At 38.9% G+C, this 72,089-nt stretch overlaps 1 protein-coding gene across 2 annotated transcripts; it reads right to left on the minus strand.

Moving 5' to 3' along the window:
* Positions 1 to 5,711: 5,711 nt before the first annotated feature.
* Positions 5,712 to 40,502, minus strand: LOC138176494 (BRCA1-A complex subunit Abraxas 1-like). 2 transcript variants are annotated; one of them, XM_069107276.1, is made up of 9 exons: positions 40,297 to 40,502; positions 35,065 to 35,155; positions 19,313 to 19,349; positions 16,820 to 16,886; positions 10,907 to 11,100; positions 10,212 to 10,331; positions 8,071 to 8,155; positions 7,467 to 7,581; positions 5,712 to 6,973 (listed from the first exon to the last, which is right to left on the minus strand). In XM_069107276.1, exons 1-9 carry the CDS (start codon positions 40,417 to 40,419, stop codon positions 6,516 to 6,518), a joined length of 1,290 nt encoding a protein of 429 aa, XP_068963377.1. In that variant the 5' UTR covers positions 40,420 to 40,502; the 3' UTR covers positions 5,712 to 6,515. The 2 variants fall into 2 exon arrangements, with proteins under 2 accessions (XP_068963377.1, XP_068963376.1); XM_069107275.1 differs by having other exon boundaries at positions 5,712 to 6,976; positions 40,297 to 40,499.
* Positions 40,503 to 72,089: the final 31,587 nt, after the last annotated feature.

The raw sequence follows: 72,089 nt of genomic DNA on the forward strand, positions 1-72,089 counted from the left end.
AAACTATAATTTTTGGCTGACACAGGCATCCTGAGTCAGATAGGGAAAGGACAGGGTATTTCCTTGCTCTATGAATATATAGTGCCCTTCAACTGGTCTTTCATTGAACCCAGGAATCTGGCTCCCATACATGCATGTTTTGCTATCACACATATGACCTAGTTTCATTTGTCTCTTTTAGACCAAACTCTGAAGATTGACCTATTTCTATTTATCTCTTGTAGTCCAAACTCTGGAAGTTGATAAGAGTTTTCTAAGAAAGGAAGGGAAGATAAGTCTTATCTTTTTACCATGGAGGGAATTTTAATTTTGCTTCTTCTTCAAAGTTTCCACCAGGTTATTGTTAAAGGGTTTCTGATTTGCCCACAGACAATACCATATACAATACCACAATGCCATTGACAAAACCCTTGGTTTTTCCTAAGAAGATTTCCTTCAGTAGACTTGTATTTTATTTTCTGTGACCCCTAACGTGATGAGGTACAGGCTCTTGGAACCCCCTTGAGCTTGTCTTGAATTTTTTTTTAAGCAATTGGGGTTAAGTAATTTGCCCAAGGTTAAACGGCCATGTGTGTGTGTGTGTGTGTGTGTGTGTGTGTGTGTGTGTGTGTGTGTGTGTTAAGTATCTGAGGCCCAGAACGATCCCAGGTTCTCTCGACTCTGGGGTGGCGCTCTTACTCACTGTGCCACTAGCCACCCCTTTACCTTGAATTTTTGAGATATAGCCTCTGGGAACCCCCCTTGAACTCTGATTAAATCATTCCATTTGATGAAGTATTTGCATGAGGTCATAAGCCTTACATTGTGGCTGGGCCCAGACCTCTGTTATTAGCCTAGTCCTCCACTGTCCATCTACTTCCCATCCTTGAGCCTATCAAAATATCAATCCACCCTTGAACTGGCCTAGCCCACCATTGTCTGTAGTCTCCAGGTAGCCTCCAGCAACTTCCCACCCTTAATCACTCATTGACCTCATTAACTCCTCCTGAAGACCCTCCCCAAACTCCTCCTTTAGACCACCCCTAGATTCCTCCCACAACCTTCTGTATATAAGATCCCATCTTCCATCCATGTGGTGTGAGAGTGCCATAGAATGACCTAGCACAGACTTACTCTGTGTCAGATGATTCTGGCCCTCTTGCCCAATGCAAGCACAGATACCTAGGCTCCTTAAAAGTCTACCCAATATGGCTAACTTTCAATAAACTTTGCTTTTCTTTGGCTGAGAGAAAGCTTGAGTCGAATGCATTTGGCAGGACCCAGCATGTTGGTATTTTGGGTCTCAAGCAACCCTAACCCTCTTTATGGGTAACCTCTACAACCAGACATGGGCTGTGTGGGGAGGAGTCTTACAGAATCTTTGATTTCTCCATTTGAGAATAGTCTGAAGAGGCTATTGCTTGTAGTTCTTGGCAGATTTATTGGTCCACAGCTCATGAAATCTCTGTGGAGGTTTAGTTCTATATCTTAATGCATATTTGCACTGAATCTCTTGATCTAATCTATCTTTATCTGTTAGTTGTCTCTCTATTTTGAGAATACAACCCTTTTCTGAGAAATTTAATGCCAATATTTTTCCCATTAGACTGCTTCCCTTTTTCACAGAGGCATCAATTTTTGTTTGTGCTGAAGCTTTTAAGTTTCCTGTAACCAAAGTTACTTCTTATGTTTTGCAATTGCCTCTAAGTCCTGTGTAAGAACACTTCTAGGGTGTTTAAAAAGAGACCATGCTGATCATCTTTGCTTTTCTTTGTAGGAATTCTTCAAATATCTCTGTTCAAATCTTTTCTCAGGATGATTAGACTAGTTAAGTTTCTTTGAATTGCATCTTCAACTCTTGTGCAGAAACAAAAAAAGGTGCAGCTCAATCAGAAGATCAAAGGATAACTAGGTGAAATTCTTTAGAGCCAGCCTGGGACTCCATTCTCAGAAGTTTTCTGCCACTCCCATGGCACACAGATCACCATTTCTATTGGTTTATAGCTCTCAGTGCAGGCTCCTGTAAGGGTTATGGGATTTAAAAGATCTTCCATGCCCCGTTGGACTTGCTGACATAGCAGGAAGGGGCGGAGCAAGAGGAAGTGGAAGCCAAACCAGCGTTCCTGCAGTGGCTGGCGGCGGTGGCGATGGCGGTGGTGGCAGCAGCAGCAGAGGCAGCGGCAGCGCGAAGCCCTTTTTGAGTTAGCCAGAATTTCTGCTAAGGACTCCTGCTGAGGACTGCCAGGGGCCGGAGCTGCTGGGAGTGCGCTTCCTGGATGCTGGGTGGTTGCTGTGAGTGGGGAGAGGAGGACCTTTGCCTGAGGTAGCCTATTCTGTTTTAAAGGCTTGAAAATGTGGGTGCTTTCTACTTTATCTACCTGTGCCAATGTCATAACTACTCTGATGGCTTTTACTTTCTGGTTTTGGGACTCAGTCTTTTGGTATCTTAATAAATTTTCTAGTTTATTCCCCCATATGGCAAGCATGACGTATTTTGTGATGGATAATTATATCAGCATATCTGTAATCTCCATAGGCATTGTGAATATGGCATTGCTGATACAGCTCCTTAGGGCAGGACCATGTTTTAGACAGTTTTGTATGCTAACACAGTGTTTTATAGAAAGCAGACTTTTAATAAAAACTTATTCCTAGGTTGGATAAATGAACTGTTGCCTTTCCAAGTACAAAGTACATTCTATTAGGTGAATGAGGAGTAGGAGCACTGCCACCACCATCCCCCTCCCCCTCACCCAGTTCTTACTTGGATACAGAAGAGGTACTAACAAATTCGATGACTAGCTATATTCCAACTCTTAAAGAAAGAAAAAATAAAAGTTAAGAAAAGCAGAAGATAACCCTAAGTAAACTCTGGTCTCCAAGGAAAAGTGCCAGGAGCTTAGGGATACTAATTTTTTTCAGTTCACTTCCTACTAATGCTGATCACTGCTTCTCAGATCCATAGGCTTGGAATTCTGTGATTGAAGATTACCGGGACTAGTATGATGGGAATCCCTAGTATGATGGGCTGGGCTGGACCCAGACAGAGAAGAAGCTGGGGTTTGGTTAAACAGTGAAAGCTGCCAACATGTACTGCCACCAGCCTTTCACTTATTACTATGACCCTGCCATGTTTGTCCTTCATTTTCCAAGAAGACCATGACATCAGGGAGGTGATATCATGACATGCAAGTGAGGAAGGGCTGTGCAAAGTTACCAGCCTCACTTTCTCCTCCACAGCCATCTGGGTCCAGTGGCAAGATATAGATCAGGATGACTGGAGATGACCCTGGATGCAGGGAGAGACCTTGGCCTTTTTAAGTTAAGGTCGTTCCCAGGTCTCAGTCTGATTGAAACAACACCCATTCAGTGTTTAAGGCTAGGTGAAAAAGGAGGCAAAGAATGGCCAAGATCTTTAAGGGCACAGAGCCCCAGTCTTAGGCAGATGTCCTCCAGGAAGGGAAGAGAAGTTTCCAAAGAGTGAGAGGAGGGCCAGGAGGGAGCCACTCTCCATGAGAGGGGTGTGACTCCTTCCTGAGCCCCAGGGCTTTTGTCCTAGGTTCTAGTGGTAGTGTTTTCTTGGAATAGGGCAGGACAGTTGGTTCCTTCACTGGAGGGTGGGGAAGGAGGAAGGAAATTGCTGCTGTTGGTGAAACTCCTCTGCTCTCAGGATTACTTGTACACATAAAGGCATCTGCCATAATGAGAAGGTCCATCTCTCATGTGACAGGGATAAAAGAGGAAAACCTGGAGGAAGAGGTTGCATTAAAGTAGGATGAGGATGACAAACAGGTGAATGGTCTCCATTTTTTTTCAGTATAATAAGAGGCTCGTTGTGAAGATCAGAGGAAATAAAATCTGTAAACAGCTTAGCAGAAGTAGGTGCTTACTCCCGCCCTTGATATCTATGAGGTCTACTTGAACATAAGGGGGACTGAGGTGTGGACACAGAAAACTTATTACAAAATGTGCAACAGAAGGGAACAAGCATGTGTTAAGTTCCTACTATGTTCCAGACACTTTACAAATTTCTCATCTAATCCAACAACCTGGAAGATGGGTCCTACCATTATTATCATCTCCATTTTGCAGAAGAGGAAACCCAGGCAAACTGGTGACTTGTCCAGGATCACACAGCTGTTAAGTTTCTGGAACCTAAAAACGTTGTTCCTGAGATTTTTGACCCAGGGAATAGTCATTACACATACCGTGTTTCCCCGATAATAAGACCTATCTTGAAAATAAGCCCTCCCCTTACTGTGTAAGATTCCTCTAAAATAAGCCCTCCCCCGAAAATAAGCCCTATTGAGATTGCTACTGTAGTGAAGGTGATCCCCTGCGCTACACACTACATTACGGTACCCTCTGTATGCACCATCCCTCCCCGCCCCCCCCGGTGAAACGCACACCACGCTCCGAGCTGCATCCAATCAGAGCTGCAGCAGTGAGCGCATCATCCTGTTCTTCCCCAGTGATTTGCTTATTGAATAAAGGTACATTTTTTTGTTCACATTTACCTGTTTATTAAAATTGCTGTCGATGTTCATTAAAATAAGCCCTCCCCTGAAAATAAGCCCTCTGGTGTTTTTCTGTCCAAAAAAATTAATAAGACAGTGTCTTATTATTGGGGAAACACGGTAGTACCGGTTTAATGCATGGTGAATGACATTTCACATAATCTTTTATGGCTTTCATGATTCTCCTTGGCATATAGTACTGGGAGTGGGGTTTTTGCATCAAAGGAAATGAAGAATTAACTAACTTTTCTTAAGCCCCAAAATTCATTAAAATAGTTGGGACTGTTCTACCAGGAGTGAAATATGCATATGTGTCATCTAACAGGCTCTCCTCCAACACTAAACTTCACCTCTTCTTGCTGGGTTTTGTATGGAGTGATACTTCAACATTTCAATATGTATTTTGGTAATTTTGAACCTTTCTTTAGTTTTCATTTCTTCCTTTGTCAATGCTCATATCCTCTGATCATTAGTCTTATTGGGTAATGGTTCTTGATCTCAGTTTGCTTTAGATTTTATGTCAGATGTTAGACTTTTATTAAACATTTCATTTTCCTAATTTTAGCTTTAGTGATTTTTATTTATGCAAATTGTCTTTTTATAGGATTTATGCCAGTTACTTTCAAGGATCCTGCATACCTGCAAGATTCCAACGTTTGTAACATCCAATACTGAGAATAAAGCTATTGCCAATAAAACTTATTTGACAGTTAATATGTCTGATATTAACTATGACTCAGTTCTAAAAACACTGGACTGCACATCAGAAGACCTGGTCTGCTTCTACAAATGTGGCTCTAGAGAAGTCCTTAAGGTTCTCTGGGCTTTAATTTCCTCATATGCAAAATGAGGTTGGAAAAGATGGTCTCCAAGGAGCCTTACAGTTCTAATGATCTGACTTCATAAAGGTATTTTCACAAGCTTGTAATAGAAAATTTAAAAATCAGTTAAATTCCACCTCAGGTTGTCATTCAACTCCTACTCTGACGACTCACTGTGTTGTGGAGATGACCCTAGGTTCTTGGTTCTGCCAGCAGATCTCTTGATTTTAGCCTATAGCAGGGAAGGTGAGGGAGGTGATATCATTATATATACATATACACACATACACACACATAATCAAATATGGTTATTTTTTAAAATAAAGACCTTTAGAATTTTAGCAAAGAATTATCATTTGTTCAAACAACAGGGAAGACTTAGAGGCAAGGAGAGTTCATTTTGTCAGAAGTCATTTATTAAGTATCTACTATGAGACAAGCACAGTTGAGCTAAAAAGATACCCCCCAAAAAGTGCCTCCCATTGAGGAACTGGGTTTCTAGCGGGAAAAAAACAGTATGTATGTAGTGACAAGAACTTCTTGATCAGGGATTAGTTCAGGAATACTGATCTTATAGATGATTAGGCAGCAGAAAATGAATGCCATGAGAACTTGGGTAGTTGAATTCTGAAATCTAACTTTTTAATGTGGCCTGTATTTCTTAGACCAAAGTAAAAAAGAAAGCTTCAGGTTTTAGGATTTTTTTGGTTCTTTATTTTGCTTTGTTTTGTTGGGATTTTTCTTGCTTTTTGGAGGGGGAAAGGCAGGGCAATTGGGGTTAAGTGACTTGCCCAAGGTCACATGGTTAGTAAGTGTTAAATGTCTGAGACAGGATTTGAACTCAGGTCCTCCTGACTCCAGGGCAGGTGCTCTATTCAATGCACCACCTAATCGCCCCTAGGATTTTCTTTTACAGAAATATTTCCTCTACAAAGTGGATTAATAGTTTCAGTGAAAACTTTTATTTACAAAAACAAACAAAAATTCAACACTGAAGATAACTAGTAATTTTTGCCATGCACTGTAATAAAAACAAAAATATTGCCACATTCCTAATGTAGCAATAGTCTTCCAAAATATTTTCTATGAAGCAATACTTTAAGAAAACTATTAGAACTTATCCAGTCAGTAACACAGTAAACATTTTTCCCCGTTCCTTTTGGTCAGTCAGGACAATAAGAAAAATTATACAAAAGGTTCAGAGAGTTGGTGACTCTGGATGTTCAATGATATCCTCCACTTTCTCAGCATCTTCATCTGTTTCTGTACTGCTTTCCAGTACTTTTTCACTATCGCTGTTTTCATCATCTCTTTTAGGGGACTGATTCTGTGGTTGTAACATTCTTGCTTTCTTGAATGGTCTTTGGTTCTTGAACTCAAGAGTTTTATGCTTAACTTCACATCTTGTTCCATCATCATCATCATCATCATCATCATCATCATCATCATCATCTTCTGGAGAATCAGGCCTTTCTAGCATCAGATTTAATTCACTCACTACATTGAGCTTATGGTCAGTGTTACAGCACTTACTAGCAATCCGCCTGTCTTTCAAATGAACAATACATGAATGAAGAAGTTCTTGACGTGGGAAAAATGTATGTAAAGCCTGACAGAGTAAAACATTCTCTTCTGCTTCAGAGTCACCACTTCCTCCTGCTAAATCAAGTAACACATTTATTATTATTCAGCATTATGTAAAAGTTCAAATTGACATGGAAGGTGAGGGTATAGGGCCTTTCATGGTTTATTTGATCCAAGAGTCTAATTGCAAAATTTTATCCACAATAATACTTTTTCTTAGAATATTCAGCAAGCTTGGCTTACATTTGCCAAAGCTGACTTCTTGAACCTGAATTGAAAAAAAGAGTCATTTCACTTACCAAAACATCTTTTGTGTGCTATTGACCAGAGACTACTATCTACATCCAATCTTGTTAAACCGAGGTTATTTAAAAGTTTAACATGGCTTGCTGCATATAGGCTTAAGAACTGGTTATTATAGACACCCAAGCCATCCCTTTCTGAGTCTCCATTTTCTTTGCAAAATAGGGAGTGCAGGGTCTGCTTATGAAGTAACAGTTTTGTCAATCTGAAAGTGCTAGGTAAAGCTGTATAGGAAAAAAATATGGTTAACTTTTCTTTTTACCTGATACTACAGTCCTTGGTCGCTTTCTTGTTGCAAGTTCCTCTTTTAATCTCTTTACATCCTTTATTCGTTTTTCTAGTAATTGTTCACTGTCTAATACTTCAGTGTATACTTTCTACAAAAAAAAATTAGTTTAACTAATACAGACAACATTCCAATTCATAATACTTTAGTAACCCATACTAAGTAAAAGGAATTCTATTGGACAGACTAGGGTGACAATCACAAATTTTAACCACTTCATAACCACTTCACATACTATCTACTGCATTTCTACCAGGGCAATTTTCTTTTTTATCTAGCAACAACGTGGCTAATTAGGGTGGGAGTGGGGAATCTTAATGTAACCAAAAAATCAAGTTCATAGGTTCATATGTTTATAGGATGAGGAATTTATTAAGATAAACTTTCTGCATTAAAAAAACTTCAATCTATGTGTAGAATAATAAATTATTAAATGGTTTTGTGGGGGGGTACAGTGTATTTTTTGATAGATGATCTATCTAGGCAAAATCTATATATTTATCTGGAAGACATACTAAACATGCAGAGCTAGCATGATTTCTAAATCTAGAAGCAATCTTTAAAGGTTTGCTATAATTACCTTTAATTCTTCTTGCACAGTGACATAAAATTCACTTATTTTCTGTACCTCTTTTAAAGTTCCATCTTCGTTAAAAAATTCTGACCTATTGGTGAAACAGAAAATGTTTCCTTGTGCATATATATTTCAAAACTGATGTTTATGGTTCATCTATAAAATGAAGATTTGACTAGATGATGTATAGCCCCTGAACACAGATTCTATGAGCAGGTAATGTCAAAATATTTTGGAGATACCCTGTTTCCCAGAGCTAAAGCCCTGCAAGCAGGCTGAGCTTGGCACAACAAGAATCCTTGGCACTTTGTACACCATCACCCTCTGGCAAACTCAGACCAGCACCAGGTGTTCACTGAGGGATTTAGCTCCCTGTTTCCCAGGCTCATCTATCACATGTTCACAGTGCTTGTTCCTTACTGCTGTCCCCATCACAGAATTTTGGTTCTATACCCCACAGATTAATCACAAACCTCATGGGATTCAAGAATGCCTGTACTGTCCCAAGAAAGGTCAACTATGAAAACTGTCTCAAGTTCTAAAAATGATTGTGTTGTGAGTCAACATCTTCCATGTACATAAGTGGTACAGCATCAGCAGCTTTAAGCCCATCTTCTTAGGAGGGAGGGCTTCCACTTGCAGATGTCACCTTCCTCATTCTGAAATTAATCAACCTTCTGTTTGTGCCCTGACTCTCCTGTCCCTAGCCTATTATGTTTTGGTTCTTGCCATCAGTAGGTTAGAGGCTGATTCTGGTCTGGTTGACCATGGTGAGGAAATAAGAGTACTATTGTTTATTTTTTTTTAAGAGAAAAGTAGGAAAGACAAAGAGAAGTAGGGGAGGAGGGTCTACTGTAGGATGAAAAGTAAATTTTTTTTAGGATGAGGTAAATCTGCATGTTTATAAGCAGAAGCTGAGACAACAGAGTCTGAATTTTTAAAAGTAGGGGTGAGCAGTGATGGGACAAGGTCTTAGAGGAATGGAGGTAGGAAGAGTGAGACAGAAGTAAGGAGGATGGGGTTAAAAGGAAGTCTTAAAGAGAAAGACCACCTCATTCTTTCAGAAGGAAGGGAGAGAAATGATGAAGACCAGGAAGCTCATATTGAATGGCCTTTATCTTATCAATATCTTAGGTAGTGAAGTCTTTTACAGGGAAGAGGCTGTCACCTTCCTGATCAAGAAGCCCCAGTGGCTGGCTCCTATTGCTTCTAGGATAAATATGGACTATTTGGCATTAAAATTAGGTGAAGTTAGGTTATAAAACAGGTCCAAGGAGCAGAAGCCTGGTGCACCCACTAAAGGCCAGCTGTGAGAGGGGACAGAGGGAACAGTGTGTTGAAGGGGATAAGTGTGATTCTGTGTGCAAAAAGGCTACATGGAGCAGGAGGGGAAAGGGATTTAATGTGCCCCATCTCACTCTTTGGGGTCAAGCCATGTCCCCAGAAGGGCAGGTCCCAGACCCAACTTTGGGGATATCATGAAACCCTTGACTCTTTTCAAGTACCTTGTATACATAATTTGTATTTTCCTCATCTATAAATATGTTGCTTCCCCACAAAAAGAATGTAAGCTCCTTGAGAATAGAAATTATTTCACTGTATCCTTAACACAGGGCCTGACATAAAGGAGGCACTTAATTATGCTTAATGATCTACTGATATGACAGAAAAATAAAAGGAATCCCTGAGGACTTAATTAAAGTGAGAGAGCATAAATTTGTAAACAGACTATATCCATAGTGGCTTTAGCTTTCTATTAGTTCAAGTTTAGATCCTTTTTTAGATTTAATGATACAAAAAAATCCTTTTTGAGAAAATCAGTAAATTTAAAATTTAGGGCTCCTGGGTGGTACCATAGTGGACAGAGTGCTGGGCCTGAAGTCAGGTAGACTCATCTTCCTGAGTTCCAAACGGGCCTTAGACACTTACTAGCTGTGGGCAAGCCACCTACCCCTGTTTGCCTCCGTTTTGTCATCTGTAAAATCAGCTGGAGAAGGAAATGGCAAATCACTCCAGTATCTTGGCCCAAAAAAACCCCAAATGGGGTCACAAAGAGCCGGATACAACTGAAAAAAACTACCCAACAACAACAACAACATATTTTAAATAGGTAATGTTAGGAGTTAGTTGTTAAGGAACCATCTTACCTATGTGTGTGAATTGTTCGATCAAAGGCAGGAGATCTACAAGAATCTGATCCGGTCTTATATCCACGCTGCTCTAACATACCCAAGTTGGTCACCACTAAAGGAACTTTATGGAAAAGTCTAAAAAACATTTATTGATATGAATTGAAAGCAAGATTAAAAATCAGTAGTGGCATTCCATTATCTTCATTTTACATTCGTTGTAGACAAGCATCTTATTACTTGTCCAAAATAATTGTTCAGCTAAAACTGATCCAATTTATAAGCAATTACTTTTATCTACAACACTGTCAATTCCCTTAAATATTAAAAAAAACCCTTTTGTTGATTTTCCAATACAAAGTTAGGCATAACTAATATTTTGGCTTAAGCTATTATCCAGTAGTTTAAAAAAACTATCAAGTCAATGCATTTTTGACAACAGTCTTGATGATGTGTGGAAAAGGTATCTATATAATATGAAGTAGTACTACCCTTATTAGTATCTCTAAGGGAAAGAAAAACTCATAATTTTCCTCCTATTGGTACCAAGAATCACTATGACCCCTGTGTTCAAGAAAATCCAGATATGAAAGGGAAAGGCCCATCTCACATACACCCATGCATAAACAGTGTTATATCAACTTAAAATATTCATATAAAATATTTAAGAACTACTGAAAAACCACATCCTGAAGTTTGTGCCAATAACTTACCCTTCCTTAAGTCTATGTAATACATGATCCAGTCTATGAGTAGAGCAGCTTTCTGTGGTTATGCTTGATGTTAGTAACAGAAAAACAAGTCCCTGATTTGAAAGATGACGTTGTAAATTTGTGTGAAGAATCCGCTCTCGAAATGTCACCATCTGGTCTGAATTTCGTCTGAATTTGTACCATCCAATCACATTCTTGGGGGGGGGGGGGAAGGGAGGGGAAATCAAACTTAAATGTCTCTATTATCTGAAACTGTACTACCACAACGAGACAAACATAAATAACAAAATATTCAAAAATAATAATCGACATTTAGAAAAACAGTTGTAAGGATTTACCTATATGCATTTTGCATATTTCAAATGTGTAAATATTAGTTTGTACTTACAATATTCTTATGCATTCCTCAGACTTTACCAAAAAAAATTCAAGAGAGAAAAAGAAGTCTTACTCAAGAGAATTTTCTAATTTTTGTCCTGAAACCAGAACCTGAGAGAAGTGATTATTTTTCTATTATATTAATAACCAAACTAGGTTTGTTGTCTATTTCCCCATTCTGGGGTCTGTAGGTCAGTAAGTCTCTGAAGTGCAGGGCTGATAAAGCCATTTGCCATTTCTCCAGGATTCCACCCAACTAGCAGAGCTTGCTCCTGAATAAAATGTAAATAGAATCTAATTTAGATAAATTCTAGCCCTAAAGCATTAGGCTCCTGCCCAGGAAACAGGAGTGGTGATGGATTCCTTTGTCCAGATTTCTGGAAGCAAGTTCTCAGCAGGAAGAGCTGAAGCCCACCTCCTTGTTAAAATGTCCTTCAATCCCCCATTAATTGCTCACCAGTCAGGGTTGATTTTCACCTGTCAGGGGTATCTCCTTTTCCAAAGGTATTTAAGAACAGTAATCTCCATGGTTTTATCTTTCCTTACCAAGACAGACCATTGACCATCAGTTTGTTGATGATTTGCTAGCCTAATTAAAAAATCACTTATTAAATACCCAGAAACTCTGTCTCAGCCTTTTCATCTGTAAAAAAAACTTTTAATTTATAATAAGATCATTTTAAAAAGATGGAATTAATGCAACTGAAAGGCATAAAATTCTCTATGACTTAACAAAAAAAAACCTACAGCTAACCAAAAGTGTTTATTCAAATGGAATTATTGAAGTAGAAAGGTGAGAGGCTTTACCCTGATCAGACCAAAAATTCTGTTCAGTTCTAGGACCACATTTTAGGAAAGGTCATTGATAAGCTGAAGGGTGTCTAGAGTAGGGCAACCAGGATAGTAAAGGGTCTTAAGTTCATGCCTTATAAGAATTAGCTTAAAGAACTTGGGATCTTTATTCAGGAGAAGGTAAGATTTAGCATGGACACAGTCACCTGTGGAGAAAGGATCAGATTTGTTATGCTTGGCCTCAAAGGATAGAACCAGGAATAATAGGTTTAAGTTGACTGAGCTAAGAAACAGCTTCCTAACAATTAGAGCTACCTCAAAAGTAGAATGGGTTTCCTTGAGAGGTTGTGATGTGGATACAAACAGTGCCCTAAGGGTCAAAAATAATTTTTAGGGTTACTTTTCCAATACTTTGTGAAGTCCCTAGTTTATTTCATAACCTGAAGGCACCCTTAAAGTCCTTTCCCCCTTATCCTGAACCTGTACCAAAAGAATCGCTTTTGTCTCCCTTATCCTGTGTTCCCTGGGTCCTTTAATTTTTAAACTGTGTCCTCCTGGACTTTCCTTAAATCCTTAGACCATAAAGAATTCCCTTTGTCTCCCTCATCCTATGTCATCCTGTCCTGTCTTTAACCTTTAACCTCCATAGAAAACTCTAAAACTCTAAAAACATCATTATTCTGAAACCTCTATATAAGCATAATTCCTCCAAATTTCAGGGTCTCATTTAGCTTTCTTGCTAATTGAAGCCTGTGAGGTTTTTTCACGAAAAATAAAAAGCTCCCACTGGCTAAAAGGGAAAGTCTAAGGGAGTTCTTTCACACATGAACCAGCTCTCCCTACTCTAGACCTCATCAGTTGGGGTTAATTAAGGGTTAGTGAGGTATCCCTCACTTGAGGTATTTAAGTTGAGGACTGTTTGAGCCCTCCCAAAGAGGGCCAAAATCTGGGCTAAGCAATAAGAAGTAGCACCCTGGTTGGCATAATAGACATGCCTTGGGTGCTCTCTGAGTGAAGCCCAAGCTCTCCTTCTTGATTTAGCTGAGTGGGAACATTCTTCAGCCAAGGACCAGGTGTCACTGGACATATCCCTTTTCTTATTATTTTATGACTCTCCCTTGTTTAGACATTTTCTTGAATAATGGCACCCCTCTTTCCTTATTGTTTATGAGCATTGTATGACACTTATGTTTTGACATCTTTGTTTATGGTAGAAGAAGCCCAGACATCCTGGGTATCCTCTTGGAACTATAATTTCAATTATTACTATGGCACCTCTCTTACCTAATTGCTTTATGGACCCTATCCTATTATGGCATTCCAATTTTATATCATTTCCATGTTTATGGTTGACACATATGGAGACTATAAATTTGGCTGACAGAGGCATCTTAAAGTCAGAAGGGGCTTGCTGTGAGGGTTTAAAAATCTTCAGATACAATAAAACTGGTAAACAGAAGTGTTAGAGCATAGCTAAGAAATGGTCAACCAGCTTGATACAGTCCATGAAGCTTTTTTCATGGGGCAACTTATAAAACCTGCATTTGGGGGGCAGCTAGGTGGTGCAGTGAATACAGCACTGGCCCTGGAGTCAGGAGGACCTGAGTTCAAATCTGACCAAAGACACTTAACACTTACTAGCCGTGTGACCTTGGACAAGTCACTTAACCCCAATTGTCCTGCCTTGCTCCCTCCAAAAAGAAAAAAAAGAAAGAAAACCCTGCATTTTTTCTGTTTATGAAATAAAGTTTTCTATATAGATAAAGCTTCCAGGATTGTGAAGTTGTTTTGAAAAGGTATCAAACTGCTAAATGTCTTCAGCCCAAAGTTCACTGGATACCTATTAACTATTCAAAAGGTAAGACCTTATTGTGTTGTAAGGTAACCCAAATCACATGCCACCTGATTTGGAGCCCACCATTAAGCCCCTTATATTCGACTTTGTCTTTATCCTAAACCCTGTAACTGCTTGTAACAGCTTAAAGGCATAGTCCTGGGTAAGAGTGAATCACCCAAGGCATAAAGTCCCCTGCTCCCTTATCTTTCCCCTAAGTTAGTACTTCCCTAAATCAGTAAGCCTTGAAGCAGCATTTTGTATAAGGATTATGGTGCAAGTATAGAGATCATGGGGCAAGTCTATCCCATGCAAGAGACCACCCTGTTCTTGGATGCTGACCCAGCAGGGTCCCCCACACCCTTCACCCAGAACATGACCCTGGCCTGTCCCATGATCCCAGCCTGTTCTGGGAACTCCACTCCCCCTGTGCCCTCCACCCTGTACCCTCTACCCTGCTCTAGGAGGGCCCCCGTCACACATTGAGCCATGATTCCCAAATTATCCCTGAGCTATGGATCCAACCAATGGCTATTCTTAGCTTCTGTATGTCATTGCTTACACTAGCTCCCCTCCCCAATTGTGGTTTTTGTCTTTATAAGCATTGCCTGTACCCCAATTTAGGGCTGCCTGATTTGAGTGTATGCTCCAGGCAGTTGTGTGCTTGATCAATAAATCCACATCTAAATTTATCTAAAACCCAGATCTCATGTTACTCTTATTCTCTTCACAACAATTGCATTTATATTCTCACATACACATCTATATTATTTTGTGCCTATTTATGTCTTAATGACCTATTTAAAGAAAAAAATCAATTATTTTGTTAAAATTAAGCAAACAATCAAACTAAAAAAGTCAAACACTAGATGAGCTGCGAGAAATTCTCTGACCTCCCTGATCCCCTTCCTAGGCAGAGTTATAACCATGTTGTTTGTGTTCTGGATAAACCAGTTGTGACTAAATGGTTTGGTAAAGGAAAGTTAGAACACATAAAAACAAGTCCCCTTCAAATATCCCTTTTTTGAGTTCAGAATCAATCTGATTCTCATACCTATGTTTCTCTAGCTTAAAAAGAAAAAACAGCATATATATAACCTAATTCTGTTTGTTTCTATCAAACCTCTGACCAAGCTGACAAAGCAAAATCTTTTATTTTCTTTCTGTTTGGTGTGTAAGCCTCTATATTTTTTGTTCCCTCCCCCCTTTATTTTTTCATTCATTCATTCATTTATAGTTTTCAGCATTCACTTTTATAAGAGTTCAAATTTAAAATTTTTTCCCTTCCCTCCTCTTCCCCATCCCCAAGATAACATGCAATCTGATACAGGCTATACATGTACACTCATATGAAACATATTCCCACATTAGTCATGTTGTGAAAGAAGAATCAGAACAGAAGGGAAAAGCCAAGAGAAAGAAAAAAGAGAGAGAAAATAGTATGTTTCAATCTTCATTCAGACTCCATAGTTCTTCTCTGGATGTGGATAGCATTTTCCATCATGAGATTTCCATCATGACAACTCTTTTGGAATTGTCTTTGATCACTGTATTACCAAGAAGAGCTAAGTTTATCAAAGTCGGTCATCACACAATGTTGCTATTACTGTGTACAATGTTTTCCTGGTTCTGTTCACTTAACTCAGCATCAAGTCTTTCTGTTTTTTTTTCTGAAATCTGCCAGCTCATTATTTCTTATAGCACAATAGTATTCAATTACATTCATATACTACAATTTGTTCAGCCATTCCCCAATTGATGGGCACCGCTCAATTTCCAATTCTTTGCCACCACAGAAAGAGCTGCTATAGATATTTTTGTACATGTAGGCCCTTTCCCTTTTTTATGATCTCTAAGGGATACAGAACTAGCACTGGTATTGCTGAATCAAAGGGTATGCAAATTTGATAGCCTTTGGGCATAGTTCCAAATTGCTCTCCAGAATGGTTCACAACTCCATTAACAATGCACTAGTATTCCAATTTTCCCACATCTTCTCCAACAGGTATCATTTTCCTGCTTTGTCATATTAGTCAATCTGATAGGTGTGATGTGGTACCTCAGAATTGTTTTAATTTACATTTCTCTAATCAATAGTGATTTAGAGCATTTTTATATGAATATAGATAGTTTTAATTTCTTCATCTGAAAACTGCCTGTTCATATCCTTTGCCCAATTTGATCAATTGGGGAATGACTTGCATTCTTCTAAATGTGACTCTCTGTATTTTAGAAATGAAGCCTTTATCAGAGACACTGGTTATAAAAAGTGTTTCTCAGATTTTTCCTTCCCTTCTAATCTTGGTTGCATTGACTGACAAAGCAAAATCTTGCTAAGTACTCTCTTTCAGAGGCCATCTAGTCCAATCCCCTCCTTTTGCAGATGAGGAACCTGAGGCCCAGGGAGGCAAAGTGATTTGCCCAAGAAGAGGAAGGATTTGAGTAAGGGTTAAGACTTAAGAGGAAGAGTTTGAGCCAGGTCCTCTGGCTCTGGAACCAGTGTTCTTCCCACTAAGGAGGAATCCTTCAAGTCTTGAATACTCTTTGAGGTCTAACGTAACTCTTACACTCTGTGGTAAAGGCCCTGTCATTCAGATTTATATAGCACCTTGGAGGTCTTTTCTCATAAAGACCCTTTGAGGCACAACATTTTACCTCCATTTGGCAGAAAGATGAGGGAACAGGCTTAGAAAAGGACAAGGACTTGCCTATGGCCCTCCAGAACCTATACTGACTATGCTACCTCTCAGCTGTTCTTTCTACTTTGGAGGATAATAGGAAGATATTATCGTATATAATATGAAGCCATGAGTGCAAAGTTAATTTGACTATTAGTGTTATCAGAAACCAAAAAGACAGAGAATTAAAGGAGTGAGGTGGAGCAACAGAGGTGGAGCAAATCCCAATACCTTTTCACAGCATAGGATGATCTTCTTCAGCGCCTGCTCATTTACTTCCCCTGATGCGTTATAAAAGCTTAAAAAGAGGCAGGTAGAAACATATTTCAATAAGATCCCTTAATAAATAACTCCTTCAATGCCAGTATCATATTGGGACTAGTCTTAATCAAAGTACCTCAATGTAATGCAACAAGTATCTACATGTCAGCCACGTGGACAAAAGTCAACAGGCTGCCTTGACATTCTCCTGGACCCTACCACACTTCATGAGTCTGTGTGATGAATAAGCCCTAGAATATATACAAAGACATCTTCCAAAAGTTTTTAAATGAAGTTACTTAATTCCCAGTCTACTAATTGTTATTCTTTTCTTTAAAAGCACATGTCAACAAATTGCTTTATTTTAAAAATTATTGAGGATAACATGTACCTCTAATAGGCAAGTTCTGTTTATATTGCAAATACTGCATTGTGTATGCTGGGTATGTAAAATTTATAATAAAATTGCTTATAATTTTTTTTATCTCCAATAATATGTCATCCAAAAGGATAGCAGTCAATAATTTGAACAGATTTTAGTTCTGTTTGTATAAAAAAGTAGCAAAGAGAAACTCCTTAATGAGATTATTTCCCCTTATCTCTCCTCCCTGTGCTTTTACATTAAAAAAAAATAAGATCTGAAATTGAGAATGGCTGCTCTCCCTCTGCCCAAAATTAATGTAAAAGGATCAATTACAGTCCCTAATTTCTATCTTCAATCCCACAAATCTATGTTTTGACATGGCAACTCTGTAAATACAAGGTGTTATTTATTATTTTTCTAATACCTTTTCATTCCTGGTTAGATATAGAGATAGATATAGAGTTTTTGAAAATACTAGGCACCAATGCTATATACCAAGTTCAGTACTTGGTAAAAACCAGCACAGCAGCAGGCACAGCAGATAAGAGTATCGGACTTGAAGTCAGTAAGATCTGGGTTCATATTCTTCCTTGAACACTGATTAGCTATGCTGCTGTGGCCAGGGACTTATGATGTACTTCCACAACAATGAAATCCTAAATCCTCTAAGAGACAAAAGGACTACATTATCAGTCAGTAAACACACAGTCTTCAAGCACTGATTAAGAGTTTACTTTGTGCCAGTCACAGAGCTAAACCTGAGGATACAAAGAAAGGAAAAAAAGTCTCTGCCTCAAGGAGGTCACATTCCAAAGAGGGAATAAACATATAAGTGGATGGAAGAAATACAGAATTTCACTGAAGCAACTGGTGCATACCACACTAGAAAGCTTGCTGAAAAGTAAAAAGACTTTCATTCTATTCTTGTTTTTCTCAACTTTGATTTTCTTTGGAAGGTCACTGTTGGCCTCAATTTCTTTCTGTGTAAAATGAGGGGGTTGAACTACATGATCTTTCAGACTCTTTGCAGCTCTAAGACTGTATCATTTTGAGAGAATGATTCAAAAACTCTCTGGAAACCACCAAAACATCCCAAAAAGTGACATCAAAACAGTCACTTTTTTTCCACTTTTCTCAGTTCCCTCCCCAAATAGCCCTATGAGCTCCTCTGGGCTTCTAAGAATATCTTAAAATTTCCTTTCCTGCATGTCACCCTAAGACTGCTCTTCATCCTTTCTATTGTAATAGTCTACCAGGGTTACCTCCACCAGGGACCTGGTATCACTATAGAAGAGATCAAATTCTCTATTCTTCCTCTCCCAGATCCCTAGATCCTCAGAGCTGTACAGCTGTTAATTTTGTTTGGGGTTGTTTTTTTTTGTAACTGATCAATAAATATTAAATCAAACTATATTAGCAGATTTACACTTAGTGACTCCAATCCACAGAGATTTTAATTTTCTCAACAATGTGTTCTAATTGTTATGAAAGCTATTCTCATGTAAGGGGAGCAAATGATTCACTATGGGGAGATGCAGCATACAAAGTTTCTAACTATAAAACAATGAAGCTGGTTCTCCATGTGGTTAATGGAAATCCACCTCAGTCACATTAGACACTGTGGGTGGTGATAGAAAGATCAAAACAATAGCAGTTTAGAAAATATAAAAAGTAAAAGCTGAGCAACCATTAGAGAAAGTATAGTGGGTGAGGATTCGAACTAGTTACTACAGAGAGAGAAGAAAAGCAGTTGGATTAGTAAAACAAACTAGGCAAATGAGCAGATGCTTAGAGTGACTCAAAATGTGAATGTGAAGGTCTGGAAAAATGTAGCAACTACTTGTCATAGGGAATGAGTGTATTCAAGTTGAATGAGTAAATGAATAACATTCCAGATAATTAGAAAAACAATCTTTTCATTATAAGAAGGCTGGTAAGCTTCTGGAGAGCAGGGGCTGTCATTTAAAAAATTTTTATATCCCCAGTGCTTAGTACAATACTTAGCACATAGTAGGTGCTTAACAAATGATTACTTGCTTGCTCAACATAACACAATCACAAACTACTGGTTGGAATCCCTCACAGATGATAATACTCACCTGAAAAGTTGATAGCATGGAATATACCTTTGTATCTCTGAAAGGAGAAGATGAATATTTTTACATTAATTGAATTAAAATTCTTAACATTGCATTAATGATCACAAATACCTTCCCAAAGGCACAATCTTAGCCTGCTATATTTTCACTGAATTTCAAGACGTTTTTACTCTAATTTTGTATTTTGGCAAAGTTGCTGTTATTATTAGGGAAGGCTTTTAGATATTCTCTATGCCTTTATTCTGTGGTTACTTAACAGATATTAAATTCCATGAATATTTTGATGCTTAGGAACTACTTTTATAATTATAAAGAACTAACAAATTCTAAAGAATATATTACATAAATTTAGATGTATTGATGCCTGGCATAGTACAAAGGACTGCTCTCCAGGTCTGAAAAACTGAGAGTCAGGTCCCACCTCAAGACACATTCTGCCTACATGACTCTTGACAACTCACTGAACCTCTCAGTGCTCCAGACATGCTCTAAAACTCTAAGTTGCAGAATCATTGCTGACTCAAATTGGTAGAGGGGATTTTCTCATGGGAAAAACACCCCTAAACTTACTCAATCACTGGACTGGACCCCACAAAAGATGCATTAACTCTTTTCACTAAAACAGAGGATAATTATTTGGGCATAAAAAAACCCAAGAGATGTCTAAAAGCTAAGTGAACTTATTTCCATGCCAAAAGCCAAATCAGGTCTAAGGAAAGGGGGTGGGGGTAGAGAAGAGACAATTATATTGTGGCCACCTCCTTAGGCATATGTTTATGGGAAGTTACACAATAAGAGGAGTGCTGTACTTAGAATTAGAAACTCTTTGAGTGTAATCCCAAAGCTGTCACTTAATCTGATCATGCCTTGGTTTCCTCTTTTAAAAAAATGGGGGGGGGGGCGAAGCCAAGATGGCAGAGTAGAAGCACGACCTTCCCGTGGCTCTGGCTTCCACCTTCCCCAATCCATGTAAAAAGGGGACTCTAAACAAACTTTGGAGCATAAATATGAAAATAAGCCACAACAGTTTATACCCTCACATTCTCCCTGTGAGCCTGAGGCAAGTCTAATTGCAAACACATGGTACACTGGCAGTAATATAATGGCTGTTACCACTAGTCCAGCTGAAGGACTGTCCTTGCTACAATGCTATGCACATGAAGGAAGCAGCTGTCACCACAATTTACAACCTCCAACTAAGGAGTAGGGAAAATGGGCCCTTCTTGGATACTAGGAAAACTATGTTTTGTCATAATAAAATAATTTTAAAACCATTAGATTAAATCCCCAGCCATTGTACTGAATATAACATAAGGGGGTAGGGGGAAGGGAGGAATGAACTTTTAATGAAATAGATTATTATCAAGCTTTCAGGAAGAAAAGATGAGTTGAGTAGAAATTTTGAAATACAAACAGAAGAATCAAGAGAAACAGAAAAAGATAAATACAAGAGAGCAATAATAAGGCATTAAAAAAGGATGAAGTGTTTACATTCAAATAGATGGAGATGATACAAGTTTCCCCTTTGAACTCTAACATCATTAGGGGTCTAAAAAATGCCAAATAAAAAAAGAGGGTATGGTAGAAGTTTTGATACGATCTAAAAGAAAAAAAAAATAAAAGGAAGGGAAAAAGAATACACTGGTAATGGGAGTGGGGGGTAGAATGGAAGAGAAAGAGGGGAAGTATAAAAAGCAATTAGGATACACAGTTAGAAGACTACACAGACAAGGAGTAATGGGTGGAGGAAACAGGTGACATGTGAACCTCACTTTCATCTGAACTGCTCAAAAGAGGTTACAAATACAGAAACTCAGTTTCCCGCAACAGGGAAACAGGAGGGAAAAGGGAAATGGGGGGACATCAAAGGGAAAATAGACTTGGGGAGATTTCTTCTAAAAAATCTACCCATAGAGGGTGGTTCATAAATCGGGGCTTAAAAGGAAAGGAAGTAATCTGTGATTGGACTCTTGGAGGGGGAAAGAGAAGAAGGCTGTAGCACCTATAGCACTAGGTTTGAGCACACTCTTTACATTGCCCTCTTATAGAAGAACCAGAGAGAACCAGAAACAAAAAAAGGGAAAAATACAAGAGAAATACATAATTAAGTATGATAAGTATGAATGTAAATGGGATGAACTCACCCATAAGATGGAGGATAACAAAACAGAAGAGAAAGCAGAATTCAACAATATGTTATTTACAAGAAACACTTGAAAAAAAGCTAAAGCAGCTGGAACAAAACCTATCATGTCTCACTTGAAGTTAAACAAAAAAAAAAGACATGATCCCAGAAAAGGACAAAGCAATAGCAAAAATAGACTTGATTAAAAGAGATAAACAGAAAAATAACATTTTGCTAAAAAGTACCACAGATAATGAATTAACCTAAAAATCAAACATACAAACCAAATGGCATAATATTTAAATACAGAAAAGTAAATGAGTTAAAGGGAGAGATAAACAATAAAACTATAATAATGTGGGACGTCAATGTGCCCTTTTCAGACCCAGACAGATATAGCCAAATAATAAACAAGAAAGAAGCTAAGGACCTGAATACATTTTAGAAAAGTTGGATATAACAGAAGTTTGATGGTTACTAAATGTGGATGAAAAGAATAGATATATTTCATTGTATGTCATATTTCACAAAAATTAACCATGTCTTAGATAATAAAAAAGCAGAAAATTAAACACATCTTTTAAGTTATATTGAATAAAAGGCAGCTGAAGAAATTATAAAAAATTAATTTGAGACCAAATAACTTGACCCTAAAAAATAGGTGAGTAAAAGAACTGTACAGGGGTAGCCAGAGTGGGAATGTGACTTATGACTCCACAGAAGAACGTAAACTACCTTGAGTAAAAGTAAACAGCAAAAGAAGCTCTAACTATCCCATGGGAATACTTGTATGTAACCCTGAGCTATTCCTGGCACTATGCCTTCTTTGTTCTGTTTCTATATAATATGTGAGAGGGCTCTGGAGGAAAGAGTGAGGCTGGTGGCTTTGCACAGACCTTGCCTCACTTCAACCCAAATCACCTACAAGTCAAAACATCACCTTCCTGATGTCATTGGTCCTCTTCAAGAATGAAGTACAAACAACAATCTGTGAGTAAGTAGTAACTGACCCAACTGGCCAGTTCTAGTTGGGCAATGCTGCTTCCTCCTTCCCTCTCTCCTTCCCTCCCTTCTCTCCCTTTAATCACATAGAGAATCATACCCTTACCTGTGGGTTCTCTGCCCAAAGGAATATAAATTTTGATCGCTAAAACCTCACAAGATATCTTGGGGTTTACAGGCTAGATTTTTTTCCCTCTTCCCTACTTATTTATTCCATCATTTAAAAAAGTGGGACAATTAACTCTTTTGCCCCATGTATTTTCATTTACGATTTCTTGAAATACAACATTGGAAAACCAGGCTTTGATAAAACCCATTGGGATTCAAATTCAGACAAACTAAGACCTGGGAAAGATCTTAGCTTAAAAAGGTTAAGGTCTCCCACTGTATCTGGAGCCATCTCCAGTCATCTTTATCTATATCTTTCCACTGGACCCAGATAGCTCTGGAGGAAGAGAGAGTGAGACTGGTGACTTTGCATAGCCCTGTCTCACTTAAATATAATTCATTTGCAAGTCAAGACATCACCTTTCTGATGTCACTGGTTCTGTTCCAGAACAAAGGACAAACAACAAATAACAATAGAATAGGTGACCTAGTGTAGGGTTGGTGCAGGGATCCACAATGGTTCTTTGTCATGATGCCACCCAGGATGACTGGCCTCTTGCAAGTAAACTCTCCCTAATAACCTATTAATAACCAAGATGGTAAGGACTCTTCTTTCTTCAGTATCTCAGTATTCTCTCAGAAGGCATCTCACACTACAATTGGGATAATTAGGGCAGAACAGATTCTTCCCCCTTAAAATTACATAAACAACTGATAATTCTATTAAAAATAATGACAAGAATGAGTCAATATACCAACATTTGGGGAATGCATATTTCCTTAGGGGAAAATTTATATTTCAACACTTTTATCACTATAAGAGAGAAGGAAGAGATCAATGGCATGACGCATGCAACTTGAAAAAGAAAACCATCTACCAAAAAATTATTTTATAGAGCTAGAAAAAGAAACCAAAATTCATTTGGAAGAAAAAAAAGATCAAGAGCATCAAGATATCAAGGGAATTAATGAAGAAAAATACAAAGGTAGATGGTCTGGCAATAGCAGATCTCAAACTATATTAAAAGGCAGTAATCATCAAAACTATCTGGTACTGGCTAAGAAATAAAGTGGTGGATGAGTGGAATAGGTTAGGTACACAAGACACATTAGCTAATGACTAGAGTAATTTACTGTTTGATAAACACCAAGACTCCAGTTTTTAGGATAAGAATTCACTATCTCAAAAAAAAAAACACCAGGAAAACAATATGACCCAAACCAGGTATATATGGACCAACATCTCACACCATATATCAATAAAAAGTCAAAATGGGTACATAGTTTAGACAAAAAAAAGGTGATACCATAAGCAAATTAGTCAGATCTATAGAGAAAGGAAGAATTCATGACCAAATAAGGAACAGAGAGCATTACAAAACGTAAAATAGATAATTTTGATTATATTATATTAAATTAAAAGGCTTTTGCACAAAGAAAACCAATGCAACCAAGATTAGAAGAAAAGCAAAAAAGTTGGGAAATGTGGCTCAGAGAGTAAGAGCACCGGCTCCAGTGTCGGGATGACCTGGATCAAATCCGGGCTCAGATACTCAGCACCACACCCAGAAATAACTGGCCATGTAACCTTGAGCAAGTTACTTAACCCCAATTGCTAAAAAAAAAAAAAAGTTGGGAAATAATCTTTACACCCAGTTTCTCTGATAAAGTTCTCATTTCTCAAATATATAGAGAACTGAGTCAAATTTGTAAGAAGATAAGTCATTCCTCAAGTGATAAATGATCAAAGGATATGAACAAGCAGTTTTCAGATGAAGAAATGAAAACTATTTATAGTCATATGAAAAAATTCTCTAAATCACTATTGATTAGAGAAATGCAAATTAAAACTCTGAGGAATCACTTCATACCTATCAGATTGGTTAATATGACAGAAAAGGGAAATGATAAATGTGGGAAAATTGGAACACTAATGCACTGTTGGTGGAGTTGTGAACCATTCTAGAGAAAAATTTGGAACTATGCCCAAAAGGCTGTATAACTGTATATACCTTTTGAGTCAGCAATACCACTACTAGGTCTATATCCCAAAGAGATCATAAAAAAGGAAAAGGGTCCACATGTACAAAAATATTTATAGCAGCCCTTTTCATGGTCACAAAATATTGGAAACTGAGGGGATGCCCATCAATTGGGGAATGGCTCAACAAGCTGTGGTATATGAATGTAATGGAATACTATTGCGCAATAAGAAATCATCAACAGGCAGATTTCAGAAAAACCTGGAAAGATTTGTACAAACTGAGGCAAATGAGCAGAACAAGGAAAATATCGTACACAGTATCAGCAACACTGAGTGATGATCAACTACAAAAGATTCAGCTCCTCTCAGCAACACAATGCTCTAAGCCAAGTACAAAGGATTCAGGAAGGAAAATGCTATCCATATCCACAAAAAAGAACTGAACTCTGAATGCAGATCGAAGCATACTTTTTTCATTTACTTTATTCTTTTTCATGATTTTTTTTCCTTTTAATTAGTTTCTTCTTTCACAACTGTGTGATAGTACATATATAAGCTATACCAAATGGAGGGAGGGAGAAAAATTTGGAACTCAAAATCTTGTAAAAATGAATACTAAAAATTGTCTTGACACGTAATTGGGAAAAAATACTATTAAAAAAAGAAAACAATCAAATTTAAAATGGCAAATTAAATATCAAAATGGAAATCCTGAAAATAAAACATTAACAAAACTGAGAAGAAGAAAAAAACTGGATTAAAAAACAAACTTAGGTACTAGTTTTATTTTGTTTTGTTTGGGGTAGGGGAGAAGGGAATAAGCCATTTGCTAATTTGAATAAAAACAAATTACTGATGTCAAAACCTCAAAAGAATTTTAAATAAACCAATAAAAGAAATGTTATTAGAAAATCATTTCACTCGACCACCTGCCAACATAATCATAATACTGAATAAAAATCATAACACAATCATAATCATAATACTGAAATGAAATGGATGAATATCTATAACAATATAAAGGCTCAGATTAATATTACAAGTAAAAGAGCACTTAAAGTACCCATTTTTAGAAGAAATTTAACAAGTCATAAATGAAAACAACCTGAAGGACCAGATGGATTTAAAAGCAAGTTTCATCAAACATTTAAAGAAAAATTAATTTCAATATTACATAAACTGTAGAGAAAATTAGGAAAAGAAGGTGTGCTACAAGATTCCTTCTATGATGCAAATATGGTCTTTGTATCTTAACAAGGGAGAGCAAATTATACCATAAGAACATACAAGTAAAATATGACCACAGCAACATATCACAAAGGTTACAAGGTCTACGGGGCTGCTTCAATATTATAAATATAACTGATAAGAACAACAACTACAAATCATATGATTATATCACTATACAGAGAAAAAGCATTCATTCTTGTCAAAAACACAAGAAACACAGAAATAAGTGGATCATACCCTACTAGCATTCCATGTAATGGGGATAAACAAAGAGGTCCACTATTTGATACAAAGCTAAAAGTGCTAGCTAAGGCAATAAGATATGGAAATGAAAGTGGGAGAATAAGCAAAGTCAAAAAGTAAACACAATTATTTCTTTTTGCATATCATGTGATGGTTTACTTAAAGAACAGTAGGGAATCAACTAAGAAATTAATTTAAACTTCAGCAAAGTTATAGAACATAAAATAAATCCACATAAATCATTACTATTACTATATATTACCAATAAAGTCCAGCAGGAAGAGACAAAGAAATTCCATTTAAATTGACTACAGAATGTATAAAATACTGAGAAAAATGATTTTTTTATTATATTAATAATCAATTTAATATATGGGGCCCAAAGATCCCCTTTTTGCTTGCTCTGGGCTTTGAATGCCCAGTTTCTCAAGGGCATTTCTGACCTAATCTCCAAATTCACCCCACCCAGACCATTCTAGGTGGAATTCTTACTGTATTCCTACCACTGCTGAAATTCAAGTGGGACTGGGTGGAGAACAGATTCTTTTGTATAGACTGCTAGAGGCAGAATGACTGAGGAGTGCCCACAAGATCTAAGACACTTCCCCCAGCTCCTCACTAGAAAAAAGTCCACTTCCCATTGCAGTATTCATTCTCTTATTGTTAACCACTCACAATTGATTTTCACGCTCAGGGACACCCCGTTTTCCAAAGGTATTTAAAACATTCAGGGACTTCCATTCTGGGTCTTTGGTTAGGAGAGAAACCACTGACCTCACTTTATTATCTGCTAGCATAATTAATAAACTGATTTTTTTTATTAATTCTTTAATTTATTAATTTGTTTGTTTCCTTTTAATTTACAGGATTCAATTCCACAATTCCTTGAATTTCACATTTTGTCCCCCCTCCCTCCCCTCCCCCCCATGGCGTCTTATAATCAAGTATAGGATCTGTAGATACTTTCACATTATACAATGGTCAGGTTATAAGGATGGATTGTACCAGCTGGGATGAAAAATGGTATAGAGGACATAAAATCAAATAAGAGAACAAAAAAGATCAGGTATTTTGCTTCCACCTGGATATAAATTTAGTTCTTTTTAGTTCTTTCTCTGGATGCACGTTTTTCTCTCCATCATGCGTCTTTTGGGATTGACTTATATCCCTGCATTGTTGAGAAGAGTCCAGTCTATCAAAGTTGGTCATCACACATATGTTGTGTCCGCAATTGTGTACAAATTCCTCCTGGTTCTACTCTTCTCACTCAGCATCAGTTAGTAACAAAATTCATCTGGAAGAATAAACGGTCCAGAATATCAAGGGAATTAATGAAAAAAAATGCTAGGGAAGGTGGACTAGCTTTGCCATTTTTCAATCTGTACTATAAAGCAGCAGTCATCAAAACTACTTGGTACTGGCTTAGGAATAGAGGAGTGGATCAATGGAATAGATTAGGCACACGAGATTCAGAAGTCAACGACTACAGTAATGTGTTGTTTGATAAACCCCCAGACCCTGGTTTTTGGGATAAGAACTCACTATTTGACAAAAACTGCTGGGAAAACTGGAATATAGTATGGCAGAAACTGGACATAGACCATTATCTAACACCATATACCAAAATCAAGTCTAAATGGGTTCATGATCTAGGTATAAAGGTTGATACTGTAAGCAGTCTGCTAAAACAAGGAATAGTTTACCTATCAGACTTGTGGAGAGGGAATGACTTTATGACGAAACAGGAATTAGAGAACATTATAAAATGTAAAATGGATAATTTTGACTACATGAAATTAAACTGATTTTTTAAAAGCAATCAGGGTTAAGTAACTTGCTCAAGGTTACACAGCCAGTTATTTCTGGGTGTGGTGCTAAGTGTCTGAGCCCAGATTCGATCCCCAGGTCATCCCAACATTGGAGCCGGTGCTCTTACTTGCTGAACGACCTGGCCACCCCTAAGCAATTGGGGTTAAGTAACTTGCTCAAGGTTATAGGGCCAGGTGTTTCTGGGTGGGTGCTAAGTGTCTGAGCCCGGATTCGATCCCCAGGTGAGCCTGGATTCGACCCCCAGGTCATCCCAACACTGGAGCCAGTGCTCTTACTCGCTGTGCTACCTGGCCGCCCCAATAAACTGATTATTAATTACCCAGAAACTCAGTCTCTCAGATTTTTGATTCATAATTCTTTCTGTTTGCTTGTGTGTTAATGATACTTGCAGCTGCTATGGAGGTATAAGACCAATAACACCAGAAAACGGAAGGGGTGCTAGCACAGGTTCTTTGATCTGCTTTTCTACAGGAAAGACAGCTTCAAAGGGGTCAACAATCTTACTTTAATTAAACAATACACACAGATAAGTAGGAAGACGTGAGTATCTGTAAGTAAGGTGAATTTTAGTGTGTGTAAAGTGGATTTTTGTTATTATTTCTTAGAGTTCAGGTTCCCAGGATCCACAGCCATAACAATCTCTTGTTCCAAGGTATTAGATATGAGTTCCCATAACTATGGTTCAAAACATCTCTGATGGGGTGCTTGGGATCTATATCTGCAACAGCAATTTATAAAACCAATTGGCAACATCAGTCTGTAACATCAATTTGTAAAACCAGTTTGTACAATTGTAACTGCAATTAGTATTGTAAAATTGTAATAGCAATTTGCAAAAAAATCATGTTTTCCCTTTCCCAGCCTCAAACTCTGCCCCTTCCCCCTATCCGCACTCTGCCTAAGCAAGAACTTGTGACTCCTTTGTCCCTGCTTCCTATCTGGCCCAAATCTCATCTCCAAGTTAAACTATCTATGCACTGCAGTCACAAGTTAGCCTTGGTTCCCTTACATCCATCCAGTCAGCCCTGACAATGGCAGCCCTACCCTTTAAAAGTAAAAGCCTGTGCCCCCTTTCACTTGCAGGTCCCCTAAGGATCCTTGCCTGCTGTAAAGCGTATAATAAACTTTTTCAACTCTGACTCCAGGTAAGGCTGAGCTGAATTCTTTCCAGACTGAATCACAGGTTCTGGTCTTAGATAAGATCAGAGTTCCTGCCAAACCTAATGGGAGCCATCCCTCATCATTTTGGCGTGCCAGGTAGGAGGAAAGTCTGTGGTCTCAAGCTTTCTTGGAGTTCTGGTAAACTCCCTTTACCTCTTCCCTCTCGTCCTGTACGGCGGGTTTTCCATTCAAGTACCTAGGAAGGCTTGATTGGACAGTTTTGGTCTGGGCAGACCAGAATCCAGTCTATTTTTTAATAGACCCGTGACACATCCCACAGGGACAGGGATGCCCTGTCTAGGAACAAATGTCTACACGTCTAAGAAATATACACATATATTTTTTTAGGCAAGGCTTTTCTCGTGAGACCTCAGAGAAAAGCGGACTGCAAAGACTCTGGTTCAGGGGCACAAGAAAGGATGGGTCAGTCTCACTCCATACCCCATGACTCACCTCTGGAATATCTTTTGTACAACTGAAAAAAAAAACCTTGGTCTTCAAGACCTCAAGTAGAAAGGATGGGCCAGCTTCCCCCTACACTTGGGGATCTGTGCCTAGGTTATCTCAAAGCAATTTTACCTGCCCCCCCCCCCATTGGCATCTATCTGGGGGCCAAGCCAACGTAGTTTGTGCCAAGGGTTTCAGAAATCCTCTGTGAGCTTTTTGAATCTTCCTGTCAGTTTTTCTCTCTCTGTCTTTGTTTCTGTGTGAATGAGTGTGTGTCAGTAATCTGACACCTCTAAGCTTTAAACTGCAGTTGGACTGCAGGACATTCCTTTGAAATGCTGATATCTCTTTCCTTCCTCCTCCTTTCCCCTGATGCTGAATGCAGGCTGGAGAGAGAGAGAAAGAGAGCAAAATATTGTCTTGTTTGTGAACAGAAGTTTTAAGATCTTTAAAAGTTTAAGAATCTCCTCCTCTTCATTCCACTCTGGCCAAGTGGAGTGAGGAGAAGGTGATAAGAAAGGGAGGGAATATTCTACCTCAGATCAAAGAGGCAGGCAGACCAACATTTAACTATTTCCTGCCTCACCTAAAAGAAGAAAGTTTTGTGTAACAGAATAAAACTAAAAGGCAACTGAATGCATTCTGGTCATTTTTTAAAAGTGTCACTCCTAATTTGATGCTAAAGATAAGTCAGAATTCATTTTACTATTTGGCATTTAGGCAAATTGGAATATTTTCTAAGATCTGGTCAGAAAAGTGAGGTTTTTGGGCTCTCTAGAACTGGGGTAAGGAAGTAGGCGCCACTCCACCTCCCCTTGCTAGAGAAGTCAAAGCTATCACTTTAAAAGAAGTTTCTAAGGAGTGGACAAATAAAATTTATTGGAGTAAAAGTTAAAACAGCTAAAAACATTTGAGCAGATTTTGTTAAAGCCTGTCTCACCAGATCAGATAAGGAAAGAGAGTGCTGAAGAGGAGTAGGGAATTTGAGTTACCCTCCCCCACTTGAAAAAGAAAAAGAGAGGGGGAGACATAGCAGCTATATCAAGGGCTCCCCTGGCAACAGCCCTGGGCCCCTGGGTACCCTGAAATCCACAACTCTAAGCATGCAGATGACCCTCTCTCCTTTCAAACCCCTGGGTCCACAACCAAGCTCTGCAACTGTGGGGAGAGGAGAAAAGCCTCTGCACTTGGTAAGCCTAATTTTCTATCAATAATTTTTGCATGTGATGAATTGGAAATGCAATTAATGTCAGAATGTCATTGTGTTATTATGGTATCTCTAAATTGTAAAATCCTCTTATACTGTATTAATTGAGTGACAGAAAGCAGTTTTCAATCTGAATTTTGTTGAAACTAAAAGATGGAGAAAAATTTGTGTAAAACTAGCTATGTTGCTTTTATTAGTTCTGCTAACCTTATGTTTTAATGTTTATTTCATGTGAATTGGATTTTTTATATTACAATATCTGATGGTTTAAAGCTCTTGTATTTGGGATACAAACAAGTAATAATAATACTGCTGATATTTACTGTGATAGCTGATTGTCCATTTAACTTTTTGGCTATTCTGGAAATATACAGTGATTTAAAGTTATAGTTCCCACATTTCTAATGATGAAATGAATGATTCCCTGCACAGTGAATTGGAAAGGTATTTTTGTAGAATTCTTATTGAGCAAATAAGAACTCCTGAAAAAAGGGAAAGAAAAATATAGGGATGTAGTTTTCAAGCTTGCTTCATATAAGAATGTAATTATGGTAATTTGAAGGTTTATGGATCACCACATTCACCATCTATGTGAGATTCCTGAATGTAATTGATTTCTGGTGATAAGTTGATTGGTTGTATGGCTTAAAAAAAAAGATTTTTGTTTTGTGTAACTTCATGTCGAGTTTTAAGGTCATCAGATTGGTAATTCATTTGTTTTTATTTCAAAGTTCAAATTTAAGAACATGATAATTGTTTATGATATTGTTACTGGTAAACAGCTGTACTATCTATGCTGTATGAGAAGCAGTTTCTCTTAAAGTTTTGGAATATTGCAATTTGGGAAATCAGAAGCTTCCAAGTCTGTCTTTGTTTAAAAGGAAGTTTCAGTCAAGATTGTTTAAAATTGTAAGACTCTTAACTAAGTTGTTGGGCTACTGTTTTAATGCTAAAACCTATAACTGTGACAACTTTATCCTGACTAGTTCTGCCCAGTCAGAACAGTCCTCCTGCTTGTATGAGAATTGGCTAAACAGGGGCATCATTATTAGCCCTTCCCCCATTCACTCCTGCATTTACAATGTTGTAAAACTACCAAATCCCCTGGAAACTATCTCTGTTAAGCAAGGTCATTGGGAAAAGAACTTTTTTCAGTCATGTAGTTTTTAAATGAACCTAACTTGCTAAAAATTGCCAGGATTAAAAAGGATTTTTATCAATTGGCTTTTAGATTTCAGAAGGAAAGATGGTAAATGGAATTCCTTACAGTTGTGGAACCTGATAAATCTTTATTGCTTATTGCAGCTACAAGAGAATAGAAATAATTATAACTGGCTCTAAGCTGTGATTGGTGAGGCTTGTGGTTTAAGGTAAAAGGCATTTGGGACCATAACTAAATTTTATTATGAGTTTGAATTTGGGTATAGTTATCTGCATTAAATCAGTATCTGAGAGAAAAATGCCACAAGCTACTCAGAGGAAATGTGATCTTGTACTGTGGACAGGTGGAAGTCTGCATTTGGTAAAGGCTGGAGGGACAATCTTAGCCTCCATCTGGGATGGGATCCCTCCTGGCTCAGTTTACCCATGGGGTTCCTTTGAAAAGGAATGTTCCCTACCTATTCCTGAGTCTAGCTTTGAGGTGGAATGGATACTGCCTGGTTGGATATCTGTAACTAACCTGAATTTAAACAGAATCAAGGATGTCTTATCCTGTCATATTTGGAATGTCACAGGTCCTTCTATAGCAGGTTTCTATGATCAGAGCAAGGATTCAGTAAAAGATTGAGCTCTTTCGTGTTAGATTACTGGAAACTTTCAGGCTTAGCACCCTTCACTTGCAGGTGACATCTCAGGCTGAGTCCTTGCATCATTTGGCAACCGAGACTGCATTTAGCCTTCGGGAGATCCAGCAGTCTCTGGATTCCCTGGCCAATGTGGTCCTGGACAATCGTATAGCCTTAGATTATCTGCTAGCCTCTAATGGAGGCGTCTGTGCCCTAGCTAACACCTTCTGCTGCATGTATATCAATAATTCTTGACAGGTAGAACTCCGCATCAAAAATACACTGGAAAAGGCCAATTGGATGGAAGAAATTCATGAAACCCTTAGTGCACCAGGTTCCTCCTCTTCCTCATGGTGGTTCTGGCTTTTCCCTATATTGGCCCCTTTCCCGGTCCCACTCCTATTTCATTTTTGGTCCTTGTCTGCTTAACCTCTTTGCTAAGTTTGCCTCTTCTAGGCTCAGTGCTTTCCACTGGCAGATGATCGCACAGGCTGAGTACCAACCGTTGCCTGAAGTCACTACCCATCACCCCTTGGACCTGGTGTTGGCCAAATTCCGGACATTGGCCAAGGACCCCAACCCTTGAAGGATGATACCCTGAGAGGCAGGGACAGCTCTACGCCCCTCCCCAGCGAGAAGTAGCTCGGGAAGCTGAGACCATCGTCCTGTGCCCTCAAATGAATTCAGGTGTCATCTGTTTAAGGTGGGAATGATGGGGTGCTTGGGGTGCTTGGTATCTATATGTGTAACAGCAATTTGTAAAACCAATTGGCAACATCAGTCGGTAACATCAATTTGTAAAACCGGTTTGTACAATTGTAACTGCAATTTGTATTGTAAAATTGTAATAGCAATTTGCAAAAAAATCACGTTTTCCCTTTCCCAGCCTCAAACTCTGCCCCTTCCCCCTATCCACATTCTGCCTAGGCAACAACTTGTGTCTCCTTTGTCCTTGCTTCCTGTCTGGCCCAAATCTTATCTCCAAGTTAAACTATCTATGCACTGAAGTCACAAGTTCCTCTCAGTCCGCCCTAACTTTTTATCTATGCACTGAAGTCACAAGTTAGCCTTGGTTCCCTTACATCCATCCAGTCAGCCCTGAAAATGGCAGCCCTACCCTTTAAAAGTAAAAGCCTGTTCCCCCTTTCACTTGCAGGTCCCCTAAGGATCCTTGCCTGCTGTAAAGCGTATAATAAACTTCTTCAACTCTGACTCCAAGTAAGGCTGAACTGAATTCTTTCCAGACTGAATAGCAGGTTCTGGTCTTAGATAAGATCAGAGTTCCTGCCAAACCTACTGGGAGCCATCCCTCATCATCTCCACCATGCCTGTGCAGCATTATATAATGATAAATAATATAAACATCCACTGCGACTGTGCAGTGAGATACAGGGATGGGGTGATGTAAACTTGTGAGACTATTGTTGGCAATATGCCTTCTTTGTCTGTTGCCCCTATAAAACAGGTGGTCAGTGAATGGGGAACCTTAGGGTTGAATGCATGAATGCTGCGTGTGACTCAATTGGCCCCCATTGAGGCTTAGGGGGAACCTTAGAGTTGAATGTGCAAATGCTGTGTGTGCCTTGATCAGCCCCCATCAAGGCTTGGGGGGAATCTGTGTTTGCCTCAACTGATACCCACTGAGGCTCATGGGGACTTAGGGGATGCACAAGTAGTGCCTATCTTGACTGATCCCATCAAGATGTAGGGGTAATTTCCCCCCTTCTCACTGGCCCCTGCGAGAAGGGTGATTAGGGAATGCTGTAGGAGTTTGTCCTCCCATGATCAGCAATCCTCTTCTGAGAAACTAGACTAGAATAAGATTATTTATTAACCCCTTCTTAGTGTCTTTCCTGTGTGACCAAAGCAAGAGTGAACCTGTCCTAGCAGCCCTCCTGTGTGCTGCATTTATTTGTCTTACAGTATCCAAGAAAGAATCCAATAGACAGGGCTTCAACTGTCTAAACAAAGTAATAGATACCTAATCACCAGACCAAGGAGTGCTAATATCTGGGTTCACAAAGTCAGGGGGACCCTTAACAATGGCTACCCAGAGTCTCTGGCCAAATTACAAAGAAACATTCTTCTCATGAGTGAGCCCCAAAGCAAAATACCAACCTCCCAGAATATACTCAGTGCCTAATTGGCTTAGTATCAAAAGGTGTGAAAGCCTTCTAGCAAGCAAGCCTCCTCTTAAGCAGGCTCTCCCCTAAAAAAGTTCCTCCTCCAAGGCAATATATGGGATCTATGTGACTCAGGATGTGTCACAGCTGTGAACTGGGTCGGAGCTCAAAGCAGCAGAACATCTGTGATTGAAATAACTGTATACCTTTAGACCTGGGAATACAGCCCGTGTCCCCAAGAAAAAAGGGAACACATGTGGTCAGTAGGCCTATTAATGGACAGAGAAGATCTTACATTCCTTATATTCCATTAACCCTACAGCTTGTCCTCAGTTTTTTCCTACTTTAGCCAAGTTCTGCCTAATACTTTTAGATGATGAATGGAGTACATTCATTTTATCTGCAATCTCCATTAAAAAGTTTTGTTTTTAATTATTTTCAAAATATTTTCAAAGAACATTTATACTGATTGGACACACAGATAACACATAGTATATAGACTCACCAACTGTAAAAACAACTTCAACATCGCTCAACTGAGAGTCTATAATGCTGTTCTTTGATTGACCTCTCATTTCCCCAAGTAGAAAACCTTCCTAGAGGGGTACAAAAAAGAAACAATATATGAAACAAAAACACTTACTGTGTCTTTATTCATTAATTAATTTCAAACCTGAGCACCTACAATATGCAGGATACTAAAGATTTAGAACACAAAAAAGCACCTCACTTGGCCTACTTGGAGAGAAGGTATGAATTAGTTTGTAACAGAAGACAATATGTCAAAATGAACAGTATAGCAAAGTATTATAAAAACTGTCATAAGGGGAAGATTAACATGGATTGTATTACTGGGGATTATCATTTATCTCTTTCCCCCTAATCATGAGGATGCCCCAAAGTACTGTCCTTAGCCTTCTACTTTCTGTTATCTTATCAGCCCCCTTGGGTTCAAAACATCATCTTTATACAGATGATTTGTGAATAGATGCATACTCAGTCCAAATCTTTCTCCTGAATTCCAGTCTTATTTTACTAACTGCCTTCCTGGACATCTTAGGTAACCTAAACTCAATATAACCAAAACAAACCCAATTTTCTCCCCCTTTAACCTCCCCTTTCTCCAAACTTCCCTATTTCTCTTGAAGGTGTCACCAAATTTCTTGTCAGTCAAGCTTGAAAACTGGGGTTCAATGACTCTCTCCGCCACCCCTTAAGTCTCTAATCCATTGCTCAGTCTTTTCAGTTCTATATCAACATCTTTCATATTCTTATTCTTTTTCCCCCTTAAGTTGTCCCAGTCCAATTTTGTATCTGAATTATTGCCTAGTTGCATGGACAGTTGCATAACTTAATCAACCTCCTCCCTGTATTCCTTTGTTCCTTCTCTTTTCCAACCCATTCCCACAGCTGCCCAAATAATCTTCCCAAATCACAAATCTAATCATGCTAGGCCATGCTCAGACATTTCCAATGATTTTCCATTGCCTAAAAGATAAAATACCAACTCAAGGTGGCATTTAAAACCCTTCAGTTTGGCTCCAGCCGAACTTTCCAGATCTATGTCATACACATTTATATACTAGCCTAAATGGCCTACTCTATATTCCCTGAACTTAATAGGCCATCTCTCAACTGCATGTCCATGAGCAATCTATTTTTTATGCCTTTTAGAATGCTTAGCTTACTTCTCTACTTATCTAAGGGGCCACTTCCTTTGTGAACCCTTTCCTGATCCCCCTAGTTGATAGCATTCCCTCCCTCCCTCCATAAATTACCTTGAAATTATTTCTGTTTACATGCTGTATACCCCACTAGAATATAAGTTCTTTGAAGACAGGGTATTCTTTTTGTTGTCTTTATAAATACCTAGCACCTAGCTATTAAAATTAATTATCTGAAATAAAAAATAATCCTGAGGTACAAAGTTTCTGAGTGAAAATTATTTAATAGCAAGGCTAGCAAGTTACCATTAAATCAGGTCAACTAATTCTTCAGTAATTAGTGACAACAGAATGATTTTAAAAGATTATTTTTATAACACAGAAGAGGAATTACAAAAAAAAGGAAATTTGTTTTTGAACAAAAATTCGACTGCACAAGTCAGGTCATCTGACCAGTTTGTTTTTGCCAGGCTTTCTTAATCCAAATTCTAAAAGTGAGATTATCCCAGAAGTCCTTGCTCTACAGGCAATGCCTTTTTGTAACCAGAAAGCTTACTGCGATAAAGAAGTATGTGGTGTGTAGTTAGCAGTCACACACCACCCAACACTACCCCCACCCCCTTCTCCCCTCTTCCAGTTGCCAACCTTAAAGATTTCATTACTCAACTTAGACTTAACATCTAACTAAAGGAAAACAAAAAACTTATCCACTAAGATTGGAAAATGTAACTTAATTTTTAGTCAACCCCCTTTTCTCCAGCTGCCAGAATGGGGAAGTTAGTCCTTAGAGTCAGTCCTTTGATTATTTTATTCCTACAAAGATATATGTCTAACTCTAAATTGTTGGCTACTAAATGCTAAAGTCTTATCAATCTACTTATTTACTAAAGCTATAGGTAACCTAGACTTAAGAGAATATCTATGTTAGGCTGGCTTAGCTGTTAGGGCTAGCTTTTCCTAAAGAAAGGAACTTAATCCTACAATCAAACTAAAATCAAAGTAATCACTACTAACTGATTTTCCTTTTCATATAGCACAGTGCTTGCGTATAGTAAACTCTTCATGTTTACTGAATGAATGAACCATAGGCATAAGCTGAACTCTGAAGGTAGGATTTAGTCAATCAACTGGCATTTATCACTGTATCAAATGAATCAGATCACATGCCTACCAAGTGCCAAGAATACAAAGAAAGGTTAAAAACAACAGTCTCTGCTCTCAAGAAGTTCACAGTCTAATGAGGAAAAGGACATTCCTGGTAGGAGAAACTGTATGTGTTAAGGTTTGGAATTGGGAATGAGTATGTTAGGTTCAGAAGATAGTAAGATAACTAGTCTGGCCAGAGGGGAAAGTTTCTGGCATATAGGTAGGATAAGCTTCAAGAGACCTGAATGGAGAAGGAGTTGGGACTTTATTCTCCAGGTAATGAGGATTCAATGGAGGTTGTTGAGGCATATCAATCAACAAGTGGCTACTTTGTGCTAAGTTAGGGAATTATACAAAAAAAAATCCAGTCCACAACTTTAAAGGGCAAATAAATGGGAAATAAAATTGGGGCAGTAGAAGAGGGAGAACTAGTAGCTGGAGGGGTGGAGGTGGGTAGAGAAAGGCCTCATGTAGGAGCTGAGCTGTGAAGCTCACTAGGGATTCTGAGAGGCAGGTAAGGAAGGAGTGAATTCTAAGCAACAGGGGACAGCTGATAAAAAGGCATGAAGACAGCAAATAGAACGTTTAGAAGAACTGCAAATAGGACAGTTTGACTAGAAGAAGTTTGCACGGAGGGGAGAAATGTGTAATAAATCTGAAAAGGAAGGCAGAAGCAAGAGTTTTATTGTGTATGAATATGTCAAACTGAGGAATTTGTTTTTGATTCTAGATCACTGAAACTTTTTGAGTATCAGAGTGTAATGGTCACACCTATGCTGGATGAAGTGGAGAGGAGAAAGCCCTGAGCCATGAAGAACAAATCAGAAAGCTACTGTTCTATAAGCAGTCTTGCAAAGAAGTCCTGAACTAGCTGGGGGGAGGGAGGTGGACAAAAAAAAATTGTGATTATCCTTTGTTCTAAAATCAGTCATTTCCAGTCACACCCCTTTCTGTCCACCTCCCCAGTGAGCTTTTCCTGGAAACAAAGAAAAAGTTACAGAAAAGTAACTGATTCGGTAACAGCACACACAACATTCTGAACCCATAGTCCCCCACCTCTCCAACGGAAAGAATCTCTTCTCCTGGGCCAATTATAATTTGCCATTAAAATTAGACATATGAGTATTGCTTCTATAACCACATCATCTCTCACAAGACTTGGCAAAATTCAGATTTTCTGGGTGAGGAAGGATAAATAGTCAAGGATGGTTCTTAAGTTTCAAACCTGGGTTGAATGGAAGGATGGTAGTACCCTTGACCTAAAAATCAAAGTTAGAAGAGAAGTGGGTATGACGAGATTAAGTCAGTGTTTTAGGAAATTAATCTATCTGGACTGAAGAAGGGAAGAGATAGTGATATAGGGAGAAATGTGCTGTCTAAAGGGAAGGGTTACTTTAAATGGGTTACAAATTTTTTTCACAATCGTACTTTTTAAAAAAAAAATCAGGGAGGTATACATGCTCTGGAGATTTAAAATAAATGTACAGGTCTACAATTTCTGTCATCCTTATAAAATGTCTAGTGTTTTACAATACTGCCAAGTTGCTTAGTTTTATTTTTTAGCATTTATTTTCTTCATTTCACAATAGACCAAAAAACAGGTAGCACTCAGGATGTCTAACTTCCAGTCTCAAGTGTTCTGGACTGCTTCCAAGAATAATCCCTCTAAGGGAGAGACAATGCAAGTGATGCTCTTCAGTTACTTTCTTTTGAAAGACTAAGGAAAAGGTGAGGTAAGAGCGATTCACCAACTGATAAAAGGTCAGTAGATGCAAGGAAGCAGTTTTCAGAGGCAGAAATCCAAGGCATCAATGGCCATAAGGAAAAAAAAAACCCAACACTCCAAATCTACAAGTGGAGCAACAGAAATTAAAGCACCTGACAGTCCACCTCGTTGGCACAGACTAGCAAAGATGATAAAATTGGATAATGACAAATGTTGGAGGGGCTACAGAAAAATGGGCAAACATATATTATTGGGTAGGGCTGTGGGTTGGTCCAGCTATTATGAAAAGGAATTTAAAAACATGCCCCCAAAGTCACTAAACTGTGAATACCCAATAATCTGAAGAAGAAGAAGTAGTGGCTTGTGGCAAGGAAGCAGAAACTAAGGGGGTGCTGGGCAATTTGATAAGGGCTGAATAAATTATGGCATATGTATAAATGAAAGTGGAGACTTTGAGAAACCAGTCAAGAGCGATGTGATGAGGAGGAGAATCACTTATGCAATGACATCATTATAAAGAAAAATAACTTTGAAGGGCAACTTTTATTCCTGATAAGGCAATGTCCACAATTCCAGAGGACCAATGATGATGTATGCTACCCATCCTCGAGACTGAGATGCAAAATGAGACATACATTTTTGGATATGGGCAAAGCAGGCTATTTCACTTGACAGAGAATTTTTTTCTTCATTCCTTTCTTTTTTGGGGTCTGGGGAAGGGCGGAGCGAGAAAGTGTTAGTAAAATGAATAATAAAACGACAAGTCCAATAAATCACTAAGGGTGTAGGGGGCTGTGAGCCGCAGTGCCGCCGCCAACACTCCCCAACTGCAGCCCGAACCAGATTAAAATATAACTGGGAAATGTTTTTAAAATATAAATAAAAATACAATAAAACAGAGAGGATGTGTGGTGTTCTAAGTCAATAAGAGGCCCCCGGGGACGCCCCTGTTCAGTTCAGAGCCCTTGGTTTCTGTTTTGAGTTTAATGCCACAGAGGAGGATCCTTCTCGCACGTCCCCCATAGCACTGGGCTGGCACCAAAAAGAATTAAATAAATGCGTGAGAAGATGAGAAAGGTAGCTGTCTGGAGGGAGCAGCTGGACCCCGCCCTTCCCCTCCCCGCTCCCCGCTCCCCACTTCCACCTCCCGCTCGGCGCTCCCTCCCCCGTCCGTGCTTCATTTATTTCTTCTTGGCCTCACCGAGTCAGCGTTGGAGTTAAGGTGCTGGAAAGCGAGGGCGCTAAACATGAACCCCGAGAGCATCGCCGACGTCTTCTCGCCCTCCATACTGCAGTCCTGCTCCTGGCCTAGGACGTCCTGCATCCCCGCCCGCGCGCTGCTCCAGTCCGGGTATCTTCCGGGCGCAGGCGCAAATGCAAGCACTCGAATTCAGATGCTGGCCAAGAGCAGAGAGCCACGCGAGAGCGCGGGGGCGGTGCGGGGTCCAGAGTGGCCCCTGCTAGAAGCGGCGCAGCTCGGTGACTTGGGCTAGGTGGGCTGTGCCGGAGCCTCTGGTCTGTCGCGCTTGTCTGCTGGGCCATTGCTAGCGTCACACCCTGGCAAAGACTTTACCAGACCTCATTTTTTAATCCAGACCTCTTTCCTTTGGTCACCCGATTTGATTTACAGAACCACCTGGTGGGATACAAAGGGCTGCCAAGTGTAATCCCTATATTGCAGATGAGGAAAATGGTTGAAATGACAGACAGGTTCAGGGACCTGCCCCAGGTAGAGCTACCAAAAGGAAAACGTCAACCTGAACCACTTGTTGCTATTTAATCGTGTTCCACTCTTAGTGACCCAGGGGACCATAAAATGTCAATACTGCCCAAGGGGTTTCCTTGGAAAAGATTACTGCTGTGTATTGTGTATCTGATGGGGTGTTGGGGTGCCTGTGCTTGGACCCCAGTTCCAAAATCACATCCAGTTCCAAAATCACATTACTCCCCAGCCTCAGAGCATAATCTCTGCCCATTTCTCCCCTCCCCCTGGCCTATGCCTAGCAATAATTTATGACTAGGCCCCAGCCAAATGCTTATCTCCTCCTGATACAGCAACAAGTGAAAACTCCACTAGATTGTCTAGAAGCATGGGCAGCCAGGTGGCTCAGTGAGTAAGAGCACTGGCTCCAGTGTTGGGTTGAGCTAGGGATCAGTCCTGACTCAGATACTTAGTACCACACCCAGAAATAACTGGTCTTGTAACCTTGAGCAAGTTACTTAAGCATTTTCTTTTTTTTAAGCAATTGGGGTCATATACATCCTGAATCCCTCCTTATGTATGCCTTAGGCTTGGGACATATGTAAACTCCCAAGATCCATCTTGTCGAATATAACATTGATGGGTGACAGCTTTGTCAGACCTTATGGTTAAGTGACTTCAAGTCTAAAACCACACCTCCATGCAGCACCCCCTCAGGCTATTTCTTGGTGAATTCTGGGCAATACTGGGCAATCTGCTCAGTAGATATTAAAAGTCCATGGTCCTTTAAGAACTGACCACTCCTTAACCACTCCCTAATTCCACCCTGACTCACCCAGCATGTTTGGCACAGGTTTCACCATAGTTTATGCTATGTAAACTTTAGCTGTACCCCTTTAGGGTTGCAGGTCCCCTAAGAACTCTCGCCCAATGTATAGTGTAACAATAAATCTTTGCCACCTTGACTTAAAGAATGCTTGAGTCTGTGAATTCATTCCAGATTGCTTTCCAGGGACTCTGGTTATTGGGGTTCCTGGACCCCCTGAACCCCATCATATCTACTCTATTCCACTGATCCACCATTCTATTTGTTAATCATTACCAGATAGTTTTCATCATTACCACATTATATTACAGTTTAAGATCTGGTATTGCTAGACCTTCATTTTTTCAGTTCATTAATTCCTTTGATATTGATATAAAAACCTTTTGTTCTTCCAAATGAATTTTGTTATTATTTTTTCTAGCTCAATAAAATATTTTTTTTGGTAATTTAATGGGGATAGCACTGAATAAGTAGATCAATATTGTCATTTGTATTATATTAGCTTGAGCCACCCATGAATAGTTGTTTTTCAAATTACTTAAATTTATATATTTATTTAAATTTATTTGTAATAAAAAATTATTTTTTAATTATGTTCAGTTATGTTCCTGGATTCTTCCATTTCTCTAATCAATAGTGATTTAGAGCATTTTTTTTCATATTACTATAAATAGCTTTGATTACTTCATCTGAAAATTTCATGCTTATATCCATTGACCATTTATCAATAGGAGAATGACTATATATCTGAGGCATGAGACTTTTATCAGAGAAACTTGTTGTAAATTTTTTTTCACAATTATGATTACTAATTGTGTGATTTTCTCCATACTATTTTCCCCCATTTATCCTCCTCCTCTTTCTCCTTTCACCCTGTCCATCATCAAAAGTTGTTTTGCTTCTTACTACTGCCTCCCCCAAATCAGCCTCCCTTCTATCAGTCCCATCCCTTCTCTTATCCCCTTCCCCTGCTATTTTCCTATTGAGTAAGATAGATCTCTATACTCAACTAAGTGTCTATATTATTCCCTCTTTTAGCCAATTCTGATGAGAATAAGGTTTAAGTATTCCCTCACACTCCCCTCCATCGTAAAAGCTCTTTCAGGCCTGTTTTATGTGAGATTATTTTGCCCTTTCCCCTATCTCACAGTGCATTCTTCTTTCTTACCACTTAACTTTTATTCTTTTAGTTATCATCCCCATCATATTCAAAGCACACCTGTGCCCTCTGTCTATGTATACTCCTTCTAACTGCCCTAGTAATGAGAAAGTTCTTGAGAGTTGTAAGTATAATCTTACTATGTTAGAATGTAAACAATTTAATATTATTAAGTCACTTAGGATTTTTTCCTTTCCTGTTTACCTTTTTATGCTTCTCTTGATTCTTGTATTTGAAAGCCAAATTTTCTATCCACCTCTGGTCTTTTCATTAAGAAAGCTTGAAAATCCTCTATTTCATTGAACATTGTTTTTCCTCCTGAAGGACTATACTCCCTTTTGATGGGTAGGTGATTCTTATAATCCTAGTTCCTTTGCCTTCTGGAATATATCATATTCCAAAGTCATATTCGCCTTTAACATGGAAGCTGCTAAATCTTGTGTTATCTTGACTACAGCTCTGAGATATTTGAATTTTTTTCTTTTAAATGTATTTACTTTTAGTTTATAACATACAGTTCAACAAGTTTTTGAATTCCAAATTTTCTCTCCCCCCCTTTCCTTCCCCCTCCCCCAGCAAGGTGGCATGCAATTCGATATAGGTTCTACATATAACTTCACATTAAACATTAGTCAACTTGTAAAGAAGAATTATAACCAAAGGAATGAACCACAAGAAAGAAGAAGCAAAACAAAGCAAAAAAGAGAGAACAAGTAGTTTGTCTCAATCTGCATTAACACTTCGTAATTCTTTCCCTGGATGTGAATAGGCTTTTCCAAAATGAGTCTTTTGAAGTTGCCTTATAACTTTGCATTGATGAGAAGAGCACAGTCTACCAAAGTTAGGCATCACCCTGGTTCTGTTCCTCTTACTCAGCAACAGTTTATATAAGTCTCTCCAGGTTATTATGAAGTTGGTCTGCTCCACATTTCTTATAGCACAATATTAATCCATTACATTCATATACTGTTCAGCCATTCCCCAATTGAAAAGCATCCCCTTGATTTCCAATTCTTTTCCAACACAAAAAAAAGCTGCTATCAAAATTTTTGTACATATGAATCCTCCTCCCATTTGTATGATCTCTTTGGGATACAGCCCTAGAAGTGGTATTGCTGGGTCAAAGGGTAGTCATATTGTTATAACCCTTTGGGCATAGTTCCAAAATTCTCTCCAGAATGGTTGGATCAGTTCACAGCTCCACTAACAATGTATCAGTGTTCCAATTTTCCCACATCTTCTCTAGTATTGATCATTTTCCTGTTTTGTCATGTTAGTCAAAGTGACAAGTGAGGTGTGGTACCTAAGAGTTGTTTTGGTTTGCATCTCCCTAATGAATAGTGATTTAGAGCATTTTTTCATGTGATTATAGATATCTTTAATTTCTTCCTCTGAAAACTGCCTGTTCTTATCCTTTGACCATTTATCAATTAGGGAATGAATTCGCATAATTACATATTTGCCTCATTTCTCTGTATATTTTAGAAAGGAGACCTTTATCGGAGATACTAATTATAACATTCTGTCTGAATTTGCTGCTTTCCTCCTAATCTTGGTTGCATTGGCTTTGTTCATACAGAAAAAATTCAATTCAATGTAATAAAAATTATTCATTGTGCATTTTGTAATGCTCTCTATCTCTTGTTTGGTCATAAATTCTTCCCTTCTCCATAAATATGAGTAGACTTCCCTTGCTCTCCCAGATTGCTTATAGTATCAGCCTTTATATCTAGATCGTGCACCCATTTAGACTTTATTTTGGTATACAGTGTAAGATACTGGTCTATGCCCAGTTTCTGCCATACTATTTTTCCAGTTTTCCAAGAAGCTTTTGTCAAATAGTGAGTTTTTATTCCAGAAGATGGAGTCTTTGGGTTTATCAAACAGTAGATTACTATAGTCATTGACTACTGTGTCTTGTATACCTAACCTATTCCACTGATCCACAACTCTATTTCTTAAACAGTGCCAAGTAGTTTTGATGACTGCTGCTTTATAATACAGTTTAAAATCTGGCCACCTTCCCTAGCATTTCTTTTAATTAATTCCCTTGATATTCTGGGCCATTTGTTCTTCCAGATGAATTTTGTTATTGTTTTATCTAGCTCTACAAAATAATTTTTCAGTAGTTTGGTATGACACTAAATATGTAAATTAATTTAGATAAAATTATCATTTTTTAATATTAACTCGACCTAACCATGAGCAACTGATGTTTTTCCAATTATTTAGATCTGACTTTATTTGTGTGAAAAGTTTTTGTAATTGTGTTCATATAGCTCCTAGGTTTGTTTGGGCAAGTAGACTCCCAAATATTTTATAATGTCTACAGTAACTTTGAATGGAATTTCTCTTTCTATCTCTTGTTGTTGGGATTTATTAGAAATATATAGGAATTCTGAAGATTTATGTGGGTTTATTTTATATCCTGCAACTTTGTCAAATTTATTATTTCCAATCTTTTTTTACTTGATTCTCTAGGACTCTCTAAGTATATCACCATATCATCTGCAAAGAGTGATAACTTAGTTTCTTCTTTGCCTATTCTAATTCCTTCAGTTTGTTTTTCTTCTCTTATTGCTACAGCTAATATTTCTAGTACCAAATTGAATGACAGGGGTGATAGTGGACATCCATGTTTCACCCTCAATCTTATTAGAAATGCTTCGAGCTTATACCCATTAATTATAATACTCTCTGATGATTTTAGATAGATGCTACTTATCATTTCAAGGAAGACCTCATTCATTCCTATTTGTTCTAGTGTTTTTAATGAGAATGGGTATTGTATTTTGTAAAAAAAAAAAAAAGCTTTTTCTGCATCTTTTGAAATAATCATATGCTTTCTACTAGTTTTGTTGTGGATATGATCAGATAGTTTTGCTAATATTGAACCAGTCTTGCATTCCTGAAATAAATCCTAGCTGATCAAAGTGTATTATTCTCATGATAAGTTCCTGTAATTTTTTAATATTTTATTTAAAATTTTTGCATCTATATTCATTAGGAGAATTGGTCTAAAATGTCCTTTGTTTTGGTTTTTCTCTATTTAGGTATCAGTGCCATATTTGTATCATAAAAAGAATTTGGTAGGACTCCTTCTTTAACAAATTTTCCAAATAACCTATGAAGTATTGGAATTAATTGTTCTTTAAATATTTGATAGAATTCATCTGTAATCCATCTGGCCATGGATATTTTTTCCTAGGGAGTTCATTGATGGCTTGTTCAATTTCTTTTTCTGAGATGGGGTTATTTAAGTATTTTACTTCCTCTTCTGTTAATCTGGGCAATTTATGTTTTTGTAAATATCCATCCATTTCACTAAGATTGTCAAATTTATGGGCATACAATTGAACAAAATAATTCCTAATTATTGTTTTAATTTCCTCTTCATTGGAGGTTGATTCACCCTTTTTATTTTTGATACTAGTAATTTGGTTTTCTTCTTTCTTTTTTTAAATCAAATGGACTAAAGATTTATCAATTTTATTGATTTTTTCATAAAACCAGCTCTTAGTTTTATTTATTAGTTCAATAGTTTTCTTAATTTAAATTTTATTAATCTCTCTTTTGGTTTTCAGTATTTCTAATTTAGTATTTAATTGGGGATTTTCAATTTGTTATTTTTCTAGCTTTTTCAGTTGCATGTCCAATTCATTGGTCTCCTTTTTCTGTATTTTATTCACATAAGTCTTCAGAGATATAAAGCTTCCCCTAAAGAATTGCTTTCATTGCATCCCACAAGTTTTGGTATGTTGTCTTATTATTGTCATTCTCTTGAATGAAGTTACTGATTGTTTCTATGATTTGTTGTTTGACCCACTCATTCTTTAGCATCAGATTATTTAGTTTCCAATTAGTTTTTAGTCTATCTTTCCATGGCCCTTTATTACATATAACCTTTTTTGCATCATGATCTGAAAAGGATGCATTTAATATTTTTGCCCTTTTGCACTGGAAAATTATGTTTTTATGCTCTAGTATATGGTCACTTTTTGTGTATGTGCCATGTACTGCTGAGTAGAAGGTATATTCCTTTTTTTATTCCCATTCAATTTTCTCCAGAAGTTTATCATATCTACCTACTCTAAAAGTCTATTCACTTTAAGTTCTTTCTTGTTCTGAGGCTAGATTTATCAAGTTTAGATAGGGGGAGGTTGAGGTTCCCCACTAGTAAAGTTTTGCTGTTTGTTTCTTCCTGTAATTCCTTTAACTTCTCCTCTAGGAATTTGGATGCTATACCCCTTGGTACATATATGCTTAGCAATGATATTACTTCATTGTCTGTGGTATATTTTAGTAGGATGTAGTTTCTTTCCTTACCTGTTTTAATTAGATCTGTTTTTGCTTTTGCTTTGTCTGAGATTAGTATTGCTACCCCTGCTTTTGTTACTTTAGCTGAAGCATAATATATTCTACTCCAGCCTTTTACTTTTACCCTGTGTGTATCCCCCTGTTTCAAATGTGTTTATTGTAAACAACATATTGTAGGATTATGGTTTTTAATCCATTCTGCTACCCACCTCTGTTTTATGGGAGAGTTCATCTCATTCACATTCAGCTATTATTACTATCTATGTCTTTCTTTCCATCCTATCTCCCCCCTCCGTTTTCCCTTCCCCTCCTCAGAAGAGCTCAGCTGTTGACCATTGCATCCCTCAATATTCCCTCCCTATCAGCACCGCTCTCTTTTCTTACCCTTTTCCCTTCCTACTTCTTCCTTCCCTTCTAACCCCTCTCCCTTTTCTTTCTTTGTTTCTTTGTATCTTTCCTTCCTTCCTTCCTTCCTTCCTTCCTTCCTTCCTTCCTTCCTTCCTTCCTTCCTTCCTTCCTTCCTTCCTTCCTTCCTTTCTTTCTTTCTCTCTCTCTCTTTCTTTCTTTAACAAAGTATGTTATTCCCTCCATGAACCAAATCTGATGAGAGTAATTCTCAAACAGTGTTCTTCCTCTCCCTTCTTTCCCTTTACTATAATAAGTTTTTGTGTCTCTTCACATTACATACTTATACTTAACTGAATATGTTATTCCCTCCTTGAGTCAAAACTGATGAGGTTAAAGCTCATACAATGCTCATTTCCCTCCCTTCTTTCCCTCTCTTATAATATATGTTGTGCCTCTTTATCTGATATAATTTACCCTTTTGTGCTTCCTCCTTTCCTCTTCTCCCATTACAATGCCTTTGCAACCCTTAATTAGGTTTTTTTATCATTACATCAGTTAATTTATACCCACACCCTCTATCTATGTATATCCCTTTTAAATGTCATGATAATTATACAATTCTCAACATTAAGAGCTATCATCCTCACATATAAGGATGCAAACAGTTTGCTAGTATTGAATAACAAATTGTGTGTGTGTGTGTTCCCTATTTACCTTTGTATTTCTCTCTTGATTCTTGTATTTGGAGATCAAATTTTCCATTAAGCTCTGACCTTTTCATCAGGAAGGTCTGGAAGTCCCTTATTTCATTGAATGACAATCTCCTTGCCAGAAAGATTATACTCAGTCTAACTGGCTAGTTGATCCTTGGTTGTAGTCCAAGCTCCTTTGCCTTATGGTATATCATATTCCAATTCCTATGATCTTTTAACGTATAAGCTGCAAGGTCTTGTGTGATCCTGACTGTAGTTCAATGATATTTGAATTGTTTCTTTCTGGTTGCTTGCAGTATTTTCTCCTTGATGTAATAATTCTGGAATTTGGCTACAATATTCCCTGGATTTTTCAATTTGGTATATCTTTCAGGTGTTTGGTAGATTCTGTCAATGACTATTTTACCCTCTGGTTCTAGGATCTCAGGGTCATTTTACTTAATGATTTCTTGGAAGATACTGTCCACGTTCTTTTTTTCCATCATGGCTTTCTGGTAGACTAATAATTCTTAGATTATCTCTCCTGGATCTCTTTTCCAGGTAAGTTGTTTTTCCAATGATATACTTTACATTATCTTCTATTTTTTTAATTCTTTAGATTTTGACTGATTATTGGTACTTCATAGAGTCATTAGCTTCAACTTGCCTAATTTTAATTTTTAATGAATTGTTTTCTTCAGTTAATTTTTCAATTAGTCTTTTTCCATTAGACCAGTTTTTACTTTTAAGGATTTATATTAGGTTTTCTACCTCCTTTTCCATTTGGCCAGGTGCACGTTAGCCACATTCCATTACAGGGTATTGCATTGGTGCTACAGGATCTTGGTCTACTGTAATGGGAATGTAAATTTTAAAGATCTTCCCTGCCCCTAGGCTAACGTGCACCTGGAGCCTGGGGTAGGAGGCTTGTTTTTCAGTAGATACTTCTTGATTGGCCAGTGGGTCAATAAGGTTGTTACATTCTCTGAGCCAAGAGAAGGCTATAGAAGCCCTGATGTGTAGCTTCCTTTGGGGGCTCACTTTGAGAAGTGTTCTGTGATTTGATCAGATGAAACTCTGGGAAGCCATTGTCCAGGGCCCCCCGGCTTTGAAACCTAGATGTTGTTTTGGTATGGATGTAATGGTTGGACAGTTTGGAAAACTGTCTACTTGATCTGTCTCTGTCTTGATAATTCTGTCTGTATACTCTGAAGTTCGGGGTGCTGACCTTTTTCCCCTGAACTAGGTAAACGATACATATTTGACTGATTAAAGTAAGCTCGTTAACCCATTTTGAGTTGCTTTCCTTTAACAAAGCAGATCCAAGAACCTGTGCTGTCAGCCACCCTGGGAATGCTGGGGTGCTTGCTGCTACATCTACAAAGAATGGACTCAATATGATTTGCTGAAATAGCATATTCAGACTCACAAAAGACAAGATTTCACTGTTTTGTATGGAAAATGAAATGATCTCTTAATTCTATGGAATAACCACAAAATTCTTCTAAACTATGAGGAATTTAGGCAAAATTTCTTTGTCAAGGAATGTCCCAAATCACTGATCATGTTATTTGATTCTGGCAGAGCTTTTCATTGAGGTTGAGGGTCTTCTGGATTCATTTTATTGGATACAACATGATCCAATGTTGAAGTAAAGTTGAAGAATAGACATATAAGTTGATGAAGATCCCAAAGAAATTAAATAAGAGTTGAGTGTCTTGACTTCCCCTTACATCTTCTCTTGCCTTTATGTTGAGACAATATGAGAACCATACACAAACAACAGGAATGAATCAGATTGGCTCTAGTCCACTTATTTGACTCAAGGAAACTCCTCTATTTGTATCAAGGTCCTGAGAAATGTCACTGTATTTTGTACGTTGAAATACCAGCTAAACTCTTCTAGGATGTTTTCTCAACAAAAGGCAAGGTTTCATTCCTGTGGATTGAAAAAAAACAGCTGACTTCCACACTGTATGAGGAGTGAGGCCAATGTATTTCGCTCATAGAATGGACCAGATACTCACTAGTCTACGCATACTAATCTTAGAGATTTTGTCTTTTTTTCTAATGGAGTTGTACTTTTCCTAATAGTGATGTCAATGTGACATCAAATGGAGGTCTCTAAATCAAATTACATGAAGTTTTTCCAAAGATGGAATGAGTTTAATACCTGTAGCAATATGCCATTCCTTTACATTGAAGTAACCTGTACCATGGAGTGAGAACATTATAAATCCAATATAAACACAAACAGTCAAGTTCCATGAAAGTTACTTGAAAGTTACTTTCATGGAAGTGGTCATGTATATTGGTCTCTAAAGAACAAACTTAGTTTGTTTTGATGAAATATCGCAAATTTTCATTTAGGCAATAGACTTGCAGAAGGCAAGATTTCAATGTTTTCCATTAAAGAGAACAATTTTTTAAATTAAATAATTTAAATTTTAAGTAATAATGGAATTGCTCTAAACCTTGAGGAATATAGGATAAGTCTCTTTACAGGACACAAATTACTTTTTTTTTCTGCTACAATGCAAAGAATTTTATTTAAAAAATGACATGGGTGTTTTGAGGTTTAGGGTTTAGGGGTGCTCAAGACCCCAAAATACCAATACACAGGGTCCTGCTGAACGAATTTGACTCAAGTCTTCTCTCAGACAAACTAAAGCAAAGTTTATTAAAGATTCATCATATTGGATAAACTCTTAAGGAGCCTAAGTATCTGTGATGCTTGTATTGGACAGAATAATCTGACATAGAATGAGTCTGCTCTAGATTGAATTGTCAACCCCTTCATGGAGGCAAGATGGACCATATATACAGAAATATTGTGTGAGGGATCTAGGGGTGGTCCAGAGGAGGTCTTTGGGGAAGATCTTGAGGAGGAATCTAAGGAGGATCTTGACTAGGACTGAGATCAGACTCCAGGAATGAGATTAAGGGTGAGAGATAGTTGGAGATGACAGACATGGGAGGGCTAGGCTAGTTTAAGGGTAACAGGTTTGGGTATAGATATTTTGGGAGGATCAAGGGTGGGAAGTAGCTGGACAATGGAAGGTTAGGCTAAGTTAAGAGTAACAGAGATTTGGGCCTAGCAATAATGAAAGCTTATGGCCTCAGGCAAATAACTCATCAAGTGGGAAGATTCAAGTGGATTCCCAGAGCCTAAACCCTATCATAACTAGTCATGATATCTTCCCCTATCCATAGATTTGAAAGGTAATTTCTTACTTGCTCTTATAGTGTCACTTTTTATGTCTAAAGTCATGTATCCTTTAGGATATTGGCATATGGTGTCAGGTTTGTGGCCATGCTACATTTCTGCCCAAATATTCACCAGTTGTCTTAGCAGTTTTTGTCAAATCTTCCCTCAGTAACTGGTGTTTTTGAGTTTATCAAACACTGTGCTGCTGTTTGCTTTCTTCTAGTTGTATTATCTATCTAATGTATTGTCTATCTAATGTATCTAGCTGGACTGAATATCTAATCGGTTCCACTGAATGACATCTCTATTTTTTATCCAGTACCAAATTGTTTGAAAAAAATAGAAAACTATATTATCCAATCAAAGCCTGGAATGCTCTCCTTCCTCTGTTGTGACTATTGATCTCTTTGGCTTCCTTTAAGACCCAATTAAAATCACAACTTCTACAGGAAGATCTCCCCAACACCTCTTTTTTTTAAGCAATCGGGATTAAGTAACTTGCTCAAGGTTACCCAGTTATTATTTCTGGGGGTGGTGCTAAGTATCTGAGCCCAGATTTGATCCAGGTCATCCCGACACTGGAGCCAGTGCTCTTACTTGCTGAGCCACCTGGCTGCCCCACTTTTTATTTTTTTTAATTAAGTTTTTATTGATGTTATCTATCTCATCACAGTTACCCCCATTATCTCTCCCCTTCCCCCTTCCAGAGAGCCATCCTATATAATAGAATTTTTTAAAGAGGGAAAAAAAAATTCCCAAAACATGTGAAATGTATAACACCTGTGGATTTCTCACCTCCAAGAAGGAATGGATTGGAACTGTCCTCTCATATCTCTTCATACAAATAATGCTTAATTTCTATAATATTATTACATTCACTTTCAAGTTTTTTAGTGTGTCATTGTTCTTCCCATTTACATTGTTGTAGTTACTGTGTATGTTATTTTCTTAGTTCTGCTCATTTCATTCTCCATCAGTTTACTAGACCTTTCCATGCTTCTCTGTATGTGTCATACACATCATTTTTTCCAGTGCAGTAATCTTCTATTCATGTACCACAATGTGTTTAGTCATTCCCCCATCAATGGGCATCTACTTTCTTTCCTATCACAAAAAATACTGCTATAAAGATTTTGGTGTATATAAGGACTTTCTTCTTGTCATAACTCCCTTGGGGGATATAAGCCCAGTGATGGAATAGATTTCTTAATCACTTTATGTGCATTATTTCAAATTGCTTTCCAAAGTGGTTGTACCATTTCACAGTTCCACCAACAATGTATTAGTGTGCCTAACCTTCCACAAGCCTTACAACATTGACTACGGCCATTTTTAAATTATCTTAGTCAATTTGCAGGGAGTGGAGTGAAACCTCAGGGTTGTTTTAAAATGTATTTTCCTTATGATTTTTTTTGATGATATTTTCTTATGATTAGGGTGGCTGTGAATTGCCATTCATCTTTTGAGATTTGTTTATTCCTATCATTTGAGACTTATCTATTGGAGAACGGCCATTAGTATTCTATAAACTTATTGTTTCTATCTCTTGGAACCAAACACCCATCAGAGAAATTTGATACAAAGATTTTTGTCTCATTCCACCCAACTTCTTCTTATCCTAGATGCATTCATTTTGTCTGTGCAGAAGTTTTTCACTTTCATATAATCAATATTATCTATTTTATCTTGTGTGATTTTTAATTTAAAATTTTAATTTAATTTAATTTCTAATTACCTCTATCTTTTGTTTAGTTAAGGATATATGTCTGACCCATAGCTGTGAGAGGTATAGGATATGTTTGAGACAGAAACTGAGAGACAGAGACAGAGAGACACACAAAAATAAAAAGAAACAGAGACAGACACACAGAAACAGAGAAAGCGAGAGAGAATAAGAGATAGAGAGAAGGGAAGAGACTGATAGGCAGAGAGACAGAGAGAAGAAACAGAGAGAGGGAGACAGAGAGAGAGGAGAGAGAGAGAGAGAGAGAGAGAGAGAGAGAGAGAGAGAGAGAGAGAGAGACTGTTTCTCTGTGTATCTGGTTATGTATGCATGTCTCCTCTTAGCTGGGAGTTTATAAAGATCTGATAAGATCATATCAAGAGAGAAAGCAGGATTGAGGTTACCTTGGAAACAGACCAGTGACCATGGCAATCAGTAATTGAAAACAGCTGACTCCACCTTTATGGTCCCTGAATTCAGCAGACTGTCTGTCTGTGAAGGGTAATTTTAGAGACACAAAAAGTGCCCACTCCCTCATCCCCAAGTCTCTCTACCACAGACCTGTAAATTCCACTCACTCACTGTGAGATAATGGAAAAGTGCCTATTTTTTAATTTGGAGCCAGTAAACATGGCTCCCTGCCTACTTTCCCCCTTGGCTCTCCTCTCCTTCTGTGCCTGAATCAGTATCAATGACTTTTTTTTTGTTTGGAGTGTGAGGGGAGAATATAGAGGGTAACCTTGGCAGAATCTCTGTAAATCTGGGGATCCCTGACATAGGACTGTGTCCAGGCAGAATACAGCATACTTTCAAGGTCCCTCAACCCTACCCCCCCCCATTTTTCTAAAATAACTAGAATAATCTGTGTCTGACACTTATTGAAAGGAGGTGGGGGTATGATAGCATCTGGCAAAGTCTCTGCAGCATGAGGAGATCCCAATAGGGACCCCAGGCAGGAACCCACAGGCCAGTTCATGTATCTCTACTGGGACTGTGGAAGCTGACTGGGAATGAGTTCTGAGGGAGGGCATTAAGAACTACTGTTGTCCTCTCTTTTCAATTCATCTGGATCCTGCCTTGCTTTGATTCTTTTTTGTCCTGAATGGGGGGATGGGAGGGAGCCGATGCTGACAAAATCTCTGCAGAAGGGGCGGATCCCAACATGGCCTCTAGACTGGGGCCCTGCCCTTCAGACTTAAGAAGAAGAATTCAGTGTCCATGAAGGTGGCGTCAGCTGATCTCAATTGCCAGTTGCCATGATGACTGGTCTGATTCCAAGGAAACCCAAAATCCTACTGGCCCTCATACTAGCTCCTTATCAGACCTATATTCTGATCTGTCAGCCAGGAAAAGAAGTGGGCTTCTTTCCTACTTTGTCTGAACAGTTAGGCGAGCACAGACCTAAATCCTTACAGGAGACACACATACAGATATAAAAACAAGCAGAGCCCTAGAAAGATTAATAGAGAAGATAACTGTAGAGCAGGAACAACATAACCAGTTGAGGTAACGAAACTTGGGTCATAAAAAGTAATAAATCACGTTTATTATGCCAGTCAAAAATTAATTGATCATCTCCCAGCCAGTTGCCAGTAAGTCTGTCCTTAGCCCAAATACACAGCACAATTCTTGAATTTCCCAAGAAAGTCTCTGAACAATAAGGAATGCTCTGAGATCACAAGAGTTTCAAGGATGCCAAAGTACCTTTATCAAGACTGTGTAAAAACCAGATCAACAAAGTGACCAAGAAATAAAGAAAGACATTTATTCAGGGTCAAGGAATGAACAGTCTTACTTAGACAGGGAAGTTCAGTGAGGGGAGTTACAGACAGAGGTTATATACACTCAGAAAGGGGGTGACTATGTAGTAGATGACAGAGGATTGTTAACAAATTCTTTATTGCAGGGTGTTGGCACATTCCTAGAAAAACCAGAGGATTGGTTTTTAGGTCACTTCTAGCCTACAGAGGCAGGCAGGCTTACCTATAGGATCAACAGAATAGCTGAAGTGCAGGAAGGGAGGGCATGCAGAAAAGTCTTGGAGCTATCTCTGCCTAGGGACAAGGGCAGTTAGAAACTGCTGATCACCACAGAGATTCCCAGGAGTTTACCTTGGGGGTAGGGGATGATTAGAAATTGCTAGTCCGAAAAGGGTAGATATCCCAGAGTTTCCCAGGGATTGACACTTTCATATGGGGAACAAGGGGCAAGATCTATAGACAGTCACAGAGAAACGGTTTGGCAGAAGAAATCCAACATAGGTAATTTAGGAGCTTTAATTCTGTGAGGAATAAAAAGAATAAAGAATGGTTAAATAAGTATAAGGGCCAAGAATATGTTAAGGAATGTTAAGGTGTCTCCTGAACTTGTCATTTTGAGTTGCCATAGTTTCCAGAAACACTGGACCTGGCATATGCAGGAGAGCCTGAATGTATCAAGGATGAAGCTCCCTGTCTCCAACCCACCAGTGACATAACATGGTGTTTTCATCCCAAGCTGAACTCCCTGTGTGTCCTTGGGAGTGATAATCATTTAATATCATATTTTAGTCAAAGTCTGATTTAATCAAACTTCTCTGATTGATCTAAAAATGCCTTTCCCTGTGTTAGCAACTTCAAAGACCAGAGGTGAGATTTCTCTCATCTTGGGACTTACTCCACATGAGAACAAAATGGACATCCTGAGACTATAAAATGTAAACAGACCCTACTCTAGTTGTCAATTTCCATTTACTCTGTGTCACCATAGAGCTGGTAACAAATGGAAGTCATAAAGTTTGTGGCATGTCATCCTGACTTGGGATGATTCTGAAACATATAAAAAGTCTTAAGATTTCTCTGTTGACTCCTTGCCCAAGTTCTGCTAGCTTTGGGGAATAAACTCTGTAACTGTGTATCACTATTTATTGGCTTGTCTCCTTTAACCCAACCTTATTAAAAGTCAACAGAAGTCAAGATAGGCACCAGTCAGTGTGTACTCAACTGGGCACCTGTGTGCAGAGCTGGGAACTTTGTAGATAAGCAGACCATCTGATCTTCATGGTCTAGTAGTTCCCAAGGGAAAAAGAATGTGCCTTTTGCCTTGTTCCTCCCCTTCAAGAAGGGTTTTGTCCTTTTCCCACCTTTATGGCACCTTTCTCCCTTCCCATGTCACTGCCCTTTAGAAGGAGATTTCTGGCTTTTCCTCCTTCCTTTGTTGTACTGCTGTAAATATGCAAATTTCTTTGTGGATTGAGAATTCTATGCCTTTGCTGAGGGTTTCACATGCGTGATCATTGCTCTTGTAATAAACCTAGTTTTTCACATAAGTTTCATGAAGTTGTGATAGCCTGTTGACAAATAAAAGAATAAAAATCCAGAACTGAAGAAGGTAAAAATAAGTAACGAAGAAAAAAGGCAAAAAAATCCTTTTTCAAAAAATAAAATCTTAGAAACTCATGAATAAAAATGTTGAAGGGGGAGGAGCCAGAGAGATTCACTCTGACTACTTAACTGGGAGGAATAAAAGAGGGGAAGAATTTGAGAACTAGATAAAAGGAAGACTGAAATAGGAACTAATAAGGAAAACTACAATACTAGGGAAAAGGGAAACAGATGGGAGGGAGAGCTGAGGGGCAGAGAAAGTTAGTGAGAATAGAATGGCCTTTAAAAAAAGACAACTGAAAAAAACTAAAGAGACAGAGTTCTGTGTATAAGGAGTAAGAGGGAAAAAATTCCTGATTTGGGAAAAAAAAAACATTAGAGACACGTGGAGGAAAATATTAACCTAAGGATCATAACTTTAAATATGAATGAATTTAAAATATCCAATTCAAAAAGAAGAACAAACTGAATGAGAAAACAAAGAAAACAAAGCCCTATAATCTCTTGTTTAAATCTATTGCTAAAATGTTTTTAGATATCATCACTTCCTATTAAATCACACCTGTGCCCTCTGTCTATGTGTACTCCTATCTGCCCTAATAATGAGAAAGTTCTTATGAATTACAAGTATCATCTTCCCATGTGCTAAGCCCTGAGCACATAAATACCAGCCAGGAATACAGGGCAATCCCTACTTGTTGGGATCTCACTCCCAACTCCAGCTGTGTCTTACCTTATTCCCGGTCTTCGGACGTCTCCGGCTTCTTGTCTCCAAGAAGAGGTTACCCCCACAGAACACCCAGGACAAGGAAAGTATTGTGCGAAGCTGTTTATTCGGTTACATCTTAACTGCACGGCATGCAAACAGAAACTGGAGCCAACTGAACTTCCCCTATCTCCCCTATATATAAGCCTTGCAGGGGGCAAGCCTTGCAGGGGCCAATCATGTTCTTTCCCGAGTATATCGGAAGAGACAAAAGGAGCAAAGTCCTTCCCGGAAGTCCATTAGGCACTGCCATGTAGAGTATTACTCTCCTGTCACTGTGCCCGAGACTTCCTTGTTCCTGGTACAATAACCCCCAGGCAAAGCTGTCCCAACAACATCCCTCAGAAAGCCACGTGCACCCCCTCCAGCAGCCACCTTGTCACATGTCATGTGGGAGCCAATCGTGCACTTCCAGAGTGCAGGACAAAGGAGTATGTGTTAAGAGGAGTCCATGTTTATGGGGCACGTTCAGTGCCATGTTGGCCTTTCCCAACCCAGCAGAGTCGGCCCCCACAATGCCATGCCAGCCTTTATGGCTCGGCAGAGTCAGCCTCCACATCTCCAAGCTCCTGACCCTCAGAGGTGTGATAGTAATGGCAATTAAAGATTCCCCTGTATTGGCTTGGTTTTCAAATTGATTGTGTTAAAACCCAGAGTTTGTTAATCCCACCTGTGGGATGGGCTTGTTGATGTGAAAAGAAAGTCCTGAACTGGGAGGAGCTGGTGATGTAGATTTGGAGAGACACTAGAGAGAGGCGGAAGATCTTTTTGGAAGCAGCACCTCGTGGAGAGAGAGAGACTAAGAGAATTGCTGGTGGCCGCTTTGAATTGCCCTGGACTTTTGAGACCTGCCCCCTGAGCTGCCAAGGACTGAGGAGACATGGCTGTTTTGCTGGTACTTTGTCTGTCTGTTTTGATGTTCTTTTTCCAGATTTGTCCACTGGTGAAAGACTGTCCTGTTGAAGAAGTCCTGGAACCTGGCATTTGGTTAAGAAGCCCTGAGACTGTCCTGCAGACAGAGAGTGAATACTGTCCACTGGTGAGGGACAGTGCTGTTGTTGCAGGGGTCTGGAGACTGTCCTGCAGACAGAATGAATACTGTCCACTGGTGAAGGACAGTGCTGTTGTTGCAGGGGTCTGGGAGCCTTTCTGTTGGTTCAGAAGCCCTGAAGAAGGATTTTCTTGTTGTATGTTTACAGAAATCCTGGGAGAGGGCTTTGCTAATGTGTTCAGGGGTTCTAGGACTGTTCTACAGACAGAGGATGAATTCATGAAGGGACTGGCAATGTATCTTATGGCCTTGCTAAGCCTTGTCTCCCCAGGAACTAAGATTGCTGAGAACTTGCCTCCTGTCAAGATGAAGAAAAGACCTCCATTTGGGTATTAAGTGCTGTGTTTAAACTTGATGTAACTCTGGGGTAGATTCAATTGTGATCCAGGGGTGGGGAACTTTTGACCTTATTGTGCTCTGTGATTGACAAATGAAGGTACTTTACCTTTGTTTGGAAACTAATCTCCATTTGAGAAGAGGGGTTTTGTGGTGGACCAAATGAAGGTATAGCCTAGGGGTGGAGAAGTATTTAGAACAGAGACTTTGTAATTGATTGAATGATTGGAAGGTCCTGGGGTGGGGTAGTACTTGGAGATTATTTAATCACACTTAGTAAATGCTGTATTTTGAATGATGTCATGTTTTGATCTTCTCTGTTCTGGGTTTGTTACTGAATAAAATGGAGAGCACCTATGCTGGTATTCTGAACCTTGGGAAGTTGCCTTCCTTGGCATTACATTACAAGAGGTCACGTGCACCCCCTCCGACATCTTGTGACTGCTGCAGTGTCTCTCACCCTCGCGGCTCCATCACCTACTCTCAAAGAGCTCACTTTCTAGTGGGGAAAGGGAATGAATCAAAGGAATCTGGAAAGGGGAGGGAGCAGCAGCCTAGTTTAGAGCTGATGGCTAGGAAATGAGGTGAAGGCTTGGTTCCAAGCAAGATAAGGTGGAAGCTCACCTATCAGAAAATGACTAGATAATGAGGTCTGTTTTGAACAGGTGGAGACTGAGTTGTCTCTAGGTAACAGAGTTTAAAATGGCACTAAACTAGACTTTCCCCTTCCTTTTGTAAGGAAGTAGAGGAGTGAGTGCCCACATGAAGCCTGTGTGCTAGGTCACATCAGTTAAAATCCAGCAAATCTAGGTTTTTAAATGAGTCAAAGTGTAATATTATGATTTCAATATAGTTAAAAGAAACATTTTTAAAAAGATACTCAGAAGGATGGCTTGGAGGTGCAGTGAATAGAGCACAGGCCCTGGAGTCAAGAGGACCTGAGTTCAAATCTGGCCTCAGACACTTAATGGACACACAAAAAAACTAGCTGTGTGACCTTGAGCAAGTCACTTAACCCCAGTTGCCCCTCCAAAAGGCAAAAACAAAAAAGATACTCAAGAAAAAAGCTGGAAAAAGAACAAATTGAAAATCCTCAATTAAATACTACATTAGAAACACTGAAAACCAAAGGAGAGATTAATAAAATTGAAATTAAAAAAAACTATTGGATTAATAAATAAAACTAAGAGCTGGTTTTATGAAAAAACCAAGAAAATTGGTCAATTTAGTCCAAGAAAATTTAGTCAGCATGATAAAAAAACAAGAAAACCAAATTACAAGTATCAAAAATGAAAAGGGTGAATCTATCTCCAATGAGGAGGAAATTAAAACAATAATTAGACATTATTTTGTCCAATTGTATGCACGTAAATCTGACAATCTTAGTGAAATGGATGAATATTTACAAAAATATAAGTTGCCTTATTAACTGAAGAGGAAGTAAATGATATAAATAACCCGATTTCAGAAAAAAATGAAAAAGCCATCGACAAACTCCCTAGGAAAAAGTCTCTAGTGCCAGATGGATTTCTAGATAGCGATTTCTATCAAACACTGAAAGAACAATTGCTTCCAATACTTTACAAAGAATTTGGGAAAATTGGAGGAGTCCTATCAAATTCTTTTTATGACACAAATATGGTACTGCTATTTAAATAATGAAGAGATAAAATGAAGAAAGAAAATTATAGACCAATAACTCATGAATATAGAGGCAAAAATTTTAAATAAAATATTAGCAAAAAGACTACAGCAACTTATCACAAGAATAATATACTTTGATAAGGTAGGATTTATTCCAGGAATGCAAAGATGTTTCAATATTAGGAAAACCATCAGTATAATCGATCATATCAACAACAAAACTAGTAGAAACCATATGACTATCTCAACAGATGCAGAAAAGATTTTGGACAAAATACAACATCCATTCCTATTAAAAACACAAGAAAGTATAGGAAAAAATTAATTCTTCCTTAAAATAATAAGTAGCATTTATCTAAAACCATCAGTAAGTATTATATGGAATGGGGATAAGCTAGAAGTATTTCCAATAAGATCAGGGGTGAAACAAGTTTGTCCACTATCACCCCTGTTATTCAATTTGGTAATAGAAATATTAGCTGCAGCAGTTAGAGAAGAAAAAGAAATTGAAGGAATCAAATTAGGCAAAGAAGAGACTAAGCTATCACTCTTTGCAGATGATATGATGACATATTTAGAAAATCAAGTAAAAAACTTCTTGAGATATAAATTTAGCAGATTTGCAGGATATAAAATAAACCCACATAAGTCCTTGGAATTCCTATATATTTCTTTTTTTTCCTTTCTTTTTGAAGGGGGGAAGGCAGGGCAATTGGGGATAAGTGATTTGCTGTAAGGGTTATGGTATTTAAAGATCTTCCATGCCCCATTAGACTTGCTGACTTAGCAGGAAGGGATGGGGTAAGAGGAAACTGAAGCCAAGCTAGAGTTCCTGTGGTGAATGGCAGTGGCCACGGCAGCAGCAGCAGCAGCGGCAGCAGTGGTAATGGTAGCAGCCAAGGTGGAGGTGGAGGCACGAACCCCTTTTTGAGTCAGCCAGAATTTCTGCTAAGGACTCCTGCTGAGGACTGCCAGGGGCCGGAGCTGCTGGGCGTGCTTCCCGAATTCTGAGTAGTTGCTGAGAGTGGAGAGAGGAGGACCTTTGCCTGAGGTAGCCTGTTCTGTTTTAAAGGCTTGAGAATGTGGGTGCTTTCTACTTTATCTACCTGTGCCAATTTCATAACCACTCTGATGGCTTTGACTTTCTGGTTTTGGGACTCAGTTATTTGGTATTTTAATAAATGTTCTAGCTTTATCCCCCATATAGAGAGCCTGGTATATTTTGTGATTAATAACCACATCAGCATATTTATAATCGCCATAGGCATTGTGAATATTGCATTGCTGGTACATTTGGCGACGAGGATGGGATCACAAAATGTCAGGCCTATATTTGGAAGCAGGGGGGCTTTAGAGGGAGAAATGGCTATCCCAGGATGGGAGGATTTGCCTCATTCCTCTCTAGCCAGAGAATGGGCCAAAAGCACAGAGCCCTGTGAAAACTGGGAACCAAGACTAAAAGAGGGAGAACCTGGAGATTTGGAAAGATGTTTGCAAGAAATACCCATAGAACCAGGCAAAGAACTGGCAGGAGTGTGCAGCAGAGGGTGGGTCCTGCTAACAAGTTATGGCCTTATGTGTAAAAGTAGGGATAAGCTGATGGAGGAAAGAGCTCGGATGGCTAGGGAGTCAGCTGGTTTGCCTGAGGATTCTTCTGTGTCACAGCATTCCGAAGAGCAATCTGGAGGGACTCAGGTTGTCCAGGAACAAGCTACTGTTCATGTAGCTAAAAGGAAGCAAAAAACTAGCAGAAGGAATGTGCATGCAGCTTTTGTACAGGCTGGGCAGAGTTGCCCTGACAGCTTCCAGGAGAATGTGTGTGCAGAGAATGGAACAAGGTTAGATGAGGAGACTTCTAATGTAGAAGCTTTCTCCATATGAAGAAAAAGACAGAACCACCGGGGCCAAACAGAGTCCAGGGAGATAATTGAGGATTTCACCCAACAGGAGATCACTGATATATTGAGTAGATTCACCCAAAGAGTGGTAGAGTTTTCAGGGTCTTAGATAGTAAGAATCACTGATGAAGGCGCCGGAGGAATAACACTGGACAGTGAGGACTTCTTAAAATTCATAAGTATCAGTCAGAATCCTTTTGTACACCAAGCTTTTAGGGATCACCATATGCAAGGAGGTAACAACAGAACTAATCTGTTAGCTTTAGCTGCAAAGGGATGCAAAAAGCAATATCCAACTGACTCTATGTGGCCTGGTGGAGACAGACCCTGGTACTCACTTAGAGACTGTATGAGAAAGCTAAAGGAGGAGGTAATGAAAACTGCTATCATGGTTGGAGTTGTAAATGCATGTCATGATACACCCCTAGGAGTTCCTCATAGAAATATCATAGTGAAGACTGCTCCTCCTGCATTCAAGCACCTAATTCGACTAATAATTGGGGAAATAGGGAACCCTCTTTCAAAGGTGCTGGATAAGATTTCACAATTAAGTGACCTAGGGAAATGGGGACAAGATAAATTGCCTCAAGAGAGAAGAGTAAACAGCCAGAGGATTCAGAGACAAAATAGACCAACAAGAAGGGAACTGTTTACTGCTCTATTGAGAGCAGGGGTGAATTTTAGAAGAATAGATGGTATTCCAACTGAAGAGCTGCATAAGCTGTACCAAGAAAAGGTACTTAGCATTAGAATGAACAGGGAAGCAGGAATCACCACTGCAGGTATTTCTGAATCTGAATCTTTGTATCCAAGTTTGCCCCACCTTCAGGGGGAATAGGAGATAGGCCAAGCCCCAGCCCAGATAAAAGAAATATGCAGAAGAGATTGCAGACCCCATATTGGTTTAACAATATATTGGAAAAATGGATCAACTACTGTGACTAGGGCACTGCTTGATACTGGGGCTGAGGCCACACTTATCTATGGAAACCCTGATAAGTTTAAACATGGAACTCCTATTACCATCACAGGTCTAGGAGGTGCTGAAATACCAGCCAGACAAGTTAAAATAACAATGAAAATTGGACAGTTACCTAAGAAAGAATATACTGTGGTTGTTGTACCCATTCCTGAATACATCATTGGAATAGATGTATTGAGAGGCATGACTCTGAATTTACCTGAAGGGAGATACCAATTTGCTGTGAGGAAGATAGGAATTAATACAGTTTTAATGGGAAAACTAAAAATGGACCCAATCACTTTACCTGAACCATCTGAAGTAATTACTGTAAAACAGTATCGTGTGCCACGTGGGCAAGATGAAATTACCACTACTATACAGGAATATGTTGAAGCAGGAGTGTTAGTCCCTACAACCACAAGATGGAATAATCCTGTCTGGCCAGTAAGAAAATCAGATGGGACATGGAGAATGACTGTGGATTATAGACAGTTGAATAAGGTGACTCCTTCTTTGTATGCTGCTGTTCCAGATACCATCACCTTAATAGAAAGGATCCAGACATATGATGGGACTTGGTATGCAGTTATTGACTTGGCAAATGCCTTCTTCACCATCCCAATAGACACTAAACAATGGGACCACTTTGCTTTCACTTGGCAGGGTAGACAATATACTTTCACCCGCTTGCCAGAAGGGTACATACATAGCCCTACTATTTGTCACAGGATTGTGGCTGAACAGTTGGATTTAAAGCTACCTGGTGTACAGCTTACCCACTACATTGATGATATCATGATACAGGGAAAAGATGCGAAAGTAGTGGAAAGGAGTTTGACCCTTCTAATTGAGCATATGAAAAGTAAAGGGTGGGAAATTAACCCTGCAAAGGTTCGAGGACCAGCTCAAAATGTGAAATTTTGGGGTATACAATGGAACAAGGGGCTACAGGAGATTCTTCCTCAAGCCCGACAAAAGATTCAGGATTTTCCTACCCCTACCAATAAGAAGGAGGCCCAAAAGTTCATAGGATTGTTTGGATACTGGAGGCACCACATTCCACATTTGGGACAGATTTTAAAACCTTTATATAGAGTCACACCGAAGAAATATAAATTTGATTGGGGACTTGAGCAGAGTAAAGCTTTTGAAGAAGCCAAGCCTGCCATACAATTGGCCCTAGATTTGTGGCCCATGAAAAATGGTCCAGTGGAATTGCAAGTGAATGTACAAGATGATTATGCAAACTGGAGCTTATGGCAAAAAAAACAAAGCTGAAATGTACCTTTGGAATTTTGGTGTAGGAAACTCCCTTCATCTGGAGTCCAGTATACACCTTTTGAAAAGTAGTTGTTAGCTGCATATTGGGCTTTGGTGGAGAATGAACAACTGACTGTGGGCCATGAAGTGATATTAAGACCTGGAATCCCAATTATGACCTGGGTAATGAGTACCCCAGCTTCTCACAGAATTGGACATGCCCAAGAGGCTAGTATAATCAAATGGAAGTGGTATATTCAAAATAGAGCGAAAACAGGCAAAAGCAGAGTCTCTGCTCTACATGAATCTGTAGCAAACATAGAAATTGAGAGGAATGACACACCCCCTGAGCCAAAGCAACAGTTGGTACAGTCCACTGTAAAATGGAATGAGGGATATGATGTATTAACTGAGGAACAAAAGAGACATGCATGGTTTACTGACGGGACAGCAAAATATTTGGGCCAAAAAAGACATTGGAAAGCAGTGGCCTATAACCCATGTACTAGAAGGACTTTGGAAAGTACTGAGATAGGTGGAAGTAGCCAATATGCTGAACTTATGGCAGTATATCAAGCCATCAAAATAGAACAAGGAGGACAGTGTCATATATTCACTGATTCATGGGCGGGTTAGCTACATGGATGCCCAAGTGGAAAAATAAAAATTGGGAAATTCATGGCCAACAAATCTGGAGCAAAGAACAATGGGAAGATATCTGGAACATGTCTTTGGTCACTGACTTGTCAGTTTTTCATGTAGATGCTCATGTGGCCCTCACCACGCCAGAATGTGAATACAATGCTTGTGCTGATTGACTGGCAAAGATTGCTACTGAACATATTGTCCCTACTTTGACAACAACTGATGATCCGGTATTAGCAAAATGGGTCTACCAAACAGCAGGCCATTTGGGGGTTCAGGCCACACACCATTGGGCACAAGATCGAGGTATTAGTATCTCTCATTCACTGTTAAAACAGATAGCAGAAGAATGTCATATATGTCAATTGGAAAAGGAGCGAACTGTTCCTCAGGTAGTAACTGGAGAGATGGCAAGAGGAAAAGTCCCAGCCCAAATCTGGCAAATAGGTTATATTGGTCCACTACCACTGGATAAAGGATGCAGATTTATATGTACTTGTGTTGACACCTATTCAGGTGTACTAGTAGCTTGTCCTTATAAGAATGCAACCCAGAAAAACACTTGTAAAACTCTAGATCTCAAAAGTCTATTATTATGGAACCCCAATGCAGATTCAAAGTGACAATGGGTCACATTTCAAAGGCAATGAAATGAAGAAGTATTGTATACTAAACAATATAGAATGGATACATCATATTCCATATTATCCACAAGCATCTGGATTAATTGAAAGAATGAATGGATTACTGAAAGAACAGTTGAGGAAGTTAAATTCCAATAATTCATATCAACATTGGAAGGATAATTTGTTCATGGCTTTATGTAATTTGAATAATAGACCATTGGGAGGAAGCACACCTCTAGCCAGAATGATGACCCCAAATCTGCACATTAGAAAACAACAAACACATAAGATCCCAAATATTGAGTATTGGACCTTAAGGCCAGATGTCCCAGCACTGTACCCAGGAACACCTGGCTCTGTGGGGTATGATTTACATTGTTTAGAGGACTTTTGCTTGGACAGAAAAGAAATAAGAAAAATCTCCACTGGGATATGCATAAGAATCCCTAAAAGTCACTTTGGACAGATTTTACCCAAATCAGGATTAGCAGCTCAAGGAATACATGTATTGGCTGGAGTAATAGATTCTAATTATCAAGGAGAAATTGTTGCAACAATCCATAATTTAGGTGAAGGGCCCATACAGATTCATAAAAATAATAGGATAGTTCAAGTGATTATCGTTCCTTGTAAAACAATACCACTTGTAAAAACTGACCCTCCTTCCAAAATAACTGTCAGAGGAACTGAAGGATTTGGTTCTACTGATAGAATAAAATCAGGAGCTAAAGTATGGGTAAAACGGAAGCCAGATGATGTTCCAAAGGCTGCAGAGATTATAGCACATGGGAGGTATAACACTGTAACTATTGTTTATTCAGGAGAAGATGATTACAAAATTGTACCCTTAACTCATTTATTCTACCGTGAGTGAGGCTACAATAATCTGGTTATTGTCTCTTTGCTTCTTCTTGAATTTTTTTTCTGTTCACCTTGTTTGATGATTTGTTTCCACAGGCTTGGTACCCTCCACCTGGAGATGACTGATAGCTTAAACTGGATGTCACCCCCTGTCTGCAACTGTGATGTGTCACCCTTGGACCTGGCATCAAGCATATTAAGAACTGACCTCTCAAATGGGAACCCTTGGGACAGGGACAGCTGTACATCTGATTTCAGCAGCAAGTAGCCATGGAAGAAGAGACCTTCACCCCTTACCACAAGATTTTGGGGCCCCATTGGTTCGTGGTGGGGGGAATGATGGGGAGCTTGTGCTCAAGCCCCACCCTAAAATATGGTTTTCTGTGTTTATTGTGTGCTATTCTTGTTATATTGTTTTGAAATGTTGTTGACACCAGTTATTCCTACTGTATTTTTGCCAAGTAAGGGACATGAAAGATCTTGGGGCTGAATGTAAGGGTTATGGGATTTAAAGATCTTCCATGCCCCATTGGACTTGCTGACGTAGCAGGAAGGGGCGAAACAAGAGGAAGCGGAAGCCAAGCTAGAGTTCCTGCGGTGGCTAGCAGTGGCTGCGATGGCAGCAGCAGCAGCAGAGGCAGCGGCTGTGGTAGCGCTAACGGCTGAGGTGGAGGTGGAGGCGCCAACCCCTTTTTGAGCCAGCCAGAATTTCTGCTAAGGACTCCTGCTGAGGACTGCCAGGGGCCGGAGCTGCTGGGAGCACACTTCCTGGACGCTGGGTGGTTGCTGTGAGTGGGGAGAGGAGGACCTGTGCCTGAGGTAGCCTGTTCTGTTTTAAAGGCTTGAGAATGTGGGTGCTTTCCACTTTATCTACCTGTGCCAATTTCATAACTACTCTGATGGCTTTGAATTTCTGGTTTTGGGACTCAGTCTTTTGGTATTTTAATAAATTTTCTAGCTTATTCCCCCATATAGCAAGCCTGATATATTTTGTGACGGATAATTACATCAGCATATCTGTAATTTCCATAGGCATTGTGAGTATTGCATTGCTGATACATCTGCCAACCCAAGACTGAAGAGTTTGGAAGGAGAGATCTGTGACACAGAGGTGGAGGCTGACCTGGAACCCACGTGGATGAAACACCAGTGGTGGGACTAGGTGGTAGAGACAGAAGCTGCAGCAGCTTTGGGAGCTCTAAAGCTAGAGATGATAAAGGGCCCTGGCAACTGGTCAGAAAGAGATTTGAGGGGTCCCTCACTGCCAATTAAGTTGATTGACTACATATTGAAGAGCCTTTAGACTTTAAAATGCATATAGTTACTCTCCATTAAACATCCTTGGATGCTTAAGCAAGACCAGACACTGTTTGGCATCTCCATTGCCTATACCCACTTCTGGGTCATAGTCCAAGGGCAGGGAGGATCACTTTTGCTAAAGAAGGAGTGAAAGCCTTGAGGGGTAGCATCACTTCTGGCCCAAAGGGATCAAGGACCCTTCCTAGGTAAGCACCAGAGTATAGAACAGAAGAGCAGTGACCACACCTCTCTCCAGATCACAGCACCTTGGAAGCACCCAAAACTCCCAGAACTTGCTCTGAAAACATCAGTGCAAAAAAGCCTTAACCCTGAGACAGTGCACTCTCTCCATGCTCCAACAGAGCCCAACTTTAACATAAAGTTCAAAATTAAGAAATAGAGTGGAAAAAAATAAGCAAACAATGATAACAAAGAACCTGACCATAAAAAAGTTACTACGGTCACAGGGAAGATCAAGACACAAACTCAGAAGAAGACAATGAAATCAAAAGAGTTACAAGTACAAGCAAAGTATCAAAGGAAGAAACCCTGTGAATTAGACACAATCCCGACAAGAATTCCTGGAAGAGTTAAAAATTATTTTCAAGATCAAAGAAGAATGGTAGGGGAGAAATGAAATAAAGACAAAAAGAAAACCATGAAAAGATAATTAACAGGTTGGTAAAAGCACAAAAATACTGAAGAAAATAACTCCTTAAAAAGCAGAATTGGCAAAATGGGGGGGGGGAAGGTACAAAGGCTCACTGAAGAAAATAATTCCTTAAAAATTAGAATTGGGTAAGAGGAATCTAATGACTCCATAAAATATCACAAAACAATCAAACAAAGCCAAAAGAATGAAAAAATGAAACATCTTATCGAAAAAACAAATGACCTGAAAAAATAGCTTGAGGAGAGATCATTTAAGAATTGTTGGACCACCTAAAGCTATCACTAAAAAAAAAATCAGCCTTGGGGCGGCTAGGAGGTGCAGTGACTAGAGCACTGGCCCTGGAGTCGGGAGGACCTGAGTTCAAATCCGGCCTCAGACACTTGACACACTTACTAGCCGTGTGACTTTGGGCAAGTCACTTAACCCCAATTGCCCTCCAAAAAGCAAAAAAAAAAATCAGCCTAAACAACATATTTCAAGAAATGATCAAGGAAAACTGCCCAGATAGATAGAAACACAGGGTAAAATAGAAATTGAGAGAATCTACAGATCATCTCCTTAAAAAAAAGCCCCAAATGAAACTCCCATAAATATTATAGCCAAATTCCAGAGCTCACAAGTCAAAGAAAAAATATTGCAAGCAGCCAGAAAGAAACAACATAAATACTGTGGAGTCACAGTCAGGATCACACAAGATTTAGTAGCTTCCATGTTAAAGGACTCTCCAGGCTTGGAACATGATATTCCAGAAAACAAAAGAACTAGAATTACAACAAAGAATCATCTAGCCAAAAAAACAGAGTATACTCTGTTAGGAAAAAATTGATATTTAATGAATTAGAGGATTTCCAAGCATTTCTGATGGCAAGACCAGAGCTGAAGAGAAAATCTGACATTCAAACACAAGACTCAAGAGAAGCATAAAAAGGAAAACATGAAAGAGAAATCATAAGGGTCTCAAGGTTAAATTGCTTACCTTTCTATATATAAAGATGATACATGTAACTTTTAAGAACTTTATCATTAACAGGGCAGTTAGCAGGATTCTACATAGAAAGAGGGCATGGGAGTGAGTCAGCTATATTGGTACCGTGTTTCCCCGATAATAAGACACTGTCTTATTATATTTTTTGGACAGAAAAAACACCAGAGGGCTTATTTTCAGGGGAGGGCTTATTTTAATGAACATTGACAGCAATTTTAATAAACAGGTAAATGTGTACAAAAAAATGTACCTTTATTCAATAAGCAAATCACTGGGGAAGAACAGGATGACGCGCTCACTGCTGCAGCTCTGATTGGATGCAGCTCGGAGCGCTGCGTGCGTTTCACCGGGTGGGGGGGGGACGGTGCATACAGAGGGTACCGTAATGTAGCGTGTAGCACAGGGGATCACGTTCACTACAGTAGCAATCTCAATAGGGCTTATTTTCGGGGAAGAGCTTATTTTAGAGGAATCTTACACAGTAAGGGGAGGGCTTATTTTCGGGATAGGTCTTATTATCGGGGAAACACAGTATATTATCAAAAAAGGGATAGGCAAGAAAGAAGACTGTCCTGGGAGAAAGGGGAAGGGAGAGGAAGAATGGAGAAAATTATCTCACATTAAAGAAGAGTGCTAAGAAGAGATTTTACAGAGGAGGGCAAAATGCTGGGGACAAAACTTAAACCTCACTCACATCTAAACTGGTTCCAAAAGGGAGGTCTACATATGTTTGTTAAAGTAGGGCTCTGCTTCCAGGGTGGAGGGCGCACTGTCAGAAGCTTTGTGCAGCTGTTTTCAGAAATACTACTAGTGACCTGTAAGTTTTCAGTTTTTCCAAGGTGGTATGTTCTAAGGAGAAGTGTTTACTACTCCCTCTGGTCTATGAGCAGCCACAAGCACTCTTTTCTACCCTGGAACTGTGAGGAGGGTCCTTGCTCCACTGCTATGTTGGTGCTCCTCCCCACCCTGGTACTGAAAGCCAGGACTTCGACTTCAGAGTATGGGAAAACCAACAGTCCTCTCTCAGTGCTAGCAAAAAGACCCCTGTGATCTCCTTCTGACCAGTTGTTTTACCCCCTTACCATCTGTGGGCTGAGAGCTCTGGAAACACCTGCTGCCATTGCTGATTTAGTCCTTTGCAAGGCCTGCTCCTGGTTTGTTGTGGCTGAGGCTTTGCTGGTTCAGCCTCTGCTGGACCATTTCCACTCTCAACTTGGTGCAACAATCCTTTCCTGCTGATCTTTTAAGTTGTCTTCAGTGTCTGTGGGCCGGGAGGTTCCTATTAGGAGTTATTTAGTCCAATTATATGCCAATAAAACTATATAAGTGAAATAGATGAATATTTACAAAAATATAAACTGTCTAGGTCAATAGAAAAGGAAATAGAATACTTGAGTAATGCTGTCTTAGTAAAAAAAAAAATGAATAGGCCACAAATTAGCTCCTTAAGAAAAAATCCCCAGGTACAGATGGATTTACAAGCAAACACTACCAAATACTTAAGGTTTACTTAAATTAATCCCTTAATCCCAATACTATATGAATAGGCAATGGAGGAGTCCTATCAAATTCCTTTTATGGCACAAATATGGTTTTGATACCTAAACCATGGAGAGCAAAACTGGAGTGGAAAGGGACAGTGTGAGTTCCAAGCGCCTCTTGTCTCATGGGAAATCAGGAACTGCCTCGGGCCTCTTGGTTCAGAGGCCGCTCAGCTCCATGCCGGTGGGAAATGAGGAGGTGCTGAGGGCCACAGCCCAGTTGCCTGTTCACGAGGACGTCTCTCACCAGACTGCTCACTCGATGAGCAGCAGCTGACATGACTGGTTCGGCCCCCCCCCCCATTTCCTCCCCCCATTGGTTCACCTTCCCCAGGCACAAGGAATTCATGCCTGAATTGTGCTCTATATAAGAGCTAGCTTTCTTCCTCCCTGCGGCCGCCTGTGTGCCCTGCCATCTCAGAATAAACTGAAAGTTGTTTCTCTCCCTCACTTCTGGTCTCTTCAATCCCTCCCAAGAATACAATGTGAGGCTGGCCCTTAGGTTAGGAAAGGTAGTGGCCGCTTACAATAGAGAAAGAAAACTATAGACCAATTTCCTTAATGAATAATGATGTAAAAATCTTAAATAAAATACTATCAAGGAAATTATAGCAATATATCACAAAGACCATACATTATGACCAGATGGGATTTCTACCAGAAATGCAGGGTTAGTTCAATATGAGGAAAACTATCAGCATAATTGGCTATATCAATAACAGAAGAAAACAAAAATCATATTATAACAACAGATGCAGAAAAAGCCTTTTACAAAATATAACACCCATTACTATTAAAAATGCTAGAAAGCAGAGGAAAAAATAGACCTTTCTTATAATGATAAGTAATAGCTATTTAAAACCAAAAGCAAGCATTCTCTGTACTAGAGACAAACTTGAAGCCTTCCCAATAAGATCAGAGGTGAAGCAAGGATGCTCGTTATAACAATTGTTATTCAGTGTTGTACTAGAAATTTTTGCTATAGCAGTAAGACAAAGAAGATATTGAAGGAATAAGAATAAGCAATGATAAAACAAAACTATCTCTCTTTGCAGATGACATGATGGTGTACGTAGAGAACCCTAGAGAATCAACTACAAAACTACTT

This window comes from Petaurus breviceps, unplaced genomic scaffold (genome assembly GCF_028583685.1).
Source record: "Petaurus breviceps papuanus isolate PSGF00001 unplaced genomic scaffold, PetGlider_PUasm1.0 89748, whole genome shotgun sequence".
Classification (NCBI taxonomy): Eukaryota; Metazoa; Chordata; class Mammalia; order Diprotodontia; family Petauridae; genus Petaurus; species Petaurus breviceps.

Excerpts from the sequence above, each read along its gene's own strand:
- LOC138176494 (XM_069107275.1), bottom strand. The coding sequence starts at position 40,419 with ATGCAGGACGTCCTAGGCCAGGAGCAGGACTGCAGTATGGAGGGCGAG. Across the intron at positions 19,350-35,064 it reads TGAAGTTGTTTTTACAGTTG|AGATACAAAGGTATATTCCA; the intron begins GTGAGTCTATAT and ends TTCTCCTTTCAG. Across the intron at positions 10,332-10,906 it reads TTACATAGACTTAAGGAAGG|ACTTTTCCATAAAGTTCCTT; the intron begins GTAAGTTATTGG and ends AATGTTTTTTAG.